This window comes from Ascidiella aspersa, chromosome 3, assembly GCF_963924565.1.
Source record: "Ascidiella aspersa chromosome 3, kaAscAspe10.2, whole genome shotgun sequence".
Lineage (NCBI taxonomy): Eukaryota > Metazoa > Chordata > Ascidiacea > Phlebobranchia > Ascidiidae > Ascidiella > Ascidiella aspersa.
The window spans coordinates 1408209-1480297 of NC_139449.1; the positions used below are offsets into that span (position 1 = coordinate 1408209).

Genomic DNA, 72089 nt, shown 5'->3' on the forward strand with positions numbered 1-72089 from the left:
ATGAGAGGAAATCATCACGTGACTTGATCACAGGTTGAAAAGCATCACGTGACCCAATCGCAGGTTGAGAGGTGCTAGAATTGGGTTTATATAACTCTATTACGACAAATTGACAAAATATTTCAATTTATAAACTTCAAACAAGTAAACGTTTCATTTTTTCCAAATAATTATTGTTGCTTTACTTTCGTTTTTATAAACTATATTTAATTACTAACATATGGCAAATTGACAAAATATTTTAGCTAGTTTCTTATAAACTTCAAACAAGTAAAGGTATGATGTCATGTATTTTATAAGCGATCCAGTTATAGGCAAAGTGTCGTGACGTAAGAGTTTGCAATACTGAAATAGAGAAATATACAATTGTGGGATCCAAATCGAGTTCTGGGTGAATGTCCAAACAAATTACCGTAGGTTTTATTTACAGAAATAAAGATTATTCAAAAAAAAAAAAATTGAAGATCTAATATATCTATGTTTGTATATTTTATTGCGAAACTCAATATTTTGCGCAAAACTAAGGTGACTGATAGGAAATAATTTTTAGTTTCACGATGCATGAAATGTATTTACAAGCTGCCAGCAATTATAAGCAGATCAATCGCATCTCAGTTTCATTGTAGTAGCTTTCAATGGAACATCATAACCCTTCCAATTGTCCCAGATGATGTTCATGGCATATCCGCTCGATGTTCTTGCCCACTCCCCATTCAAGTCCGAGTAGTGGCAATTGTTGAACCACCAAGCTCCGTGGTACTTGCTGGCGCAATTCCAGCCACTAAACAACAGGATGCTATCGTTAAAGCGATTATCCATAAAATTGTAAATTAATATTCAAGAATTAAACAACGTATAAGTGAATACAGAGCATCTTACCATGGTAACTTAAATTTGATCTCTTGTTAAAAGTGACTTCCCCAATGCAAAGTAGCAGCAATAAAAATTTATCAAAATTTGCTAAATAAAAAAACGATAACATTTGGACCTAACTATTTTATGTGTTAATGCGCTTTATAAGGTGGTCGAATGGCAGTAATGCAGTTTGTGTGATTGCAAAAAAATATATCAATTATTTTTTCCTTTTTTATTTTCATAATTTTTAATTCTTCTTGCAAACATAAAACGCAAATATCGACTTACCTTCTGTCGTGGTCTCTGTCTTTGGTTGAAAACTGCTTTCCGTTGTGATAATCCAAACTGTCACCAGCTGTACCACTGTAACCAGCTACCAGCAGTGTGTAGTTGCTAGTCTCGTTCCCAACAGAGAATGAACTGGAAAAAACATCGTTGTAAACCAAAGATAAAGTCCAATGTTGTACATTTCATAATGAATGGGGAAAGCAGTCGAATAATATTTTCGGTACTTGCGCTAAACATACAGTATATTATGTTTTAGATATTTTACTAACTCACCTGTATTCTGCGTATCGGTGGGCATCGTTGAAATCGTACAAATCAATGCGAAGCCGACACTGCTTTCCATATGTTAGCGTGTGGATTCTTTCCAAGCCTGTGCATTATGAAGACTTTTAACATAAGTTGTGTAATCGACAATTGCGTACAGTGCGTATGTGGTTTTACAAGTTCTTTCCTTATATGTGTGTGACGTAGTGTAAGATTCTGGCTACATTTGATTAATGTCGTACTTAAAACTGCTAAATTTGGCAGTTGTACGAAAGTAATTTTAAAACTTTTATTGCACTTAAGCCGCTCACATACCAAGCCAAAATTCGCCGGAAAAGTCTCCAAATCCGTTTTTGTATTCGGTCCAGTTGCGATAGAAATCCACACTCCCGTTAAACCTTCGCTGGAAAACCTGCAAAACAAGAATTGGTAGAAAACTGGTTTGGTGGCAACCTTGCAAGTTTGTGTTGGCGACCAAAAATATAAAATTCAGTGGATTCAATTGTTGGCAGGAGTTAGGGAATCGGCTACGATCCGATATTATCGAACATCCCTAGTTGGTGCGCCCATTTTAGCAAAAAAATCTAAATACCTGAATTTAACCAACAATTATATAAAAGCTTACAAAATGCAATTCAAATCAATGCCCGTTTTTTGCAAATGCATTGTTAATGCGTTGTTGTCCTCTTACCGTCCATTCAAGTGTTGCCCTCCAGTTAAGTGTCGTCGCAATCCTTTCCAACTCTGAAAAGTTTGTTGTTGTTTAAATTTACATTGGTTTGGAAAATAACTTAAACAAACACCGCATTACAAGCCACGTGGCTTCCTACAGCATAAAGCCTAGAGCAGAACCTTCACATCATTAAATTATAAAGATGCAATTAACTCTAGGTTTTATGTTATTTAATCATTGTGTTGCTTTAAACAGCACCCACACATGCGATGTAGAACCAAGTTACCTCTCACTTTCTCCCACATTTCTTGCAAAGCGCCTTCATCACTCTGAGCAACTTCACCCTTTTCACCCTTTAACCCCCTAGATCCGGGTATTCCCCTGGGCCCAAGTTTACCAGCAGGACCTTGGTCGCCTTTGGCTCCACGTGGCGCACCTAGGGTCCCTGGTGATATTGTGACGTCATTGTCACAAACAGGAACTGTGACGTAACTGCATCGGTTTGCGTCACAAATCACAAGGAAGGAGAGACAGATTGAAAAAAACTTAACTAACATTTTGTTTTCCTGGCGAAACAAAACAAATCCTAATCAAACCAAATCAACCCAAAACAATCAAACAAACAAATCTGATCAAAACAAACCATAGCAAACCAACGCAAGCCAAATCAAACCATGGCAGGGCAAGGCAGGGCAGGGCAAGGCATTTTTATTCTAACTTCCGATAACTTACCAAACCATTTTTTTCACCCAAAGACACTTTTTGCACTTCAGGACACTTTTGAACACTTTAATTTTACTTTTGGTCACCGGAAGTCACCTGAGCACACCGGAAATTGGAAGTCAAGGCAGGGTTTGAATAATTAGGAAGCGTTACATTTCCAAGTTTCATGCATCTTGTCTTTTTTTTATAGGCTAATCAAAAATGTCCCCTAAACTTCGTTATTTATATTCGTGTTGTTTTGTTGGGTTGATTGCGAGGGATTATATTAAAATGTTGTCGCAAGAAGAGAAAATAAACGATTGTGCTTTTATATTTAAATTTAGGAGAAGTTGATCCTTAGATGGAAAATGTTAAAATCAGCCAACGCTAACTAGCAACCTAACCCAAATGTTGTGCGTTTATTAATTAATTGTGGTAGGATTCTAGACCAGTGCCCTTGACTTTCTTTCGCACATTTCTAGAAAGCATACCTGTGATGTTATTTAAGCCTTTCCAGCAATGAACGCTATTTCAAGAAAGCTTCCTTTAAAATCACAAGAAGTGTCTGGAAATCTCTTTTTTTCGTCTGGCAAAAAAGTCTGTTACGCTTCACTGATTGCATTGCGACTTTGCATAATGGACTTCACTTGCAAAGCGATTGTTTTTTTATGGTGGGTAGAAAACATCTGAATGAACTGCGAACTATGGGTGGAATTGGGGAATTTATGGGTAGGTTGGGGCCATGGGTGGATCCAAAGGGGGTGGGGGGCAATAGAAATTACATTTCTAGTGAGCCTTGGTCCATTTTTATAAAATACTTTCTCCCCAAAATCCTGTGACACATCGCGAACTTAAAAATAAAAGTTTGGACAACTTTAACGATTTTAAGCCGCTTTTTCGCTTTGTCAATCGATAACATCGTTTTAATGTATATGTCTTCATTAAAGCAATGCACGGTATATACGAGCTCGCAGAATTAACCACCAGGCCTAGTTTTGATTTGCAATTATTCCATTTCCTATTTCGATAACTAGATCTTTTTTAAATTTTCTGCAATTATTTTGCGTTGTATTTCAACTGTAAATAAATTGCGTCTTGTTCTTGTTTGGCATTTTTATAGTTGTTTGTTTTTATTAAATGACAAAAAACATCAAAAAGTATTTTGCATAAACCCGAAAGAGTAACTGATTGTGTTCGACCGGTGGTCAGTAAAACATCAAAAACATGTGGCTGACGACACCAGCACACTAATGCAGTACTTAAAAAAACAATATATTGTTTAAATCAATGTATTCTAATAGGTCAAAATTTTGTCAAAAATACATGTTTTTAGGTCGAAAATTGTTAAAATTTTAAATTTAAGGTAAAAATTTCGCATTTTTAAGTTAACAAAGAATCGCTCTATTTATAACCTAACCAAAATGACAAAACCTTTCAAGAAGTGAACACGAACAGATGAAAATCCAGGCTTTTGTAGAACTGCGCAGAATAAGGAATCAGCACTTTGGACATTTTTTCATATTTCAACTCTTTAGCTCAAGGCAGCTGTTAACATTTTTGCGCAATAAAGAAAAACAGATGTAATTAAAAAAGAAAAACAGATGTAATTAAATTATTTAATTTTTTTCTCAAGTTAGATTAGATTCAGTAAATCTTTAAAAAATTATATAAACTAGAATTTGAACTAGAATTGCATTTCATTATTCACAATCAATTTAGTTTAAATCGTAATTTATTCTCATCAGAATGTAACTGGTGAATTTTTCTGTGCTATTTTTACGTTTGCTCTTTCAGACTGTAAAAATTACATGCAAGTGGTTTCGACCAAAGAGTATTAATTTAAACTAGACAGGGGTGCGGTTGTTGTATATTTTTTCGGAGTGCATATTTTCAGGGCCCAGTGTTTACTTTATTTCAGTACATATTTTTAAAGTGTTAGTGCGTTGTTATAAATAGCTTATTTACCAGGGAAACTTTTAAATATTATTCATTATGTGGCCCGAAAAAAAAAATTTTTTTATGGAAATAAGGAAAAAAAAACATAGTTGGAACATGAAATTTTTTACAACTGTTAAATACGCTCCCAAAGTTGTTTCTAATATAAAAAAAATTGCGTAGGTTTTAAGGGGTGGTTTTTAGGGGGGTAAAACTGTCATTTTTTGTTAATTTTGGTTTTAGGCACTTTTCCGAGATAAAAAAAATGTAAAAAAATCTGAGATAATTATGGATGATGGATAAATGAAATATGCAATGATAAGTAACAAAATTTTAAACCTTACCCCTGAACTGTTTATCCGGGGGGTCAAAATGCAAAACACTTTAGGAAATTTCAATGATATATTTACACTGGAAGGAAATGACATAAAAATCTGAAAATTTCACAAATGTTAGAGAACCATTTAAAGCTGATGTTAAAATAAACATTTTACTTCTTGAAAAAGGGGGAGTATTTTAGGGGGGTAAAATTAAAATTCGGCCGTTTTTGTGTTTGGAGGTATCTTAAAAACTAAAGAAAATATTGTTAAATTGTTTTCAATTATAAAGACAAATTATAGGTTGCTTCACAGCAAAATTTTGACCTTCAACTCAAAATAATTAACCCAGGGTGGAAAAATAATTAACCAAAAATATAGAAATTAAAGTGATTTTTTTATGGAAAAAAATGGCAAACAGAGTGGTGTACACTGCCTGGCAGATTTTTCATTTAAACTTGTGGCGGTAAAATATGTTGTTTTGTAAGAGCAATAAGGTGATTCACTAAGAAAAGCCTCTTTCTAAAAGAAAAGTCGCACGCTCTAAGTTTCACTAAGACGAGACACTTTGCACAATGAATGTTGCACGCGCTGGACAAAGAAAGCACAGCAGGGAGCCAGCCGCTTCGCGGAGAGAATAAGGCAAGCGATATGAACAAAGCATAGGGCAAGCGATATGAACAAATTCTGTATTGAAGGTTTTCTGCCGCTAGATTGGAGTAGATAGCTGTAAAAAACTAATTCGAATACATCACACTATTGACTTTTGTCCCCAATTAGAGGCGTATAGGGGTGCAAGAAAAAATTGTCAAATATTTTTTAATTATAAAGACAAGTTATAGGTTTGCTTCGCAGCCAAATTTATATTAGGACCACTGGCAATCAATCTTGTAAAAGTGCACCATGTCCAACCTATAACACGCAACTTCGGGCCACATTCGCTTTTGCCTGCTAAAGCACCGAAACTGGAAGCACAACATTGGGAGTATATGGACACTGACAAATAAGACCCGTTGAAAGAATATAGAATAACCAAGGTATAGCACCCTGGTAAAGTACAGTGGAACTGCGCTATACCCCCCCTGGTATAATATAGTAGAACCGCGCTATAACCCCCTAGCAAAATATACAAAAACCGCACACCCTGTCTATTTTTTTTTTTTTTTTTTTTCAGTCAATTTTTTATGGCTCACTTTTGGCGAGGAAAAAAACATAGTTGGAACATGAAATTTTTTACAACTGTTAAATACCCTCCCAAAGTTGTTTCTAATATAAAAAAAATTTGCCTAGGTTCTAAGGGGTGGCGTTTAGGGGGGCAAAACTGTCATTTTTTGCTAATTTTGGTTTTAGGCACTTTTCAGAGATAAAAAAAATGTAAAAAAAAAAAATCTGATATATTTATGGATGATGGATACATCACATATGCAATGCTAAGTCAAAAAATTTTAAACCTTGCCCCTGAACTGTTTATCCGGGGGGTCAAATTGCACAACACTTTAGGAAATTTCACTGATATATTTACACTAGAAGGAAATGACATAAAAATCTGAAAATTTCACAAATGTTAGAGAACTATTTAAAGCTGATGTTAAAATAAACATTTTACCTCTTGAAAAAAGGGGAGTATTTCAGGGGGGCAAAATTAAAATTCGGCCGTTTTTGTGTTTAGAGGTGTCTAAAAAACTAAAGAAAACATTGCAAAACAGTTTTCAATTTTAAAGACAAATTATAGGTTGCTTCACAGCAAAATTTTAACCTTCAACTCAAAATAATTAACCCATGGGGGAAAATATTTAACCAAAAATACAGAAATTAAAGTGATTTTTGATGGAAAAAAATTCCACACAAAGTGGTGTACACTGTCGGGCAGATTTTTTACTTAAACTTGTGGCGGTAAAATATGTTGTTTTGTAAGAGCAATAAGTTAATTCACTAAGAGAAGCCACTTTCTAAAAGACAAGTCGCACGCACTTAGTTTCACTAAGACGAGACACTTTGCACAATGGATGTTGCACGCGCTGGACAAAAAAAGCACAGCAGGGAGCCAGCCGCTTCGCGGCCAGAATAAGGCAAGCGATATGAACAAATTCTGTATTGCAGGTTTTCTGCCGCTAGATTAGAGTAGATAGCTGTAATGAACTAAATCGAACACATCACACTATTGATTTTTGTCCCCAATTATAGGCGTATAGGGGTGCGAGAAAAAATTGTCAAATATCTTTCAATTATAAAGACAAGTTATAGGTTTGCTTCGCAGCCAAATTTATATATAGACCACTGGCAATCAATCTTGTAAAAGTGCACCATGTCCAACCTATAACACGCAATTTCGGGCCACATCCGCTTTTGCCTGCTAAAGCACCGAAACTGGAAGCACAACATTGGGAGTATATGGACACTGACAAATAAGACCCGTTGAAAGAATATAGAATAACCAAGGAATAACACCCTGGTAAAGTATAGTGGAACTGCGCTATACCCCCCCTGGTATAATATAGTAGAACCGCGCTATAACCCCCTAGCAAAATATACAAAAACCGCACACCCTGTCTAGTTTTTATGTGGCCCGAAAAAAAAAATTTTTTTTTGGACACATGTTGTTTTTGTCCGAATTATTATTTTTTTTTTTTTTTTTCAGTCAATTTTTTATGGCTCACTTTGGACAAGGAAAAAAACATAGTTGGAAAATGAAATTTTCACAACTGTTAAATACCCTCCCAAAGTTGTTTCTAACATAAAAAAAATTGCCTAGGTTCTAAGGGGTGGTTTTTAGGGGGGTAAAACTATCATTTTTTGGTAATTTTGGTTTTCGGCACTTTTCAGAGATGAAAAAATGTAAAAAAAACGGATATATTTATGGATGATGGATACATAACATATACAATGCTAAGTAACAAAATTTTAAACATTAGCCCTGAACTGTTTATCCGGGGGGTCAAAATGCACAACACTTTAGGAAAGTTCAATGATATATTTACACTAGAAGGAAATGACATAAAAATCTGAAAATTTCCCAAATGTTAGAGAACCATTTAAAGCTGATGTTAAAATAAACATTTTACCTCTTGAAAATAGGGGAGTATTTTAGGGGGGCAAAATTAAAATTCGGCCATTTTTGTGTTTAGAGGTGTCTAAAAAACTAAAGAAAACATTGTTAAATAGTTTTCAATTATAAAGACAAATTATAGGTTGCTTCACAGCAAAATTTTGAACTTCAACTCAAAATAATTAACCCATGGGGGAAAATAATTAACCGAAAATATAGAAATTAAAGTGATTTTTTGATGGAAAAAAATTGCAAACAAAGTGGTGTACACTGCCTGGCAGATTTTTTATTTAAACTTGCGGCGGTAAAATATGTTGTTTTGTAAGAGCAATAATTTAATTACTAAGACGAGACACTTTGCACAATGGATGTTGCACGCGCTGGACAAAAAAAGCACAGCAGGGAGCCAGCCGCTTCGCGGCCAGAATAAGGCAAGCGATATGAACAAATTCTGTATTGAAGGTTTTATGTCGCTAGATTAGAGTAGATAGCTGTAAAGAACTAAATCGAACGCATAACACTATTGATTTTTATCCCCAATTAGAGGCGTATAGGGATGCAAGAAAAATTTGTCAAATATTTTTCAATTATAAAGACAAGTTATAGGTTTGCTTCGCAGCCAAATTTATATTAAGACCACTGACAATCAATCTTGTAAAAGTGCACCATGTCCAACCTATAACACGCAACTTCGGGCCACATCCGCTTTTGCCTGCTAAAGCACCGAAACTGGAAGCACAACATTGGGAGTATATGGACACTGAAAAATAAGACCCGTTGAAAGAATATAGAATAACCAAGGAATAACACCCTGGTAAAGTATAGTGGAACTGCGCTATACCCCCCCTGGTATAATATAGTAGAACCGCGCTATAACCCCTAGCAAAATATACAAAAACCGCACACCCTGTCTAGTTTTTTTTATTTTTTTTTTTCAGTCAATTTTTTATGGCTCACTTTTGACAAGGAAAAAAACATAGCTGGAACATGAAATTTTCACAACTGTTAAATACCCTCCCAAAGTTGTTTCTAATATAAAAAAAAATTGCCTAGGTTCTAAGGGGTGGTTTTTAGGGGGGTAAAACTGTCATTTTTTGTTAATTTTGGTTTTCGGCACTTTTCAGAGATAAAACAATGTAAAAAAAATCTGATGTATTTATGGATGATGGATACATGACATATACAATGCTAAGTAACAAAATTTTAAACATTAGCCCTGAACTGTTTATCCGGGGGGTCAAAATGCACAACACTTTAGGAAATTTCAATGATATATTTACACTAGAAGGAAATGACATAAAAATCTGAAAATTTCACAAATGTTAGAGAACCATTTAAAGCTGATGTTAAAATAAACATTATACCTCTTGAAAATAGGGGAGTATTTTAGGGGGGCAAAATTAAAATTCGGCCATTTTTGTGTTTAGAGGTATCTTAAAAACTAAAGAAAACATTGTTAAATAGTTTTCAATCATAAAGACAAATTATAGGTTGCTTCACAGCAAAATTTTGACCTTCAACTCAAAATAATTAACCCATTGGGGAAAATAATTAACCAAAAATATAGAAATTAAAGTGATTTTTTGATGGAAAAAAAATTGCACACAAAGTGGTTTGCACTGCCTGGCAGATTTTTCATTCAAACTTGTGGCGGTAAAATATGTTGTTTTGTAAGAGCAATAAGTTAATTCACTAAGACGTGACACTTTGCACAATGGATGTTGCACGCGCTGGACAAAAAAAGCACAGCAGGGAGCCAGCCGCTTCGCGACCAGAATAAGGCAAGCGATATGAACAAATTCTGTATTGAAGGTTTTCTGCCGCTAGATTATAGTAGATAGCTGCAAAGAACTAAATCGAACACATCACACTATTGATTTTTGTCCCCAATTAGAGGCGTATAGAGGTGCAAGAAAAAATTGTCAAATATTTTTCAATTATAAAGACAAGTTATAGGTTTGCTTCGCAGCCAAATTTATATTAAGACCACTGGCAATCAATCTTGTAAAAGTGCACCATGTCCAACCTATAACACGCAACTTCAGGCCACATCCGCTTTTGCCTGCTAAAGCACCGAAACTGGAAGCACAACATTGGGAGTATATGGACACTGACAAATAAGACCCGTTGAAAGAATATAGAATAACCAAGGTATAACACCCTGGTAAAGTATAGTGGAACTGCGCTATACCCCCCTGGTATAATATAGTAGAACCGCGCTATAACCCCTTAGCAAAATATAAAACAACCGCACACCCTGTCTAGTTATTATTTTTGTTTTTCCAGTCAATATTTTTGTGGCACACTTTTGGCAAGGAAAAAAACATAGTTGGAACATGAAATTTTCACAACTGTTAAATACCCTCCCAAAGTTGTTTCTAATATAAAAAAATGCCTAGGTTCTAAGGGGTGGTTTTTAGGGGGGCAAAACTGTCATTTTTTGTTAATTTTGGTTTTAGGCACTTTTCAGAGATAAAAAAATGTAAAAAAATCTGATATATTTGTGGATGATGGATACATGACATATACAATGCTAAGTAACAAAATTTTAAACATTAGCCCTGAACTGTTTATCCGGGGGGTCAAAATGCACAACACTTTAGGAAATTTCAAGGATATATTTACACTAGAAGGAAATGACATAAAAATCTGAAAATTTCACAAATGTTAGAGAACCATTTAAAGCTGATGTTAAAATAAACATTTTACGTCTTGATAAAAGGGGAGTATTTTAGGGGGGCAAAATTAAAAATCGGCCGTTTTTGTGTTTAGACGTGTCTAAAAAACTAAAGAAAACGTTGTAAAACAGTTTTTAATTATAAAGACAAATTATAGGTTGCTTCACAGCAAAATTTTGACATTCAACTCAAAATAATTAAACCATGGGGGAAAATATTTAACCAAAAATATAGAAATTAAAGTGATTTTTTGATGGAAAAAAAATTGCAAACAAAGTGGTGTACACTGCCTGGCAGATTTTTTATTTAAACTTGCGGCGGTAAAATATGTTGTTTTGTAAGAGCAATAAGGTAATTCACTAAGACGAGACACTTTGCACAATGGATGTTGCACGCGCTGGACAAAAAAAGCACAGCAGGGAGCCAGCCGCTTCGCCGCACACCCTGTCTAGTTATGTGGCCCGAAAAAAAAAATTTTTTTTTGGACACATGTTGTTTTTATCCGAATTATTTTATTTTTTTTTTTTTCAGTCAATTTTTTATGGCTCACTTTGGACAAGGAAAAAAACATAGTTGGAACTTGAAATTTTCACAACTGTTAAATACCCTCCCAAAGTTGTTTCTAATATAAAAAAAATTGCCTAGGTTCTAATTTTTTTTTTTTTTTTTTTTAGTCAATTTTTTATGGCTCACTTTTGACAAGGAAAAAAACCTAGTTGGAACATGAAATTTTCACAACTGTTAAATACCCTCCCAAAGTTGTTTCTAATATAAAAAAAATTGCCTAGGTTGTAAGGGGTAGTTTTTAGGGGTTAAAACTGTCATTTTTCGTTAATTTTGATTTTCGGCACTTTTCAGAGATGAAAAAATGTAAAAAAAATCTGATATATTTATGGATGATGGATACATGACATATACAATGCTAAGTAACAAAATTTTAAACATTAGCCCTGAACTGTTTATCCGGGGGGTCAAAATGCACAACACTTTAGGAAATTACAATGATATATTTACACTAAAAGGAAATGACATAAAAATCTGAAAATTTCACAAATGTTAGAGAACCATTTAAAGCTGATGTTAAAATAAACATTTTACCTCTTGAAAATAGGGGAGTATTTTAGGGGGGCAAAATTAAAATTCGGCCGTTTTTGTGTTTAGAGGTGTCTAAAAAACTAAAGAAAACATTGTTAAATAGTTTTCAATTATAAAGACAAATTATAGGTTGCTTCACAGCAAAATTTTGACCTTCAACTCAAAATAATTAGCCCATGGGGGAAAATAATTAACCAAAAATATAGGAAATTAAAGTGATTTTTTGATGGAAAAAATTGCAAACAAAGTGGTGTACACTGCCTGGCAGACTTTTCATTTAAACTTGCGGCGGTAAAATATGTTGTTTTGTAAGAGCAATAAGTTAATTTACTAAGAGGAGCCTCTTTCTAAAAGGCAAGTCGCACGCGCTTAGTTTCACTAAGACGAGACACTTTGCACAATGGATGTTGCACGCGCTGGACAAAAAAAGCACAGCAGGGAGCCTGCCGCTTCGCGGCCAGAATAAGGCAAGCGATATGGACAAATTCTGTATTGAAGGTTTTCTGCCGCTAGTTTAGAGTAGATAGCTGTACAAAACTAAATCGAACACATCACACTATTGATTTTTGTCCCAATTAGAGGCGTATAGGTGTGCAAGAAAAAATTGTCAAATATTTTTCAAATATAAAGACAAGTTATAGGTTTGCTTCGCAGCCAAATTTATATTAAGACCACTGGCAATCGATCTTGTAAAAGTGCACCATGTCCAACCTATAACACGCAACTTCGGGCCACATCCGCTTTTGCCTGCTAAAGCACCGAAACTGGAAGCACAACATTGGGAGTATATGGACACTGACAAATAAGACCCGTTGAAAGAATATAGAATAACCAAGGAATAACACCCTGGTAAAGTATAGTGGAACTGCGCTATACCCCCCCCCCCCTCCCCCCCCCTGGTATAATATAGTAGAACCGCGCTATAACCCCCTAGCAAAATATACAAAAACCGCACACCCTGTCTAGTTTTATTTATTTGTTTTTTTTCAGTTAATTTTTTGTGGCTCACTTTTGACAAGGAAAAAAACATAGTTGGAACATGAAATTATCACAACTGTTAAATACCCTCCCAAAGTTGTTTCTAATATAAAAAAAATTTGCCCAGGTTCTAAGGGGTGGTTTTAGGGGGGAAAAACTCTCATTTTTAGTTAATTTTGATTTTAGGCACTTTTCAGAGATAAAAAAAATGTAAAAAAACCTGATATAATTATGGATGATGGATACATGACATATACAATGCTAAGTAACAAAATTTTAAACCTTACATCTGAACTGTTCATCCGGGGGGTCAAAATGCAAAACACTTTAGGAAATTTAAATGATATATTTACACTGGAAGGAAATGACATAAAAATCTGAAAATTTTACAAATGTTAGAGAACCATTTAAAGCTGATGTTAAAATAAACATTTTACCTCTTGAAAAAGGGGGAGTATTTTAGGGGGGTAAAATTAAAATTCGGCCGTTTTTGTGTTTGGAGGTATCTTAAAAACTAAAGAAAACATTGTTAAATAGTTTTCAATTATAAAGACAAATTATAGGTTGCTTCAAAGCAAAATTTTGACCTTCAACTCAAAATAATTAACCCATGGGGGAAAATAATTAACCAAAAATATAGAAATTTAAGTGATTTTTTTATTGAAAAAAAATTGCAAACAGAGTGGTGTACACTGCCTGGCAGATTTTTATTTAAACTTGCGGCGGTAAAATATGTTGTTTTGTAAGAGCAATAAGTTAATTCACTAAGAAAAGCCTCTTTCTAAAAGACAAGTCGCACGCGCTTAGTTTCACTAAGACGAGACACTTTGCACAATGAATGTTCACGCGCTGGACAAAAAAAGCACAGCAGGGAGCCAGCCGCTTCGCATATAAGGCAAGCGATATGAACAAAGAATAAGGCAAGCGATATGAACAAATTCTGTATTGAAGGTTTTCTGCCGCTAGATTGGAGTAGATAGCTGTAAAGCACTAATTCGAATACATCACACTATTGACTTTTGTCCCAATTAGAGGCGTATAGGGGTGCAAGAAAAATTTGTCAAACATTTTTTAATTATAAAGACAAGTTATAGGTTTGCTTCGCAGCAAAATTTATATTAAGACCACTGGCAATCAATCTTGTAAAAGTGCACCATGTCCAACCTATAACACGCAACTTCGGGCCACATCCGCTTTTGCCTGCTAAAGCACCGAAACTGGAAGCACAACATTGGGAGTATATGGACACTGACAAATAAGACCCGTTGAAAGAATATAGAATAACCAAGGAATAACACCCTGGTAAAGTATAGTGGAACTTCGCTATACCCCCCCCTGGTATAATATAGTAGATCTGCGCTATACCCCCCTAGCAAAATATACAAAAACCGCGCACCCTGTCTAGTTTCACATTGGTTTGTGGTTAAGTATATACCTGCATGCTCCATAGGATGTCTTTAACTTGTTTCTGCAAGCAAAAACAGATGAAAAACTTCCCCACTTGTTTTGAATATTTTTAATAGATTTATTTTTTATTTTTTATTTTTCATTTTTTATTTTTATTTTTTTATTTTATTTTCTTTTTTTTATTTCTTTTTTGTCATTTCACTTTTTTATTTTTTACTTTTATTACTTTATTTAACTTCATTTTTTATTATTTACTATTTCACATTATATATTTTATATTTTATTTTTTATTTTCCTTAAAGATATGGGCCGAAAACATCTCCACTTAAATTATTGCTCAGATGCGAAAGGGGTTCAAATATGGCGTAGATTTTGGGGATTGATCGAAACATATATTTGATAAATATAATTTACGCACATAATGCGTACGGACCGACCATGTTAAATTTTGGCCTAACATGTTTTAAAAGCAAATATAATCATTTCCTTAAAATGGTTTAACGCCTATGGTTTGCTATACTTTTGCGATCTTGTAATTTTTAACATTTTTTAAATTTGTTTAGCCATCCCTTAAAAAGAATTTAACTTCAGTATGCGGCCCGCGAAACTTTAGTTTTGCTTGCTGCGCCCTTGAAGAATTTTAAGTTGTGGAAGCCTGGTGTTGATTTGTTTGGATGGAGCAACAATTACAACAGGTGCTAACACAGATGTCTACACTACCTCCAGATTTCGCATTTAACTTCGTGGCGGTAAAATATCTTGTTTTGTAAGATCAGTAAGCTATTTACTAAGAGAAGCCTCTTCCTAAAAGGCAAAGCGCAGGAAAAAAATTCCCGCCTTAATTTATGGCTCAAATGCGAAAGGGACAGTTTGCCAAGAGAATCATTTTCATTTACATAAGTTTGGCAAAGACTATACGCAAATTTCACTTTATCAAAATACTCTCTTTATTTAGAATTTTATTTTCGCCGCCTCAAAATTAAAATCCCGTTCCCACAAACAGTGACAAAAATGCACTTTCCGCCTTAAAACTTTACCTATGTTAAAACTTAAGAGTTTTTGTCTGTATGGTTCAATCTGGCGACACAGTTCACGAACGCCATATAAATGTAGCTTCCCGTAGTGCTTCTCTGCGTTCTACGATGGGTGAAACTTTAGTAAATGGCTTTGTCTCTTCAATATATTACGACAATAAATTCAAATTCGACGAGGTATTTCGGGATATTCCAAAAATATATTTGATAAATAGACTTTTGTAGATAATGCGTACGGCCATACTATTAAATTTTGGACAGCTAACATATTTAAAAAGAATATATAATCACTCTATTAAGATGGTTAACGCTCATGGTATACTATAATTTGCCAATGACTTACTAAGACGAGCCACTGAGCTCAATGAAAGTCGCACCGCGGGACAATAAAGCAGCAGGCGTCTAGTCGCTTTCCGAGCTAAACAAAGCAAGCCACTATAACCGAATTCTGTACTGAGTTTTTATACCGCTAGATAAAAACGATGACGTCAAAATTTTTTTAGGTTTTTTGTCCCCTAATCGAAGGTGCCTAGAAGTAAACTCATAAACCTCTTATGCACACCTACATACCACTGTTATGTCTTGTCTGAAATTTTGAGAATTATACGATGTATACTTTTTCTATAAAGCTTCGGACAAAAATCGGTCTGAAACATTTTCGGGCAAAAACAAGATATGTCCCGAAAATAAATTTTCGGCCCATATAATTCTTTATTTCGACTGAGAGAATAAAAATGTCGTTGGAAGAAGTAACATTTTTGGTAAAATCCGAATTAGATTAGAACAGGGGTCTGCAATCTTTTTCTAGTCGCGGGCCAAAACCAAACTTGAAAAAATCGCGATTTTTTTTGGTATACCGGTATTTCATTTAAATTTTTCGCGAGTTTTTATTACATTGCAGAAAATAGAAAATAAAAATAATGTTATAAAATGTATATCCAATATTTTTTAATACTTTTTCCCATTTTGCGCTACGCACTTGACAGCCTTCCACGGCGCAACGGTAAAGAATCCGCGGGCCGTAGGTTGCCGACCGCTGGATTAGAACTAGAATTAGAGCACACAGTCAATATAAAAGTTGATTTAAATTAGAATTAGCCTCATTTTGCTCTAATTAATTTAATTAGAAACCTGACAATATTAAACCTTTGAAGCTGTCAATTAACTGTTTTTCTGACAGATTTAAAGCCTTGACCTATCTTACAATGCTTACTGGTTTAATTTACCTAAAACAGGTTATGTTTAAATAAAACATACTTTGACTTTCTTTCGCACATTTCTAGAAAGCATACCTCTGATGTGATTTAAGCCTTTCCAGCAATAAACGCTATTTCAAGAAATCTTTTTTCAAAATTACAAGAAGTGTCTGGAAATCTCTTTTTTATCGTCTGGCAAAAAGTCGGTTACGCTTCACTGATTGCATTGCGACTTTGCATAATGGACTTCACTTGCAAAGTGATTGGCTTTTTATGGTGGGTAGAAAACATCGGAAAAAACTGCGAACTATGGGTGGAATTGGGGAATTTATGGGTAGGTTGGGTCATGGGTGGATCCAAAGGGGGTGGGGGGCAATAGGAATTACATTTCTAGTGATCCTTGGTACGTTTTTAAAAAATGCTTCCACCCCAAAATCCTATGACTCATCGCAAACTTAAAAATAAAAAGTTGAACAACTTTATTGATTTTAAGCCGTTTTTCGCTTTGTCAATAGACAAAATATTTTTAATGTATATTTATTATCTGTAATAAAAGTAACCTCACCAACCGAAAAAATAAGCAAACTGTGAGGTGTTCTTCAGGCTACTTTTTATGACGTCCCGGCTACTTTTGTCACGTTATGACGTAACTTTGTGATGTCATCGGTATAAAAATTGTCATGCCCCAAACAAAAACGTTAGACTCCCGTCTGAGCTTGGGGTTCATATAAAATAAATGACGTAATATCACAAACTTATGGTTAAATGACAAAATCTAATTATACATGTACTTATATGTGATTTAACCCAATCAAATTGTACTGATTACAAGTTTTAACCGAGTATTAAGTATATTTTAGTTTTAACGTAACTTATTATAAAGTCAAACCCATTGAAAAGCATTTCGTCCATTTCATCCCGAATTATCGCGATTAAGAACAAATATTCGACGAATGGTTTGTAGTCTAAAACAAGCAAAACTAATTTGACAGCAAACATCCAATAACTGTCGTTTTAACTATTGTACAAAAAACTCTAAACTTTAACTCAACGTAACTTAAAATTGTGCGCATATTGTGTATTTTAAAAGCATTTTTGCGCACATTGTGAAAAAATGCGCACATTTTTAAAGGCAGTTTGAAAAGTGCGCACATATTTGATGGCAGTTTAAAAAGTGCGCAAATATTTTACACATTTTTGCGCACATTGTACAAAACAACGTAACAGTCCCCTGATGTCAATGTGGTTGTTACGAGCAACGCACAAGCGTGGGTAAAACCTGACAGAACTTGCAAGAGTATCTTTAAACCCGCAGTTGATGATTGAAAGTTTGGTTAGCCGCATGTTCGACCGCAATGTGTTTTACATGGGAATGGCAGTCCTGGGCCACGTCAAGTTTTTTTTTTCATGAAATAATTTTTTTTTAATTTTTTTTAATATTTTTTTTTTTTTTTTAATTTTTGTAATATTTTTTATTATTCCTTTTTTTCTTTTTTTTCAATTTCTTTTTTTTCTTTTTGTTATATTTTATTTTATTTTATTTAATGATTTTTTTATTTTTCCATTTTTTTTTCAAATTGAAAAAAACAGGATGGCAGCCATGGGCCACCATACAAGAGTATTATGGTTGCCCATGACTGCCATCCATTTTTTTTTTAATTTAAAATCAAAAAATAATAATGAGAAAACAAATTATTAAATAAAAAAATTAAAAAAAAAAATATTACAAAAATATTACAAAAAAAAATAAATATTAAAAACAATTTAAAAAAATAAGTATTAAATAAAAAAATAAAAAAATTACTTAAATAAATTACTAAATAAAAAAAGGGAGTTGAGCTTTTGATGGAAAAAGTGCTTAAAATCTGCCTCGAGTCACACAGGGCTAGTATAAAAAAGACCTTTGGAACAGATCCGTTCAACCCAGCTACTCAAAATAATTTTTTCCGTTCGCAAGTTGTAGATTCTGCTCGTTCAACATTACGAGTGACGTAAACAACAAAACGTTTCTGGAAGCAAATTCACATTCTAATTTCATTCCCAGCGTGACTTTTTAACACTTTTATCCTCATTTTCGTATAAAGCATCAACTAACCAGAATTAAAAAATTGATGGAAAGTAAGAATATTTAGGCTAGAAGAAATTTTCCAGTAAAGTATTATTGTATTCCTTATTTTTGTTTTTAACTCTTGAACTTGAACTCTGCAGGATTTAAATATAACAAAAATACATATACAACATAATGGTGAAAATAGTGGGCTGTAGCGTTGGAAGTAATATTGCAGTTAAATGCTACATGGGCCTTCATATTCATATCACTGATTCATATCACTAATGAGCATTAAGCATGTCGCTTTTTTATGTCTATTTGGGCCGTTATTTTTAACATTAAACTTATGAACAGATCCGTATATAAGTGTTCCAAAAACATATTTACCTTAACAAATTCTCCAGGAATTGTTTATTTTCTTTCCTTGCGCCGATATTTTAACACGTTTGTAACCGACCAACGAAACGTCACATTTTTCTATTAATCAAAAAGAAATATTTTTTAAAAATTAATCATATTTTGTTTTATACTTTAACACTGCTTTAGGTTAAATTTTGAGCAGCTGCATTCTACTTGGCTATACTCAAACATTTTGCAGCAAATCATTTGACAGCAAACATCCAATAACTGTGGATTTAACTATTGTACAAAAACCTCTTAACTATAACTCAACTTTATTCCAAACTCTGACTCTAACTTAAAAATGTGCGCACATTTTAAGGCATTTTAAAAAAAGTGCGTACATTGTAAAAAAAATGCGCACATTTTTTAAGGCATTTTAAAAAGTGCGCACATTGTAAAAAAAACGCCAAGTGCCCCGCCGCGACTTGTGCACTGGGGCCTGGCGCCTGACCCCTTACAGTTGCCCGGCAGGTTCCAACTGCGTAAGTTCTTGTTGTTGCGAAGGTTTCTGGCCAGATATGCTACCTGTCAAAATCACAACTAAAATACCAATCAAAACTATATTGTTACAACGAATTAAAACGTTATCCATTAGCATTAATAAACGTGTATTTGTTTCAAAGTTACTGTGACAGCCACGGCCTATTGTCGCCACTGTCGGCTCAACACTGCACCAAACACTGCGCCAAAGACTTCTCTAGAGAATGCCGCAAAGCCGCTAAGAAACAACCTGTATATAGCCAATACGTAGGAAGAAAAAGAACACGAAAGTTACGTCATTTTGGCCAATAAGACATTGTCGGAACTTTTTGAACATGGCTAGGCATTATAGCGGCCATTCTGAGGCCAATTTGCAGCGGGAATCAGACGCCAGCAAAACAAGTGGGGGCGTGGGAATACCACCTGCAAAAGGTTGCATGCCAAGTTTGAAACGAGGCGGACTGAAGCAGGAAAACTCGGGAATTTTACACACAACAATACGGAAAACATTAAATCATCAAATATGATATTATGTAACTGAAGAAAATATTTGGCAAACGAAAGCTAAATCTAAAAACCTATTTATCTATTCGTAAAATAAATTAATGAACTCTAAGATTTGGCTTATAGCAATTAATTAATTTAGGTGCTTAATGTGTTAGTGAACACGTAACAGTCCCCTGATGTCAATGTGGACGTTACGAGCAACGCACAAGCGTGGGTAAAACCTGACAGAACTTGCAAGAGTATCTTTAAACCCGCAGTTGATGATTGAAGGTTGGTTAGCCGCATGTTCGACTTTGCTTTGCTTTCATTCAGAAACTTATTTTGTCGAAAGCCATAAAACTGCCAACTAAATATCGGAAACTACTTTTCTAATATTTTATGGCAATGACGTCATTATGGGGAAACGAGTACTCGACGAGTAGCAGCAAAACTTAATCTCCGGTAGTCAGCATTTGTTCTTCAATCTAGTAATTTTGTTGCCTTAAACAGGTTTTCCTTCCAAAAGTATTTTTGAAAGAACTTTTTTAACTGATGGCATTTACTCTAAAGCAGTGGTTCTCAAACTGGGGTGCGCGGTCCTTTAGGGGTCCGCGAGACAATTTTCTGGGACCGCGAAGCACCTAACAAAAAATCAACACGGCGCTCCTAAAGGAGATAATTTTTTGGGCAATAAAATTTTCAGGCAACTTACTTTTCCAAATTGCACGCTTAAGTCAAATTGTCTATTGTGACGTCATAGTTTTGCGTTGTGCTAGTGTAAACCTGGTCAATATATGGCCCGCGGCTTATTTTCGATAAAATACATAGGCTAAGCGGAAACCAGGGCAAGTTGACAGATCTTGTCAAGACCCCGCCAAATTCGATTTTTAGCCTGTTCTAAATGCTAAAACGGAAATTCGTTTCGCGCTTTGGCGTCTCTTATGTCTTTCTCGTGTGTTTCACGCGATTTTTTTACATCTTTACGAAAAAATAGCGTCCTCTGCTCAGTGGCACTCTCTCCAACAAAAGTTTAACAAACTTAGCCTGATATTTAAAATATATATAAATATTAGGCTAAGTTTGTTAAACTTTGTAACACATCGGTAACTTAAAGCTTTGAAAAGGAAGAAAAAACATATAGGTAAGTTGACGTTTCGTGACCTTCTCCGCGACGTTTCGTGACCTTATTTAAATCCGACTTAAATTGCATATTTTCGCACAACTCCAAACGTAATAACACATTGGTTGATTATTTGTTTTACACCGTCAGAGTATGACGTCATATTGTTTGTATTTTAGATCCTATATTTGACCCGGCCCGCTACAATATTTTGGTTTCTCATGCGGCCCGCGGCTAAAAATAATTGCCCAACCCTGTGCTAGTGGGAACTACGTTTTTACAGCTTGCTGCGCTGCCACTGTGGAAAAAAAATTTGCAGCGGGAGTCAGACGCCAGCAAAACAAGTGGCTTGTTTTGCAGAGCGTGAGAACATCGCCCGCAAAAGGTTGCCTGCCAAGTTTGAAACGAGGCGAACTGAAGCAGGAAAACTCGACACTACTTTTCTAATATTTTATGGCAAATAACGTCATTATGCGGAAACCAGTACTTGACGGTAAATAAATCAAGTCTACGTTGTAAAGATTTGATTCCAGGATGTTTAGCAATGAGGATAACAAACTTTAAATCAATAAAACGCACTTGTAATCAGACAAGTTCATCGTTAGAACAAATAGACGCTCAAACAGTTGTTTTGCATGGTAAATAAACCTTAAAAAGAAACACATCAATTATATGCTGAGAACAAAAAGTTAACTCTCACTCGTGTTTCAAACTTGAATATTGACTTACTAACTGCCGCGTTTCGGTTTAAAGCAGGAGTGGGCAGATATTTTTTCATCAATTGCCGCATAAGAAATATAAAATACTGTGGCGGGCCAGGTCAAACATAGACTGAAGTCGATTAGAAAATTTCGCGCAAAATTTGCGACTTTTAGTTTAAAATGCAAACTTTTAATCAAATTTAGATGGGGACGTGACGCATTGAGCACAGATAAAATATGTGTGCATTCTTTGATATGCTGGGAATAATCGGACTCGAATGTAATACCAATACCGACGTTAATCCAACAGCTCAAGGTTAAACTACGTGAAAGTTTGCACACAACAACTTAAGTGCCTTTTTTGTTTTTTTTACGCTTTAACTTGCCGATGCGTTTCTTGCGATAGAATGGAGCAAAGAGGGTATTAATGGTGAGAAACACAAACATTGCATTGATCAAATTAGATTAACAACATGTTAATTGGCATATTTCAGAGGTTGGAAAACGGTTATACTAATGTACGTATTTTGAAGTCGGAATACTTTCGATCGAAGCGCAAAAAATCCATTGCAAACATTAGGCTAAGTTTGACAAATTTTCGTTAGAAAGAGTGTCACAGTGCAGAGGGCGACGTTGGTCTTGACGCTCGACAACACGTGGAACTTACGAGAAAGACAGAAGAGATTCGCGCGAAACGCGAAAACAATTTCCATTTTAGTCTTTAAAACAAGCTTAACTTGAGTTTGGCGGGTAAATAGATCCGTCCCTGGAAAAATGAATATTTATGTTTCACCAAAACATGTAAAAAGTTGCACAAGTTTGTATTTAAAAAAAATGAGCCGCTGGCCGAATAGCAATGCTTAGCGGACCGTATTTTGCCCAGGTCTGCTTTGGAGCGAACTGAAGGTTGTAGTGAGACGTAGAATGAATTCTAAAGCCCATACAGAAGTGTGTAGCATTTTGTGAAGACCAGACAGTAGTAGAAAGCATTTTATGAACATTTTAAATAAATTTTAAGATATCAGCTTAAGATTGTAGTAAGACTTAGGAATATTAAAGCCCATACAGAAGTAGGAAGCATTTTGTGAACGTTTGAATAACTTTTAAAATAATGGCTGGAGGTTGTAGTTAGGCGTAGAATAAATATCAAATCCAATACTGAAGTAGGTTGCATTTTGAAAGTTTCGAATAAATCTTTATTCATTTATAAAATCTGTTATTGAAAAACGTTCAAAATGCTACCAACTACTGTATGGGCACGATTTTCCTACTGCAATATTTATTGTTTTAGCGTGTAACAACGATTAAAAATATCGCTGCAGGTCGCAAATGGATAAGAGCTAAATTGCCGGCAGCGTTGTATGACTTCCTATGACGCTCTACTGTGCTCAGTGAAGCGTGTAGCTGCTACCGGATGCTTGCTTGTTCAACATTGAGAGCTGTTTTGTTTGCTGACTTAAACTGAATTCAGCAGTGGGCTAGATTCTGCTTGCAGTTGCATTCTGTGTTCAGTGTTCTTCACTTTTGCAGCCTTGAATTAGAATTAAAAGTTAAAGCGCAAAACGTAATTTAAAAGTAAATTTGTAAAAGATGTATTCAATAGTTAAAAACAGCAGAATATTCTAGTAAAGCTAGCGATTTTTCCATTTGAATTGAGATATACTGGTGATGCCTTTTCTGACAAAATATAATGTCTTTAAATTTTTTAATAGTGTGCGATCTTAATTACTGGCTAGAGTATTATGTTGTTGAGGGTCGACATTTATCTTGCAAGGGTCAAAGTTGACTTTCATTATCACGTATGCAGTGCAACATAAACAGTTAAGCGGTCTAAAATGCTAATTAGCTAGTTATCGAAAAGAAGTTGAAGCCATTTCACCAGTGGTTCATAAACTTTTTAAGCCTCATGGCAATGCAACATGTTAATACCTTAAATATGAGTCAACTATTGCAGGAGGCCGCAGGAACTTTTTGGTGCGAAGCAAAAATAGTAGTTCCAAAGTCGTGCGACCCAAATGTTTCACGAGTTGCGTTACATTTAAACGTTTTGCTTATGAATGTTAGTTTGCAGCGTTTCTCAAAACTTTGAGTTTTGCCCATAGTGTAAAAACTGAACAGAAATTGCATTTTAAGCATAACTACATTTATCAATGTCAGGTTTAAGTGCTGCGTCCTCATGCCGCTTGGCTACAAAGAAATCGCTAAAAAGACATAGCATATTAGGAAGCAGAATAGGTTCATTGCTAAGTACAAAGTTTGAATTTGGGAGGTTAATATCGGCAACGATCAATTCCTAGGGGTAGAAAACTCCCTTGACCGCCCAAAGTCAGCGCAACATTTTACTAAGCTCAAGTATGTGATGTTAAAATGAACTTTGACACAGATATTGCGAGACAACGGTGGTGCTGAATGTAAAAAAATGCGCAGGGTTAGATTTATTTTGTTTACCAAAATACGACGTTATTCATAAGTTTTAATACTTTCTTGACGCTAAAGTTTGACTTTTATACTGTTATCGTACAATTACTGCTGAAACTGTTCCCCGTTGTTAGCTGACAACAGCAAATTCAAAATAACATGTTAAATAGTGTTGACAACGTCAAATGGACTTATTAATAAATTTAGTATCTTTCCGCGTTAATACAAATTAAAATCAGTTGGTTTACGTACAAGTGCTTCTGTGTTCAGACGCATCTATGTATAGATTCAAAGCGCAACAAAACATTAAACGAGCTAGCGACCCGCTATTTGCGGATCCCTGGTCTGTTGTACAGTGGAGATTCATGTCACGCACGTATGCTTAAGCGACGCAAGCCTGTTTGTGCTTGTAATTGTAGCGTGTTGCCTTATGGTAAAGTGTTAAATATTTCATCCTTGCTGGACCGGTCTGCTTTATTGATTAAATGTGAAAAGAAACCTTACCTTTATAAAATATTTATTTTGCCATTGCGGTTAATTGTAATTTTAGAAAAGTTACTTTGTAAACAAAAAGTGATAGTACTATGTTGTTACGTCGTTCATTTCTCATAAGTTTTAACGGAAGTATTTGGTGTCATTAAACATTTCTTCTTATTTGAACTGCAACGAACGACAACCAGTCAGGCTAACAATGCAGAATTTTGCTCATTGCCGATCCTCGCGTGAAATGCGTTCATGCGCTACGGATGATCTTTCTGTTGGTTTTGGCCGGCCTTTGTTGACTTAGTAGGTAGTTACGTTGTAGCGGTTTGTCGTCTTTTGTGAGGGCCTCTCGTACTGTTAAGGTTTAGCTCTACGCGCCAAACATGGTTTTAAATTGATATGGGTGGTTTTAGCTTGGGTGCACTATAATACACGGGTTTCTAATGTAAATTGATAATGAAATGCAAAGCCAAAAAGGTCGAGTAGATCGACATCATCTTGATAAAGACGTTTCGATACGAGCTTGTATCATCTTCACTTAATGTGCCTGAGAAGTAAGTCAAGCATCACTTATAAAAGGTGGGACGCAATTGTTATCAGGCTGAGTTTCCACAGGCGGAGCGCATTCATTAGCATCATCAGGTGTTGAAGAGTTACGGCTTATGGGTGTTGAGTTAAGTAATTCTCATGACTGCACAAAACGCGTCCTGGAATTTCCTTAAATCAAAAAGCGTAAAAACTAGTAACATACCAGTCTACCAGATGGTTTAATTTAGGAGTGTGGCGGGCATTACTTAGCACATTCAGATGTTGAACAGTTACAGCGGTGTTGATAAGATGTCAACGATCAAGCTACAGTTTAATCTTGTTATAAACGGCTTAATTTGTTTGCAAGTAAACTATACTGTTTTGGAGGTAGAAACATTATTCGGACAATGTACGGAAAATAAGTTATTCTGTTTTTTATTTGTTTACTGACGTTTTGGCTACCTATCCAGGATGCCTTTATCAGGGATTATGGATAATATAATATGCATAAATTTTAAACTGCCACCGTTTGTCAATGCTGACTAATTCTAGTTGATGCCTGGAATTTTATACCGACATAAATGATAAAGATTGAACTAAGTACAGAAGGGATTCTGGAAATCTGTGTTTAGTATATTCTTTTTATATTTGCAAACAGTTAAATACAAACAACCGTCTAAAATTTATCATTTTTTCTTGATATAGAATTAGAGTGCTCACAAAATAAAATGCTTAAGTCGAGCAGCTTTCTTCACTCGTTTCGTCACTTGATGACGTCATCAAGATGTACGTCACTTCCCCAAATGCCGGAATGCGAGTTTTCACCTCCAGGAGAAAGGTAAGTGAGTAACGAGTAGCTTGACTTACCCGGAAATTATATAATATAAAGAGAAACAGTTAAAACCCCGCCTATTTAAAAATGTCCCTTTTAAACACCGATCCTCGTAAATTTGTAGCCCAATATAAGAATACTCTTACATACATAACTAAAAAAGACATACCGGCTTTAGCTATTCATATGCAAGAGATTCATAAACAAGCGTTCAAAACTAATTTTTTTAAGAGGCACACCAATGTAGCACAAATCAGATTCGTTCCTAATATATTCTGGCACCCTTCAGCATTAGGAATGGCACCCGGGTGCCGCGGTTCCCCGGTTTGAAAGCACTTGTCTATCTGTTATGGAAGAACTAAGCCAAAATATGTTTTTTTAAGGTAAAACAGTGGGCGCCGAGTATAAGACGACCTGGTCTTTACTGCGTATTGGTTCGTCGTCGTAATTATTTTATCACGACCGAATATTGGGCCGTATTTTTAATTGCAGTCGTCCTCTTATTAAATCATTGTAAAAGGTTCCTAAATAGAAGGGAAATTAACCGGCATTTCTACAAGAAGGCGTCTTGTAAAGGTTGCTAAAGAGAACAAATAATTACAAGAGGAGCTAGGTGTTATTATTTTGCCTGGAACAACAATTTATGTAATACGTTAACGCTTGCCAACATAATAAAACGTACAATTAGACGAAGTGCGTTTCCCTTTACAGTGACCTTTCGATGGAGAGGATTATGGAGATTCGGAGTAAGCACCTTTCCCCTACCACCAACCCTGCTTACACAGAACCATTGCTACTAACACAGGTAGGAAGGTTTACTAAAAATAAGTTCTTTCGTTATGTATTTGTTTGTCCAACGTTTCTGCTAACTATTTCAGAAAGCCGTAGGAAATGCCACACATGGTCAACAAGACGCAAAGTAAAATGACACGAAAGTAGGAAAGTTCAATAGTAATTAAATTTTAAACCCGTTATTTGCGGTTTTAAATGTTCACGTTTTACAGACCAACAAACTGTTATTTTGCTTCCTTTAGCTGCTTAAAACTTTCATCTGATTTATATTTCTAGTATGTGTTGATTTCAGCGCTAGAATGCCGTGCGTCTCATCGCTCTCTGAAAAGTGATTTTTTGCAACTTTATAGTTATAAAGGCGTTTGTTCGCTTCGCACTGATTGATACATTTTTGTAATATAGCTTTTTATTAAAAGTAACACCTCTGCAACCTAACACGCAAAATAAACGTGTGTTTTGTTCCTTATTAACAACACCACATTAAGATGTAACTTTGTAACGTAGCTTTATGACGTGACTGCTGTGGCTTAACCTCTAAATTTATTTCTGTAACCCCCAAATGATAAATCCTGATTCCGACCTAGTTTCTAGCATTGAAAGTGTCCTGTTCAAACAAAACTTTCACCCTGAATCGGTTTTTCAAACTTTTACTAAAAGATTTTATAAAATGTTGTAACTTATTCATTACAGCAAGCACAGGTTTGTAACCCCTATGAGTTCGCCAAATGTGCGGACATGGAAAGAGTGTAATTGGGTTGCATCACGGCATTCCTCCGCAATGTTTCGCGCCTTGCGCGTGTTTGGTGGGCGTTGTATGGGCGGGGCGGAACATAAGTGCCAGTAGCTTGCGATGATAAAACATCTAACTTGATGGTTGCGAACCTTTTTCACCTGGCGGGCCTTTTTGCTTTCCCTGAACTAAGACATTAACCTATTTTTATGAAAAACATCAACATTTTTTATATAGTGGTACAATAATCAATTTCAGATTCACACCAGCATTTATCCATACACTTACTGCTAAAAAAACATGGAAATATTTTTTTAATAATCATCTTAACGCAACGTAACGCAACGCAACGTAACGCAACGTAACGCAACGTAACCCAACGCAAAGAAACGCAAAGAAACGCAACGTAACGCAACCCAAGTTAATTTAACGTAACACACAGCAACTCGACACATATATTCTAACGTAACATAACGTACCTAAACGTTTCTTCCATTATATCCAGGGAAAAATGCAGTGGGTTTGGGACAACAAGGGTAAACGTTACCTGGATCTTTTCGGAGGAATCGTAACGGTCAGCGTGGGCCACTGCAACCCCAAGGTCAAAGATGCGCTTCAAGGTCAAATGGACAAGCTGTGGCACACGACCCACACTTATCTCACAACTCCGGTGCACGAATACGCAGAGAAACTGGCAGCGCTATTTCCTGGGGACCTGAAGGTTGGTGGTTCGAATCCCGGGTGATACAATGATGATGTTTTTTAATGTTTAATTTCTTTATAAATTTATGTTTTTTGTCATTTGTCTATTAATTGTCGACAAATTTATTTGAAGTAGGAAAATATTCCTCAAGTAAACAAGTTTGTCATTTTTGTCATAATTTTTACCACCTGTTTTTCAACTGATTTTTTGAATACAATACGCTTCAAAGGAATAACAAAATCATCAATTTAAAAACAAATTAATATTTTTCGTATTCTATAGTCTATACCATTTTTGTCAACTAATTTCTGTGAAATGCAATATGCTCCACAATATTGCTCACAAATAAATCAGTTTTGAACAACTTTTAAAAAATATTCTAAACAATTTACAACTTTTCACAAATGTGTTATTTCTAGGTATGTTTCTTCACAAGCAGCGGGTCTGAAGCGAACGACCTCGCTATGGCCTTGGCTCGTCAGTACACCAAGTCGTTCGACCTTATTTCACTTCGCAACTCTTACCACGGAGCTAGTCCCTACACAAACGGACTGACTGCACACGGGACGTGGAAACACGGATACGCTAACGGGTGAGATTGACATGACCTGTAATGGACGGGTGTGTTACTATTAGTTGCTGGGCAAATTTGCTATGTTAGACTTACAATGTTAAATTTAAACTAACGGGTGAGAAGGACATGACCTGGAATGGACTGGTGTGTCATTATTGGTTGATATAAGCGAATATACTATGTTAAATTTAAACTATCGGGTAAATTGGCATGACCTGTAATGGACAGATGTGTCATAACTGTCGGTGTAGGCGAATTTATATTTTTTTACAACAAACGGGGTTGGAGGGACATGACCTGTAATGGGTGGGTGTGTCATTATTTGTTGTAAGGGCGAATTTACTATGTTAGACTTACAATTTTAAATTTAAACTAATGAGTTATTCGGGACGTGACCTTGAAAAAGGAGGTGTGCCATAATTGACTGTAACTGTCGGTGTAGGCGAATTTACTATGTTAGACTTGCTGTTAGATTTAAACGAACGGGTAAGATTGACATGACCTGTAATGGGCGGGTGTGTCATTATTGGTTGTATCATTATTGGTTGATACAAGCGTATTTACTACGTTAGACTTACTGTTAGATTTAAACGAACGGGTTGGAAGGACATGACCTGCAATGGACTGGTGTGTCATTATTGGTTTGAATGCGGTTTTACTACGGTATGTCAGATTTAAAGGAATGATTGAACTGGGACGCGACCTTAAATCTTCGAGTTTAAAATTTCGTACTGTAAAAGTTGTTAATAGTACCATAAATGTTTGGTATAATTGTGCTTAAAGCAATTGAAGTAGAAGTATGGATAACAAACTAAGTACACAACTAAAAAATAGGCCGAAATCATAGAAATTGCGACGCACCTAATTAAAAGAAAAAAATATTTGTACAAAAAATCATAACAATTTGCTGCAGCTTAGTAACAGATATTTATAATGCGCATGTTGTGAACATGTTGTGAGTAGGTCGGGACATAATATTAAACGGAACAAAAGTGTGATGATGATTGATTTTGTATAAAGGAGTTTCTAAACTTTTATAAAGGACTGGAAAATGATCGTATTTTTTAGATAAGTTACACGATTATTATAATGCTATTTACCGATATAATACTATTTTTAGTAAATTAGCCTAAAATGGTGGATATTTGTTTTAAATAAGCTCATAGATAAACAACGGTAATCGTACTTATATGTACACTATACATTATTTTATTATGTAACCAACCAAATATTTGGCGAACAATTAAACCACAGCGAAATAAATAAAATTCAATTTACTTTCGGTTTCTGGGTGAATGTATCGAATTGATAAAAAGCTTGGCAAATAAACAATCTAGCAACCAACTGAATCATCAATATTCTTTAAATGTCAACCCGTGATGCAGCATATTTCTTTACAATAAGAATAACCTGGGTCAATATATACATTGAGTGGAAAAAATTTTAAAGAAAATTCCTAAATAACACACTGCTGACTTGAAATTACAGAACTGCACTCCTAAAATAGCTTATTGAGCGAATTTATTGTAAATATGACTATGACCGAATACAATGGAATGTTACTTTAATATAGGCTATAGCTGTACAAGAAGCCAACGCGTTAACCCTGTCGCTGTAACTTTGACACCACATGCTGGCTGGGTGTAAGGCCTTTCCAAAGCCCCAACAACCTACTGATGCCGCCTTATACTTAAACTACGGTTAATTTCACTTTCATCAGTTAATCGTCCCTACAAATCTTTTTTGATGATATACTATATGCAACAAACTGTAGTGAGCTTTAAAAAGTAATTGTCGTATAATTCAAATTTCAGCACAATTTTTAAAATTGCATCAAAATAGATTTTAACTAGAGTTTATTTTAATTAGGAAATATTCCGCGGGCTGATAAAATTAATCCCTCGCTGGTCCACGTTTATAACATTTAAAACATAAACGTTTAACATTACAACATTTTTTACAACAGTTCGATCAAATATTTTGGTCCTACATATTTGTTTATTGCACCATAATCTTAAAAAAATGTTAGATATTTCAGTAAAATTATTGAAATAGAATAAAATGCTATTCAAACACTGATTTTAAATACTTGTCCCCAGTTTGAGACTCTATAATATATCCTAATCGAAGCGCTATAAGCATTTCTGGTTATATTGCTAACCTTTTGTTTATAAACACACTTTACTGTCTGATTAAACCCACTTTTTGCCCCCAGGTTCGGAATTCACCACGCCATGAACCCCGACCCCTACCTGGGTCCCTGGGGTGGCTCCGGGTGCCGGGACAGCCTGGTGCAGACCGACCGTCAGTGCGCATGCGCACCGGGGGAGTGCCAAGCCTGTGGGAAGTACTTGGGTCAACTTGATGAACTTCTGGACGCTTCGGTGGGCAAAAGGGTGGCTGGTTTCTTTGCTGAACCTATGCAGGGGGTTGGAGGGGTTGTACAGTACCCCAAGGTGGGTGTTGAAATAGGGCCTTCCTTTGCTGTAAAACGCTACTACACTATATGGCATCACATTGTTAAAGTATTTGTCTAAGTCACGGAAACAAGATCAAACCAATAATACAACTGTTTTAAAATTGATATTGCGATCTTATGAAAAAGCTGTTAAATTTCAAGCTTTAGAAACAAACAATGTTTTAAAAGTATGAAATAATTTAAACAAAATACGTTTTTTTCTAGAATTCCAAAAAAGTTTATCACAGGATATATTGTCCATATATAAATATATATGTTTTTTGATTTAATTTAATTTTTTTAGTTTTATTATTTTTTAATGAAGCAAAAACATGAAATCAGAACAGGGATGTACAGTAATCGAAAGTTGGGCGAAAATGTGGTTGTGTTAGGGAATTCTTTAATAGGACCTAGGGACTATTTTAATAAGACCCGAAAAAATTAAGTAAATAATCAAAAATATATCGACTATTTTTAACCTTTTTTATAGTATTTTGTTTAATCAAATTAAATAAATTTAAAAGAAGTTTCACAGTACCCAAAGGTCGGTAAAAATCTAGTTGTTATGGGAATAGGGAATTCCTTTAGAAAACTCAAATAAAAAAAACACAATAGATATGTAATAAATTAATCAAATATATTTATTGTCCATATATAAATATATATATTTATGTATTTTTATGTGGCCCAAAAAAAAATTTTTTTTTGGACACATGTTGTTTTTGTCCGAATTATTATTATTTTTTTTCAGTCAATTGTTTCGTTGTTCACTTTTGACAAGGAAAAAAACATAGTTGGAACATGAAATTTTCACAACTGGTAAATACCCTCCCAAAGTTGTTTCTAATATAAAATTTTTGTGCACAAGATCTAAGGGGAGGTTTTTAGGGGGGCAAAACTGTCATTTTTTGTTAATTTTGGTTTTCGGCACTTTTCAGAGATAAAAAAATGTAAAAAAAATCTGATATATTTATGGATGATGGATACATAACATATACAATGCTAAGTAACAAAATTTTAAACCTTACCCATGAACTTTTCATCCGGGGGGTCAAAATGCACAACACTTTAGGAAATTTTAATGATATATTTACACTAGAAGGAAATGACATAAAAATCTGAAAATTTCACAAATGTTAGAGAACCATTTAAAGCTGATGTTAAAATAAACATTTTACCTTTTAAAAAAAGGGGAGTAATTTAGGGGGGTAAAATTAAAATTCGGCCGTTTTTGTGTTTAGAGGTGTCTAAAAAACTAAAGAAAACATTGTTAAATAGTTTTCAATTATAAAGACAAATTATAGATTGCTCCTCAGGCCAATTTTGAACTTCAATTTAAAATAATTAACCTATGGGGGAAAACAACTAAACAAAAATATAGAAATTAAAGTGATTTCATTCATAGAATAAAAACTGGAAACAGAGTGGTGTACACTGCCTCCACAATTTTTCATTTCAATCTGCGGCGGTAAAATATGTTGTTTTGTAAAAGCAATAAGTTAATTTACTAAGAGAAGCCTCTTTTTAAAAGGCAAGTCGCACGCGCTTAGTTTCACTGAGACAAGCCACTTCGCACAATGAATGTTGCACGCGCTGGACAAAAAAAGCACTGTAGGCAGCCAGACGCTTCGCGGCCAGAATAAAGCAAGCGATATGAACAAATTCTGCATTGAAAGTTTTCTGCCGCTAGGTTTAGCTGTAAAGAACTAAATCGATTACGTCACACTATTGACTTTTGTCCCCAATGAGAGGCATACAGGGGTGCAAGAAAAAATTGTCAAATATTTTTTAATTATGAAGACAAGTTATAGGTTTGCTTCGCAGCCAAATTTATATTAAGACCACTGGCAATCTATCTTGTAAAAGTGCACCATGTCCAACCTATACCACGCAACTTCGGGCCACATCCGCTTTTGCCTGCTAAAGCACCGAAACTGGAAGCACAACATTGGGAGTATATGGACACTGACAAATAAGACCCGTTTAAAGAATATAGAATAACTAAGGAATGACACCCTGGTAAACTATAGTAGAAATGCGCTGTACCCCCCTGGTATAATATAGTAGAACCGCGCTATACCCCCTGGAAAAATATACAAAAACCGCACACCCTGTCTAGTTTTACTTATTTTTTTTTTAATAAAGTAAAAAAATTGAATCAGAACAGCTTCTGTGGAAAAAGGGTGGCTGGGATCAGTGTTTTTTTTAAGGTGTTTTTTTTTTAATTTCTCCAGCGGTTTCCCAAATTTTGGACTTGCAACTTTTTGGTATTTAAATGAAACACTTGCGGTCTCTTAAAACTACTTCGCGGTCACCCAAACCAAACCTTAAAAAAACCCTGACTGGGATTACCTGAAGGGAGCTTTCCAGAAAACATCACAATATTATATACATATAGGAGGTGCTAACTCACCTTTCCAAACGTATTTAAGCTATATAAGCTGAAATACGTTTGGAATGTTAGTATATAATATATACCTTCACATATATTAAAACAACCGGTTTATTCCCCAGGATTACTTGAAGGGAGCTTTCCAGAAGATCCGTGACCGAGGGGGTCTTTGCATCGCTGATGAGGTCCAGACGGGGTTCGGGCGCACCGGGACCCACACCTGGGGCTTTCAGGCCCACGGGGTCACCCCCGACATCGTCACAATGGCCAAGGGGATCGGGAACGGGTTTCCAATGGCGGCCGTGGTCACCACCCACGAAATAGTGCGGGAATTCACCGGGGTTCTTCACCTTAGCACGTACGCGGGGAATCCCCTCGCTTGCACGGTGGGAAGCAAGGTACTGGATGTAATGGAAGAGGGGAATACCCAGAAACTGTGCCTGGACTTGGGGGCGAAGTTTATTCAGGGACTTTCCCGATTCCGCGACGATTTTGACTTTGTGGGTGACGTGAGGGGTAAGGGGCTCATGTTGGGGCTGGAACTTGTGGCCGACAAGACGTCCCGGACCCCCATGGGTATGAGTGACGTCATGAAGGTGTGGAGTGATATGAAGAGCATGGGGCTTTTGGTGGGTCGCGGTGGGTTAAGGTTGAACACCCTCAGGATGACACCGCCTATGTGCATTGGGGAGGGGGATGTGGACTTTGCTCTTAAAGTGATGAGGAAGGCATTTGAGAACTTTAGGGATTCCAAATAATTGGTTAGAGCTTTAAGTGGGATGACGTTGTTGGTTTACTTGTTAAAAGTTATATAACAGTTTTAAATTGAAAAGTTAGCCCAGTGGTCCCCAACCTATATGCCGCGGCACACTTTGGTGTTTTTCCTAATGTTCCTATTTCGAGTATTTGCGAATCTTTAAGAGATAACTCTTTGCCAACAGTTATATTATCAATCAAATCAACTTGGTAGATTTGAGTAAGACTTTTGAGAACTTAAAGGACAATAAGAGTTTAGGGTTTTTAAATAGGATCACGCTTTTGGTTTTAACCGGAAAGTTAATAAGTTGGGACTCGAATTAAGGGTTACAATCACTTGTTCTCAACTATATTTGGACGTGATGACCTAATCTTTTTATTTTAGGCAAAATCTTTCAATTTCCCCTTAATTTTAATCTACTATGCGCGGTTGAATTGTTAAACATAGCCATGTATTTTAAGACCTTAAGAATTAGATGTATACCCTAGGTATTAAAACATCGGAAAACATTTAGTTGGGGACTTGAAAGAAGAGTTTAAAGTTTGTTTTCTGGGTTAGCGCTGTTTATAAGAGTAACAAATCAATGGTTGGCGACCTTTGCTGTCCGTAAGCTTATCCTTTCCTATATCAAGCTAAATCATTAGATTTCTAGACGTTTTAATGTAAATTATGCGGATAAATTGTGCAATATTGTCTTGGTAATGAGGTTATATTTTTAACAATGGTCGTCGATAACTTTAATATGTCAGGCATAAAGCATCATTCCATATCTTAATTTAATACTCGCAGTAAAACCCTTCACATAATTTATGCTGATTTTAGAATATTTTATTAATTAAATTACACTCGTAAAGCAACTCTACTTATTTCTTTTCTCACCCAATTCTGAAAACAATGCTATTTACAGATTTCTTAAAAACATCGCACTCTGTTGTCTCAATCTGTTGAACCTATTCGTAAATTCCGAAACATTTTTTATATTTATTTTCCAATAGCCCAATGTCGATAATTATAGCCCCCCCCCCCCCCCATGGTGTGAATGACACCATTTTTGTCAAATTTAATAAGAATTTTAAAATACCAAAGATGCCTAATAACGATTTCACACCATTGCCAAAAATTAATGTTAGTAAAATTTAAAAGTAACTTTTAAGATACCATTGCATTTTTCGCTGTTGTAAAACATGATAACTGTAGCGGACAGCAAAATAAGGTAAACTAAACCTCACCTTTTTATGCTGATTTTAGAATATTTTATTCAATAATTTACGCTTGTGACGCAACCACACTTATTCTGATTAACGCCAGCAAAATAATGCTTTTAACAATTTTGTTTAAAAAAATCACATTTCTTTAATTGCATTTTCCGCTGTTTTAAAAGATAGCTGTAGCAACTGTAAACTGCTTTAAAACTGCAAACCGTACCTCACCGCACCTAAAATTACAAAATACGTGTTATGACTAGATCCATACTTTATTACTTGGTTCATATAAAACATATTTGTTCTTTATTAGCGCCTGCAAAAAACTAGCGACATTTCTTGTTAAATTTGTTTCGTTACAACATTTTCTTCTTGCTTATTATTGCCATATAATCCATAGATGACGTAGTGTTATGTTTGCAACAAATATTCGTTCAAAATAATACTATTTTAACCCACCATATCTGTTAAACATTGATGTAATTCACGCAATGATTCCTGGAAGTAAAAGTATTTTGTGTCTTTTGCATTTCAAGTGCCCGTGTTTCTTGTTTACTTGCCTCAACACAAACAACCTTTGCTACTTCAACCCGCAACATTTGTTCCTCCTATCTATTCCCCTATTATTTTATTGGCTGCAGCTAGAAAATTGTTTTCTAAATTCGGGCGTTTATTGAGATTCAGCCAACTTTTCATTGTATTTCGGGGGCGTTGATTTCACAAAGGGGTTATTTTATCATTTTATAGGTTTTTATGATGAGTATGAGATGCTATGTGAGCCTATACGTCGAAAAAAAGTACTTTCCCAAGTGTTAACATTTTTAAGTACGTTTGTATGGGAACTATGATGTCATTAATTAATTAAATTAAAGTTTTAAATTTGTAATGTTCTATAAAAGGATAATTACACCCAAATAATTTTGATCAAGTGTTTTAGGTTTTTTGTTTGAATATTTAACGATTAAAGCCAACAACATAATTCTACTGGCACTCTGGCAGCCATCTTGTCGTTCTGTTTGTGTTTGAACATCAGTACGCCAAATACTTTTAAAGATATCGCTTTGTGCATCATCTCACCAATCAATATGTGCAATTATCTTATTGTGACAAAGCTCACTATAATATTTACATTTGTGTGTGCTTACTTATGAATTTCGAACATCAGTTTGGTTGATTCGTTTTCATATTCCATTTATATTTCTGTTGTTTTAAGACCCTTTAAAAAAGCCTAAATTTGTTATAAGTTCCTGCCGCATTATATTTGACTTTTCTATTAAAAAAACCCAACTGAACATATTAGAAGATCCATTTTGTACAATGCGTTTTTAATGTGATCAAAAAACAAAAATACTGCCACGATGTTAAAAATGGATGTGTCCACATTTCTGTTGACAAATATGCCTTCTTGTCATTATATTAACGCCATCCATGTGCCTCATATTATAGTGTAATAATAAATTCCTCATCAAAAGCAATGGATAAGCTGCGATTGTTCTTGATGCTTTGCTGTGTAAAGGGTTGTTTTAGAAAATGTACCTTTGTATTTAGGGGTTAGCAATTAGTTAATATCAACATGATATTATAGGGGAAAATAAAACGTGTTTCAAGGTTTAAAAACCAACATTAAAATCTAGTACTTTATGAAGAATGTTTCAAAATTTATGTGTTAGAAAAAAAATTAAGATAACTAAAAAAACTCCCTTGAAAAGGCAACTTGAATAGGAACTATTTTTGATTAAGCAGTTGGAAATATTAATTATTCCTCCCAGCGAACCTGAATATATTTTGGAGTATGTAAACCCAGATTTTTGTTTTCCTGCACGTAATGGTGCAAAATAACTTTTAGAGTACTGATGTTATTGTAGGTTCGAGAACAGAAAACAAGGTTGTTCTGTTAAATAAGGTTTTTGTGCAGAATGTTTACTTCTCCCTCCCATTCCCGCCATACTTAACGAAATCATCTTATTAATTAGTAAAATTTGCACTAGACCTTGACGCTGGTCCGCGATCACCCACATCCCATTAACCCAGTGGTTTTCAAACTGGGGTCGCGGTCCTTTTTGGGTCCGCGAGAAAATTTTCTGGGACCGCGAAGCAGCATATAAAGGCACCGCTTTGCGCCAATCGATTTTATTTTTGTAATGTAGCATTTGTTTTAAAAAATTAACACCTCTTCAAACAAAAACTTGACTAAATGAACGAACTGTGTAATGTTCTTAGGGTGACTTCTGTGTGACGTCATGTTTATATGTAACTTTGTGATGTCATCTCTAAAACATTATTGTTCCCAAACCACCAATCCTGTATTGGCTTTGTTATGAAGTTGCAATTTCTGATTTTATTTTAAGTTATATTTTTAATTATTTTATTTTTGTTTAGGGAGAAGCAAACTCCACATTTGTGCGATCAAGGATTGTAAGGAGCTTCTTAACTTATACTTTTCGTTTAAGATTAAACTAACTACTGAAGTTCGAATGTCATATCATAAATATATTTCGCTACTAAATGCATCATCAGAATTTCAATTTGAGTGAATCAGTTTTATTGATTTATCATATAACATCAAAACAAACTGATTTTCGGTTTACCAATCTTTATCATTAATATGAAACCATCGTTAAAATGAGCCAGTGATGCCTTAAAAATTGCCTTCCATTCTCCGTTAGCAAAACAAGTGTTGACCTACAGAACTGTAAGCAATTTCACCCGTTACATGTACACATACCCATTGCTTCCGTTGTTCACGATGACGCAACTTTACTCATTGAAGCGTAGAGCTAGCACCGGATGTTTAACGTTGTTACGATAAAGCAGGGGTTCCTAAAGGGTCCATGGACCCTTTGGGGTACGTGAACTAGTTTTAGGGGGTTCAAGAACGTCTATTTGAAATGCTACTGTATTTTGGAAAGTAACCATTTTTTTTAAGAAAAAAGTTTAATTAAATAGAAAATGTTTTGCACTGAATGTATTGAGACTCTATTTCACTTCACAATTTTTGGGCCAAAAACTGGAAATTTCTGAATTCTTTGTATTGTTACGTCAATCAATGACGTCATCTCTAAAAAAATCGGCCTGCCCTAGTCCACGCGAAGCAAGAATTTTTTCGGCGGTAAAAAAAGTTTAGGAGCCCCTGCGATAAAGAGATGTCTATTTACAATTCAGCATTTGCAACAACGACGCATATCTGTTTGTGCTTGTAATTATAGCGTATTCGCCTTATGGTAAAAAAATTTCCTTCCCTGCCCGGTCAGGCAAACCCAGAAGGTATTTAATGCAGCTATTTCCCAAGGCGGTCGCTCTTATAAACTTTGATACGGCTGCTGGAAAAACGAGAACTGGACACAACGATAGGAACGCCATACTTGCGAGACGTGTTTTACTGCGCTGTAAGCTGTTTCATTGAAAGCTGAGTTATGCTGATTTTTTCGAATGTACAATAAATTTATAAGCGACCTGACAATATGCACATTGAAATGCAATGACAGTTTGGTTTAGTTTCGATTTTTTGGAGTTAGTTAGTTAGTACGGTGGCCAATGTCCTCCTGTGGAAATATAGACATTTAAAAGCAAATATGAAAAACCTAATATCAATATTTCCTTAGGGTTTTACTGTGAGGTGCCATCAAGAATAACACAGATAAAATCAAATAAATAAAATTCAATTTACTTTCGGTTTCTGGGTGAATGTATCGGATTCATAAAAAGCTTGGCAAATAAAGAACCTAGCAACCAATAGAATCATCAATATTCTTTAAATGTCAAACCGTGATGCAGCATATTTTTATTACAATAAGAATAACCTCAGTCAATAGATAAAATGAGTGGACAAAATTTTAAAGCAAATAGGTATTTAAAAATACAGAAATCACACGACCATAATAACACTGTTTTTTTCTAGTTATCTTAATAAAAAATATCACATTTTATTAAGTAAAAAAAATACTTTTTAAGCATCTCTATTTATTTTTGGTTCGCACCGTTACATTTATTTATACAATATTTCAGACTAAAGGCAATTCAGCTCTTGAATTGTTTATTAGACAGCCAGATTAGTACTTGTTATTTAAACATTTCAAGGGCTGTGAACCTACTTACATGGCTTATTCTTAAAACTTTTTTTATGCGTAAGTTGGCCTTGTCCTATTTTTTTTTTTTTTTTTTTTGAAATATCTAACCGCATTTAAAGCCGCGTTGCTGAGTCAAGCGTCAGTCACATGTCGTAATAGATTATTTGTAAAATGTCATTCGTTTAAGTTACGTATTTATGTTCATTATATCTAATCTTGCAACTGCTATAAGTTTGGATGTGTCTTAGCATTTGGCACCATTTAAAAACCCTTTTTGGTCTACGGCAATTTGCACCAAGTAGTTAACTGTAATGACACAATACTTTAGATTAAACCAGCACACATAAAAAAACAACCTTTACTTGTGAACTGCAATCCGTACACCAGAAACTCTATTAGGAAGCTCACCAACAGAGCAAAAAAATTGGAATCATTTTTCTTTAAAACGTTCTTCATGTCAATTTTTAAACGTTCTTGAAAGTTCACCAACCTAAAGTGGATTTGTTTATTTTTGTAAAATCAATTGCATCTATTCTTGTAAATTCGTTTTGCTTTACTTATTAATATTCTAATAAAATACCACCCGCGGAAAACACTTTAAAATTAAAGATAGATATTTGATTGACAGGAAGAATTGAATACTTATACGGAAGGGTTGGAATTTGCAAGTATTTCATGACCACATGTCTCGGTGAGTTTACCAGAAAAACAACTAAGAGTTAAATGCAAATCGCCCGTCTAAATCACTGTAACCCATAAAAACAATTGGAATTACTGGCACCCCAGTTCGGCAAACAACCAGCGGTCTGAAATCACGATTCCTGGGCGCAAGAAAACGGCATTAGACCAAATCTAAAGCCAACCAGTTCATAGGAACGCTCGATTTTTCCGATTTTTTTGCCCAAACCTCTTTCGTTTCGCCGAAGGATTTATGGATTTTTCCGAAATTTGACAAAAGAGCTGATATTTGCCCGATGTTGGGTGATTCATGGTGGCATTTGTGCTTGTTTACCTTGTGGACTATTGTGTTGTTATATTCCGCCTACTCAGGTCATTATAGGGCGGAAAACAATTTTATACGATTTGGGAGCAGGAAATCCGGTCAAAATCATAAAAAACATTAAATAATCTTGGTTCTATTTGAATAAGAAACTGTAGATTTCAAACATTAATTTTGCAGTACAACAAAATATATAAGTTTAAACTCTTAGGCTGTAATCTCAAAACAAGGGTTTTAATGCGTTTCTTGCTATTTGGCTTGACTTGAATAAATATTTAAATTTATTTATTTATTTTTTTTTTTAAATATATAATACACTAATTATAAAATAGAACAGCTATAACAATACAATCAATAAATTGGTAAATTCAGTTGACTGGACTAAAATTGGACACAAGACTAAATAAGTAGGAATAAATATAACCTCTGATGCTAAAAGCGATTTCAATCTGCGTATGAAAAAAATTAGTCATCGTTAACGAGTGAAATATTTACCGAACGACAAACAGACCAAGTAAAACCCACGCGTTTCGAATTGAGAATTTCGCCGTATCCGAGCTGGCACCGATACTGGTTCCTGTCCGTAGGATCGGTTTGACATTTAAGCTTTATTTAGTTTCTGGAAATAAATCGATGAAAACGCAACCAAAACAATGACCAAGACTGCCTTCGCCCAGAAACGAAAGTAAACAAGGTTGTATATATAAAAGCAAGCGGAATTCTACCGGTTGGTATTTTTAGGACAGATCCTGAATAGAAAGAAGCAATTTTAAGTGGGTTCTAAATTCAACTGAAAATATTGTTTTTTTGAAAATTAAAGCAGTTTTTTAAAACTAGGATACTGGTAATTGATATTCAGGATTTGTAAGGAATGGAAAATAATAAACTTTTTTTTTATTTTGCTCGTCGAATCTGAGAATTTTGTAGTTTTATTTTTAATTCAAGTTTTTAGTGATCTATGTGAAATATAGAGTCCTAAATTTTATTTTTTTATCAATCTGGAAGCATGTATGGGTTTGGCAATGGCTTATGCTGCACCTGAAAATATTACCGACTATCTGCGCGTTAGTTATCTCGAAAACAAAAAGCGTTTTTAGGATTGATTGTTATATGACGTCACTTTGCGACGTCATTCCCAAAAACATTAAAATTCAAAATTTCTTAGGTCTTCGGTATATGTGCAGTGACGAACGGGTATATATTTGTTGTCAGGAACCTAAAATCGCGTCTTAACACTTTAAGGCCAATCTTGGAAATAAAAGCTAATAGTCGGAAAGGTCTAAAAAGTAATAGAACTTAAACGGCTAGAGCAGGTGCCAACACCTAGATATATGCGGCTCTTACGGTCATGTTGTATTTATGTTTTGTTAAAAATGATTGCCGGTTCAGACTCAGATTGTTTGCCTTAAGGTCATTGTATTTAACACTTCTGAAACAAGTAAACGTTTTGTTGCGCTTAGTGCGATTGCTTTGTTGAGTGAGTATGAATAGAGTTGTAGTTTCGTTCCATGTGGGTAAGGTGTGGCTCTTTGCGGTTAACCAAGTAACAAATGCGGTTCTTGGTAACTGATTGCTTAGTCACCCCTGGGCTAGAATAAAGTCTGAAGGTCGTTTTACCTAATCCCAAGCGCCGCCCCTAACTTCACCACTAACTCTTCCAATAATTTCAAACTAAATTGTACCCCTCCCATAAACCTCCCCAATCCCTAAACAACGGCAAGCATTCCGGTGCCAAAATAGCGGCGCTCAAACGTCCAACACAAAACTCCCAATGCTACAAAGGCGGAATCCACCGCCCAATACCGTCCCCTACTGTTTTAAGTGTTATTTGGACAATTTAGATTTCGACAAATTCATGACTTATTCCCATAGAAATCTTATTCCGAATATTATGTAATATTAGTCGCATTGACCACAGCATACGGCCTAATTATCCGCACACGTTTAAGTTTTCTTTGGACGATATTAGTTCATATTCCGTCGTATTTCTCACTATGTATTTACTTTTATTATGATGTTGGTCTTAATACTATTTAGACAATTCCGCATTTAAGATTATTGTGTTATCTAGTTCATATTGTGTTTCCCCTCAAAAATATGTAATCAAGCAAACCATATGTTCAATCAACTTCGGAGCATAATTGCTGGAGGTTGAACTTATTCATCCGAGTCCATACAGAAGTAGGGAGCATTTTGAACGCTTCAAATGAAAATGACTAAAGATTTATTCGAAACGTTCGAAATACTACCTACTCCTGTATGGGTTTTGACATTCTTATCATATCAATAGTTTATGGATTTAATTTTTTTCCTTAAAAAAAAAAAAAATTAAAAAAAAAAATAAAAAAAAAAAAATGAGCTAAACGTAGTTTTAAGGTGATTGACAGTTTTTCACTAACCGGATTTATTTGCTCCAAAAAAAAACTTAGAATAACTCGCTTCACGTCGGCGTGGATTCCCTCGCGCGTTTATTTGCCATTGTTCTCAATTCGGGAACCTCTGTTGATTTGTGACGTCACAGAAAGAAACTGGCTCGCAGCGATCAATTATTAACCGAGAAGTGGAATTCGGGACTCACTGGTAACGTTTTAGTCAATTGACGCCTGGAAAACTAGACAGAAATAAAAGTGTAACAATAAGTGTCTCTGGAAAATGTTACAGCCAGGAGCCAATTTTGTAGTTTTTTTCTAAGAGGTTTTCAGCGCATTGTAATCTAATTTGTGAATGGGTTGCGTGTTATGGTTTTAATCTGATTCTTGGAAATTAATGTAGAATTAAAATGCGTGTCTCTGTAAAAAAATTTAAAGAGTTAGGGATCCAGAAGTCTTGGACAAATTGATACTGTACTTTTTTCTAATAAAAAGAATTAGAGCAAATTCAGCTAACTGTAATCTAATTTGTGAATCGCTCATTTGCTATAATTGTAGTTCTAATCTAATTCTCGCAGTTAAGATAGCGCTAAAATAGGTGTCTCTGTAATGTTAGACAGCTAGTCTTGTATAAATTGATAATTCTAGTTTTCTAATTTAGAAAATTAGAGCCAAATTCGGCTAATTCCAATTTAATTTGTAAATGGCTAGTGTGCTTTAATAGTTCTTAACTAATTCTACGTTAAGATAGCTTTAAACTAGGTGTTTTGATCCAATCGTAGTTCTAATAAAATTCGGATTTTACCAAAAAATGCTGCTTTTTCCAGCGCTTTTTGATCGAAATGACTTGTTGGTCGTTTTACAGTACAAAAAGCATAGGCAATGCTAAAACGTATAAAATTTAGCATGGGAATATTTACTATTCTCTTATGTGGATAAATTGCTATTTTTTCCAAATTGTTTGTGATTTAATTTATTGTAATTTGCCAGGGGATAGAAGTTGTTGCAATATGTGAGTTTAATCAGCTTTAAGTGGAAGAAAGTAGATCCAACATCACTCGATGAACAACTTACATCTGGTAGCTGCATTTTTCCTGGTGTTTATCAGTGATTTAAGCCCATGTTGTGCTGATCAAGCCACCTCCCTGCGGAAAAGTAAGTTTTCCTTGTTTGAATCATATATTTGTGGCGAATATTAGGTCTGTAATAATGTTAATGGCCGAAATTAGATGCTCTTGATGTGTGCGAATTAATGGAAGCAGAATAATTACTCATTGCGCATTTTTTTAATGATCACGTTTAAGTTAGTTACAAATAAAATAGATAACATAATAGAATCCTATATTTAAAGGGCGCTGGTCTAGAATCCTATTATAGTAACAAACTAGTCGCCAAAATTAAAATTGCAATATGGAAGGCTAAATATAACAAAACTTGACCCAACGGAATCCAAACGTTAACCCGCACCTTAACCAAAACAATCTAGCGTTAAAGGAGTGTTGCTACGGGTAGGTGAGGGGCTGAATCTTAAGACGAAGGCCGACGGCTGCCTTATAAGTGTCTTACACGTCCTTGTATCGGACTCCAAAGGAGCAGGCCTCTAAAATACCTGTCCTTAACTTCTTAAACTCCATACAGAGTGTCAACATTATTTGGGGTGTATCTTTATAGAATCCAAAACCATCGGCGGCAGGTTTTAGCCAGTCGATCACTGCTCCGCTGACGCGTATATTAACAAGTAAAACTCATAGTTAAAAACATGAGTAAAAACAGGATCAGACGTTTTGTTTAAAAGGCAAAATATATTTCGCCAAGTGACATCATCAGTTCCTTAATTCGAACGAGTTTACTCATTTTATTTTACTTGTTATTTGGGTTTTAGTGGGTCGAGTTTTATAATTATATTTATTCTCCCGCATTCAATTTTGAAAACTGGTTTCGTTACTTTAAAAAAATTGGTAGGATTCTAGACCTGGGCCTATGTGGCGATAGCGTCTATTAGTGATTTAGAGTTGGCCTTAGCAAGCAAAACCGCTTGTTACAATAAATGGGAGCTTTAAAAGACATGTGTGTAGGAATGTTCTATTCTTGGTATTTAGTAACGATATATCGATGCGCGATATTTCGGGCACAAAGTATCGTTCGATCCGATACCTATGACGTCATTAATATTTCTACAAAATCAAACTGTAAAAAGTTTGTAAAAATGTGCAATACTAATGATTTATGAGGTTGTTAGTTGATACTTTACGCTTTTTCTTCAATATTTTTTACCCCAAATGGAGTCACTGATGTGAGAAGAGTTAGTTTTGTAAACAAGTCATTTTGAAATGACTCCAGTCCCAGTCAAGTCATTTGTGTCATAACTTCAGTCCAAGTCAAGTAGTAAAATGGTAAATAAAACACCTAATTCAAACCCCGATGACTCAAGTCAAGTCAAGTCATTTGAAAACAGTTACTTATAGGTGGCCATAAGTTAAGTCAATAACTTAAAACTCATTACAACAGTGAAGGAGTTATTCCTCAACACTTGGTTTGTTTAGTTTGGTGGTTGTAAGTGGGTATGGCGCCTAATTCATCAATTAAACAAATATTTGTCGAGCCAACGGATGAAATGTAACAGATTACCATGCAATAGTTCCTAACTATTTTGATATTATAGTTGTGAAATTTGTTTTGAAGGTCAGTCTTAAAAACACTGAATAAGTATATAAGTCTTATTTTCTTTATTCAGGCAATGTTGTATGAATCCCAATGGTTGTCATACTTCAACTAGCAGTAAGCCAATTCTGTTTTTTTTATGATTTTGTTGAATACATTTATCAAATTTCATATTTAAATGAGGAAAATGATGTGCCTTGTTTTAAGGAATATTTTATCAGAAATTGGTTTTTCATATAACCCTGAAACATGGCTGTAATGCACACATAAATCGGGTATCGAATCGGCACCGATAATACCCTTGTATCGGACAAGTGATGATACTACCACTTGGTATCAAACATCGTCTTAGGTGCGGTTTTATCGCACATCCCTAGAAGCTATAATAACCTAGGTTACCATACCACACTATGTTTTCCTATTTAAAAAAGAAATAAATAGCTATAATACACAGATAAATTTGGTATCGAATCGGCACCGATAAAACCCGAGTATCGGACCAGTGCCGATATTACCACTTGTCATCAATGCGATATTAAAGCCCTATAGCTAGGGTTGGCATTCCGTGCTTATTTATAAGATTGGTCTGAGCAGATGGTAACCCTGCATATTGCCTATAATAACCTAGGTAACCCCACAATCCATTATTTACCAATCCAGGAAGCGGTCCCAAGCTGTCGGTGAACTGGACCGGAACTGAGTTGATTGCCTCGTGGAAGCCACACAAGCGATGGAAGGAACTTAACGTTACTTATCACCTTCAGTCTTGGTAAGATCCATATGCTAAGCCGCATGTCAAAATTATTTTACAATTAAATTAATACCTTTTGGTTTAGCTTTAATTGACTCTCCATCTTAATTGAAGAAAATATATTAAAAAGCAACAAAGTTTGTGTTTTTTTTTTAAATGATCAGTAGTGCAATTATTTAACTTCACCTCACTTACCAGCTTCAGCCTTGGTAAGATTCATAAAATTATGCTTTAGCTAGTTTATTAGAACATGTTAAAAGGCGTTCAAAGTGAATAGAGTTATTCGAAACGTTCAAAATGTTATCTACTTCTGTATGGGCTTTGGTATTCTCACTACGTCTAACTACAACCTCCAGCCATTATCTTAAGTTTTATTCGAAACGTTCAAAACGATGCATATACTTCTGTAGTTAGTTTGTAAACTTGTTTATAACTTTAGACCCTTCGTACTAGATATAATAACTCCATAGTATGGCAGTCGGCAGCTCTTTTGTAGGGTAGAAATGCCTAAATGTCTTAAAAAAGTAATAAACTGGTCGTTTCACTTCAATCGTGTAAAACCAGTTTCCGTTTTATTCCTGCAGTGTTGTAATGTCTTTTGTCACTTGTGCGAAGAATTAAAATCTGTAAAACACCACAACTAATGCGTGTTTTGGAGCATAATGATTGTAGTTAGACGTAGAATATCAAAGCCCAAACGTTTTTGAATATTCCTTTATTCATTTCCAACATCTTCATACAATTGATTGTGGTGAACACGGTTCACGAACTCAAACGTTGAAAATGCGTCTTTTTTTATTTACATAATTCAATATTTTCGTATTAATCTCAATTTAAAACCAGCAACATTATTATTGATCCGGTATGAATAATTTAGATTTACCGTATTTATGTAAAACATAATTTGTTAAGTTACCGCGCGTGTTAAACGTAATTGAGCCAGGAAAAATCACAATTTACCTGTAGCCTCTGTACATAGCTAGCACGCGCCTCACAAAATATTCGCCTGTTCAAATATTTGCCTTGACTGATTCGTTGGAGGGGAGCCATTAAGCTGGGTTTATGTAAACTTACGCAACAAATGGAAAGATGTAGTGTTTCAACCTTGTGCTGTAATCCAGGACTATTCTGACAAAGGGCGCTGAACATTAATCTATTAATAATGCGTATGATTTTTCAATTGATTGAAAACATTCGTAACATGTGTGGTATTGTTAACCGATGATGATGCAAACACTAACTATAATGATGGTACAACTGCACATTGAAACGTTTTTATCAAGTTGGATATTATTTTACAATGTTGTGTTAAATAGAGCAACAGCAAAATTGATATACTGTCTTTATATCATTAGGATGTTTTCTGCACTGTTTAGTTTATTCTTATACTTTCAAATGTATTTAAATTGGTATGTTTTAATATTTGAAGAAAACAATACGCATTGAAAATTTCCCATTTTTTTTTAATTTCACCAAAGCAAAACTTCTGATAATTAAGCAATGGAAATTTTTGCTTTCGAAAGTTTATAATGTTTTCCACATATTTTTACCCAAATAACAAGGGGTGGGTCCAGGATTTTTGTTTTGGGGACATGAAACTTTTCAAGGAATGACTTCACAAAATTGCGTCATAAGGTTACGTCATGAAACAACTAATCTGAAAAACAACTGCTTTTCCTCGTGCGAACTCTGGCACAAATATTCAGCTAAAATGCACTCTAAAAAAATATGCGTATATTTCAATTAAATAAGCATCATGGCTTGGTACCCCTGCATCGGCCCTTACTCACAACTTCTACTTTTTTGCAGTTCGAAAGGTTGCAAAGACGTGGATTCCTCAAACTGGGAAAACGTGGTTTGCAAATTCTTGCCATCATCAAATGAAAAACATGAATGTGAGCTGCAGTTGCCAAAACACTTCTGTGGTAAGTTGGTAAACTCGTTACTTTTCCTAAATTCAATAAACTCGTATTTGGTAGCTGTTAAAAACGATTCTATTTAACAAAGTTATATTTTAATACGTATCTACAAACGATTGCCTTTAATGAGAGCGAACATCATCAATTAGTGATCGCAACTAGAACACAGATACTCACAGTTGTTAATGGTTTAATTGTTTGAAAGTTTCGTAAAAGATTGGAAACAAAGTTATTTTGATATAAGTTATGTGACTACGTCCCAGTCAAAATATTAGTGAAATGACTTAAGTCCAAGTCAAGCTTTCACAAAATAATAAGCCAATACCCAGTCAAGTAACATCACTGATATGAAATAAAACGATAAACTATTAAAATTGTTAAACTTGTCCAAAATTAGCAATAATTTTTAAATTTTACGTTACAGGCCACATCCGCTTAAGAGCTGTTAAAGGGGGAAACCTCACCAATGTTGATTGTGACTGCTCCACCTGCCAATGCACAAACTACTCTACGACGCGGAGGAGATGCTCAAGTAAGTGTTGTGCAAGGGAACGTGTACTTGTTAGTCTTGTAATCTAGGCTTGTAGCAACCTAGAATCGCCTAATATTTGACTTGGTTCCCGATGATGAAAATACCTCGCCTTGCGAGTTCTGGAATCACCTGCACAGTTTGTTCAACAGTATTGACATGACAAACAATGTTCTATTACTAATAAAGTAACGTTTTAGGCTATAGTATACAGTGTTTTCAACAAGTTATTTTAAAATGACTAAAGTCCCAGTCAAGTCATTTGTAAAACAAGTTAAGTCCACGCCAAGTCCCATTCAAATCTTTATTAGAGCAGGTCATGTCCCAAAAACAATTTTTAGCAAATTGACATTAGGGAAAATTACATTTTGCCTGACTTAAAGTGGTTAACAGAGGAATATATCCGCTACTTAAATTTTTTATATGCTTTAACTATTTTGGAAATTAAACACATTAAGCAACTTTTGGGAGTGCTCTTTAACTTGTACGGCATAGGTTTTTTAGCAAAATATTGTTAAATGGACGAAATATATGTGCTGAATAGTTTATAAATATATATATACTATTTTTTTTATGGTACAGCTAAACGTGATTCCGCTTTTCCTGAAGACACATTATGTCTGCTAATATATCGAGATCATTACCTACCACAAAATATAGATTCGGCAACTGTCAATCGTGCAGAAAAGCGGTAATATTGAATCATCTAAAAATTCGCTATTTACTGTCTTATCGCTTTTTATTTGAACGTTGTTTCGCGCATTTTATCTCTTTTGTTTCTTTTGTTGTGTCTGCGTTTTGTTGGCCATGTGTGTCATTCCCTGATGAAGGCTTTCTGAATAGTAAGCCAAAATATTGGTTTAACAAATATATACCAAAAAAACTTATTTTTAGTATAAGGACTCATCACCGTTTTTTTTTGCCTGACTTTGCAGATAAGTTGCTGAAACCGCGTTTGAACGCAACAGAAGGAATGTCGCATAACGTGACCCTTGACCTTCGCTTGCCAGAAGGTTCCAGTGTTTTGTGTGAACATGAAAAGTTGACTTACTCCATTGCTGTACGACCGATCAGGGGTAAGTTAAATATATCTACGTTTTACAAAAGGGCGTATATTTATGAAATCTAGGTTGCTTAGTGCGCGCGGTGCTGCTTTGCATTAGATCATCTTTCAGAAAGTCACAGTTTTCTTCTGACAGGCTGATGTTTTGTATTTAAACTTTTTACTTAATCTGTAATGCTTTCATATGTTTATATTTTTGACTTTTTTAATAACTTTATTACCTTGCTATGTATATGTATTTTAGTTTACTTATAAGAACTCACTATGCATGTATAGACAAAATATACATTTCTTTCCTGGTTTCACTCGGTCTTTTTCAACTTCAAGTTCTATCGTTTACGCTTATCTTACCTACGAACAACAAAACATGTGCTGATTTAATCGTAATTTATTGATCATTAAATTTTTGTTTTGTAGAAGTGCTTTTCTTTATAAGCATTTGTACTTTTTTACAAGTGTTAAAGGTATATTATTAATTAACCTGGTTTCAAACAAAAAACAACTAACTTTTTGTATATAGAACAAGAAAAGGTAAGATTTTTTCTTATTTTTACCCCAATGTTGCAAGTACAGCAGGTTTTTATCGTATCCAGGAAACATTCAAATGTGTATTTTTAGGAAAGCGCATGAAGTGCAACAAGAAAACAATGAAAAACAAAAGAAAGAAGAGAAGAAATGTGCAAAATATTCAAAAAGTTGTTAGAAAAAGCAAGGTAAAGTTCAAAAAATGAAACTTTTTACAAAATATTACTGAAATTTTTGTCATTTTAAAATATGTTTATAAACTATAAAAATAATGTTCATCGTAAAATAATGTTAGGAATTTTCGCAGAAAATAGCCTTAAAGATTCTTCTAAAAACGTAAAGTGTTTGCATAAAATATATAAAGATTTCAATATCACAAATGCGCGGTAAGCAATAATAAAATAAAGGCATTTTTCGATATATTACACTTTAGTATAAAATCGTAGTGTTAACTACAAACAACAAAATGTGAAAATTTTAAGTTAATAAATTTCAATTTATTGACGTCACAATGACGCCAGATGACATCATAATACGCTTCGCGATTTTTCAGTCGAACTGCACTTCTGACGAGGGAAAGGTCACAATCGCTTTCGGTAGAAGTTCATTCACCAAGAGGAAATACTGCATCGCGGTTTCCTATGTTGTTGATGGGGCGAGTAAACCGAAAGAAAGCAAGGTCAAATATTTCACCTTCAGAAGAAACGGTGAGTTGTACGTAGTAACACAAAATGTCAGAGGGTCATGCGAAAGGGCGTTTTGTCAAAATATAACTTTTTTTTTGTTTTCCACAATTATTCTTTTGTTAAATCTTCCTAAAGACATTTTTAAATCCTGTGTTCGGTTTTCAAAAACATAATTGTTGAATCCTAACGAGTCAAATGAAGGAACTAGAAGTCTAATATATGAGAAATTAACCACTGCACTCACTATTTTCATTATGGTAAAAGAATGCAAATCGAAAGTAAAATAGCTGGTATTTTTTTACTAATTGTTGAAGCTCTAAACGACCTCAGTTAAACCAATCTCTGCCAACTGAGCTACACAGGCTCACAGGGGAGCGAGTCGAGAAACAACCATACGACAATGCCTGCTGCAACAACTTCATATAATGAAAGAATGCTTTTTTGTGTGTTTTTACAGTCGATCATCCCTTGGGTTTCACTTGGACAGCGCGAGACTTCAACTCCAAGATTTTGTGGAGACCGAGGACTTCTTGGGGTTCCAGTAATGTCTCCTACTTATTGGAATCATGGTAAATGTTAATCTGTATTTTTCCACTTTACGAAAACGAATTTTCACGATGAGCTCAGTAGAAATTAAAAACAGAGGTTTATATTTGTATTATGCACAAATCGAATTAAAGAGCCCCAGGGGTTAATTGTTCTACCTTACCGCACTTCCTCACTGTAAGTTGTGTTTAGAGGCAATTTACATTTTTTACAGCGTGGTTGATTGTGATGAGAGGAATAATGATAAATGGGTTCCAAGGCAATGCCATATCCAGGGAACTGAGGACAACAAGCACTGCTGGACTAACCTACCTGGCAACTTTCGGGGTAAGTTGACACCAGATAACGTTTTTTTATTTAACAAGAATCACATAAATCAGTTTCGAAACTTTTTTAAATTGAAAAAATCAAATCGAAATTTATTTAAATTTTGAATTCCGGTCATGCCCTCCATATGGTTTGCCAACTTTTACTCTGTAATTGCAATTTTTTTGATGTTATTTGTGCTTCCAGGCTGAGTTTCTAACTTACCTGGAAACTTTCGCGCTAATTTGACACCATGGGGATGTACTAAATATCGGGCCACAGCCGATACCAAGTGGTAGTATCGGGCTTGTCCGATACTATGGAGGAATCGTTTTTAAACGGAAAGACATATTTTGGCATGGATTACGATCCAACGCAACGATTTCTAACTTGAAATGTAAACTTTAAATGCCGTTTTGACTAAGATCTTTTTCTTTTTAATTTTTAATCTTTTTATTTTACATTATTATATACTTTTTTTCTGTTCTTCGCGCGTTTAACCTGGATTTTAGCAACATATTTGCGCAGTAGTTCGGTTAAAAACAACATTTGAACGATTAATTGTTTTGTGAAATAAATTTAAGTAGTCATGTCTGAAAATTTTGTAGTACACCCAATCAAAATCTTGAATTATTCCCTCTTTGTAATCCAGTGTTTCTCATCCTTTTTTTGGCTTGCGGCAACCTACAGAAATTATCAATCCTTGCTCGTATTTTTTCTGGGTGGTTTACTGCCACGTTACAATAAACGAGAATAAAACAGCACGTTAACTGTACAACAAGGTTGAAAAAAATATAATTTTTCACACTTTTATCGTACACAAAAAAATTTTTATCAAGAAGCTTTCCAATAAAGCAAAAATTGGAATCCTAGAATTTTAAATATCTATCGGCACCATTGAGCGTAAAACACAGGACCCTAGAGTGTCGCGGCACCCCGGTTGAGAACTACTGGTGCTAACCTCTGTCTTAACCGTTCCAGGCAAAGTTCGGCTCCGTGCCATGGTTCGTATGGAAGGCTCACCTCCACTGGAAGAATGCGATTGCTCGAGTTGTCATTGTTCTGATTACGCATCCTCTTCCAAAGATGTGCAGGAAATAAGTAAGCACAAGTAGCTTTGATATTGATTTGCTGTCTTTTTTTATATTATTTATGCAAACAACTTCATATTTTCTTTCGTTATTATTTCTAATATTTTGCCTCGATCTTTGTTGAAAAACTTTGTTTTTTCCTAATATTTTCAACGTTGGTTTTTTATTGATTGTTCTTGTCTTACCTTTACATTGTTTTAATGTAAAAATTAAAAAAAAAATATTCTTTTGAAAACCGCTTTGCAATATTTTAATTTTTTACTTCTTTATTTTGCTGCAATAATTTTTTTATTATAAATAGTAATTTTTAGGTTTATTTCTTGTGTTGTCCTAAACATCAAATTCTGATTCCAACTAACAGTTTATTAAACATTTTAATCCCCATTGCCTTTCCTTTTTGAAATAAAATTCGGAATCCTTAACTTCTAAAAATATCCAAAAATTGACTGTTGTTTTGTCGCTATGCCTGTAACCAACACAAAACAGACTGTATGTAAATGATGTACGATCAATCGTTAGCAATGGCAAACAATCACAGTATTTGCAAATCCTAATCGGTAAACGTCATTTTAAACGTTTTTACGACTTATCTGTGCTTTAATTTTTTTACGACTAACCACAAAATCAGTTGTATTTGGCGCACGCAAAAACGTGCAATTGTTTGGTTTTGTTTTTTCTTGTAAGCGACAGAATCAATGTTTAATTGGTTATTAGATGATATCTTGATAGTCGTAATATCTGCTTTTTGTTTAATACTATTAAATAAGTTCAAAATTGCATTTTTACGTCCCAACAAAAACCTATTGAAAACTAAACCTCTGTTCATATACTTTTGTAACAATGCCATCCGAAGTACATAGATTTTTAAACTTGATTTTCTGTACATTTTTTACGCTTTAATACCTGCTTTTTACTTTTATCAAAGAAAATATCTGCAAAATTGCTTGCAAGTTTTGCATATCAATAAAAAACGGTGAAACAGTTAAAAATCTGCGTTTAACGAGACTTTTTTCATAAATTTCCATGTATTAGCTTCGTATTTTGCATATATTGGTTTTTCGATAAACACGCCAACTTACACTACATAGAGTTTTGCATACACAACATTCTTAAGTATAACGTAATAAGAATTTCAAAACCTATACACGTTTCGCAAAACGTTCAAAATGGACCTTGATATCCTTACTACGTCTAACTACAACCTCCAGCCATTATCTTAAGATTTATACAAAACGTTCACGAAATAATTCCTACTTCTGTATAAGCTTTGTTATTCTTATATTCAAGTATGTTAAACACGATATTTGTCTTAGGTACGTTCAGCAAGCCAGATATGTCCAAGGCAGCTTCGCAAGCTTTCTCACTCAATGCTCGCACTTTGCTTCCATTTAACTCAACCTTCATGTGTCGCTTCGATCGGAAAGTCAAGTATAACATCTTCATCGCAGAAATGGACGGTGAGTGTTCATTTAATTTAACATAACACAAAATAACATGTTTTAATAAAGGTATTGTTATTTTACAACAACAGAATTTCCAAAAATAAATGGCTTATTGTAGCTACACTACACCGACCCAGATTTATCGAAGCGTTATATTTGCCTTTTTCCTATTTTTCTCGTCCCTTTTTGTTCTAGTGTGATCTTTTGATTCGGCGCACCTGAAATAAAGACTTGCCATCGCCTTAATATCACTATTACATATTAAAGTTCATTTTATAGGATTTTTTTTTACATTTGTAAGAAATTATTTTAAGTAAACATCGCCTGTCCAATCTTAAACTTAATATAAAAGAATTATTTAAAAGCAGTGCTTTTAATTTAATTTTTTTTACTTTTACGCTCCTTGTAAAACATGTTACAATGTCAAAAATTTTGCGTAAAAACTCGCCTTTACTAAATATCTTTGTGCATAAAAAGTTGCATATTGTATTAAAATGTAACTTCATGAAACGGATAAACTAAAATTTAAACTGCACTTTCTTCAAATTAATTTTAATTTTCCAGAGTTCTCGAAAGATAAGGGCACCTGTATAACAAAACCTCCAACAGTGAATGACGAGGAAAAAGCTTTTCAAAGCAAAGATGAAGAAATTGGACTCACCAGGGTAAGAAATGGTGGATGCCATCTATCTATGAACTGTTCTTACATAATGTTAATAGATTGTCCTACGACGCATATTTGTTTCAAATTAGTGAATAATTAAAATTGTAAAACTCTACACTGGTTTCATTGAAAGTTAGAGAAAATTAGCTTATGTTTTTATGTATTAGCCTATTTTGCAATTATTGCATTACAACGAAATCGAGATTCTCACCACACCATCGAAAATGAAAGTTTTGACCCCTTAAACAATACAAAGGTTTAATGTAGCTTTTGTATTGAATGTAACACCTCTTCAACCTAAATGTTTTACAAAAAGTACGAACCGTTTGGTGTTTAAAGTTACTTCTTCATGACGTCACGTTTAGACCTAACTTTGTGACGTAATGTGGTGCTTTAACGTAACTTGAAAAGCTTGCCGCGAACTTATTTTGACTTTCTTTGTGAACCACTAACTAAAAAAGTTTAAGAAACACTGTTCTGCGGAGCTTAGTGAGTTTATTCACAGTTTAACTTCTCATTTATACTACAACTGTCCCTCCGATTTATTTGAGTTTACAAACGTTATGAGGTTTATCCGAGGCGCGATTATTGCTAGTTGAAAATTATACCAAATACCCCGCCCTGCTAACGTTAACAAACATCTGTTGTGACATTTTATTCAGGATTCTAGGGAATTATATATTTATTTAATTTGTTTGCGCTAACTGTAACAGTACAATAAGGTGTGGTAAACACAAAAATACACAGTGTAGAAAGAAATACAGTATAGTTAAGGCAAAACTATATAAATCATTTTCATAATGCATTGATAGTGGCAAATTTTTATAATCTTTACAAAACAAATTAGAAAAAAAAGTCTTGACTTTTTGTTTAATCGAATCATTACAAATTACAAGTATTTGTTTTGCAGGAAAATTGTGAAAACGACCGCGGATCAAAAGTTTTCGAGTTTAACAATCTCAAGGCTGACACACAGTACTGCGTGTTCGGCTATTACAGCACCACCGAAACCATAATCAATAGCGATCGCAGCGATGTGGGATTCGTCAGTATTCGAACCGAGACAGGTGATGAAACAAAATTTCTCAAGCTATTTTGACACATTTATGTAAAACTTGAAGTTTATGGGATGTTCAAGTGATTGTTTTTGGATTTTATAAAACTATGAGCGAAAGGTTTGTCGCTTTTTAACCCCCCAATACTTTTATTCAAATTTCCCTACAGACTCGATTCTTAGTATTAAACTGTTCAATATGAATAGTTTTGGGGCTTTAAGTTATTATTAGAAATTAGATTGATTTTTTTCTCAAATTTTTGATTATAATGGTTTTTAGTTACACGTAGTAAAACTATCAAAGTCTATTCCTATACGGGGTTTGGTATTTTTACTGCTCACACCTAAATATGGCTTCTTAAACTAATACAGTAAATAAATCTTTGACTAAATAGTTGTTAATTAATTTGTAATTGTTCTCAGATAACGTGAAGACGGTTGTTGCTGTTGCTGTGGTGGTTGCCATAATAATAATCCTCCTCATCTTAGGAATCGTGATCCTTCTCACCAAAATCTGGAAATTCGTCAAGAAACTCGTCTACGTTCCCATGCCAACCTACCTGGTGAGTGCGTTGCTATGCCAACCTTCCTGTCAAGTGCGTTGCTATGCCAACCTACCTGGTGAGTGCGTTGCTATGCCAACCTACCTGCCGAGTGCGTTGCTATGCCAACCTACCTGCCGAGTGCGTTGCTATGCCAACCTACCTGGTGAGTGCGTTGCTATGCCAACCTACCTGCCGAGTGCGTTGCTATGCCAACCTACCTGCCGAGTGCGTTGCTATGTCAACCTACCTGCCGAGTGCGTGGCTATGCCAACCTACCTGCCAAGTGCGTTGCCATGCCAAGCTACCTGTTGAGTTTTTTCCTAACGAGTTAACCGAGCTTAACTTGAGTCTGCGCACACCCAACAGGATTATTTCGGGATTCGATTAATATTGTTATTCTCAGTAACAAATGTTGCAAGTTAAATGAAAAAAACATTGTTTTATTTCTTTATTTAGACCGACTTGCTCGAAGATATTGAGAGGCACCTAAGCAACGCCAACACCGCTCAGACACCAAAGTAAGTTTAGGGAAGTGCAAGTTAGGACTCCCGTGAATATTTTAGGCCATAATGCTTTATAAATAAATATATATAATGTATTTATTCATCTAAAGATTTTTAATTTATATTTCCTCCCCTCTACAGTCTAACAACGCCGTTTTGGAACTCACAAGAAAACTCGGATGAAATTCCTGAAAAAAGAGGTTGGTTAAAAATCTTCTGTAAAATGTTCTGTTAGTAAAGGTTGCACGAATTAGAACAATTATTTTTAATTTAATTACAAAACTTAAATTTCTTGACTCACATCTACGTATGAGTTCACACAATGAGAAAAAATAGCAAAGAAGTTACTTTGATGTTACGTTGTCCGTTGTAGAAACAATTCTTTTTTTTTTTTTTTCAGAAGAGATTCTTGATGACGTGTTAACGCATGACGTCACAATGACCACCGCTCGAGTTACGACGGATGAGAGCGGAAGCGAGAAATCGTTTGGCGGGTAAGTTTGTGACGTCATAATGGTTTCGCGTGTCAGCCATTTTGACGATGTGGTTTGACTAACGTCTAAGGGACAATAATAACAAAATCAAAGAAAGTTGTAAAATCTCTCAATACACAAAACACGTTCATTTCCAACGTTTGACACCTAACTTATAACTTTAAAGTTTGACACCTAACTTATAACTTTCAAAACGTCAAATGTGAACATTTGACACCTAACTTAACACTTTTAAACAATAAATTTTAACGGATGACACCTAACTTATAACTTTTAAAACGCCAATTTCTAACGTATGACACCTAACTTATAACTTTTAAATGTTAATTTTTAACGGATGACACCTAACTTATAACTTTTAAACGCTAATATAAAACGTATGACACCTAACTTAACACTTTTAAACAATAAATTTTAACGGATGACACCTAACTTATAACTTTTAAAACGCCAATTTCTAACGTATGACACCTAACTTATAACTTTTAAATGTTAATTTTTAACGGATGACACCTAACTTATAACTTTTAAACGCTAATATAAAACGTATGACACCTTACTTATATATTTTAAAACGCCAATTTCTAACGTATGACACCTAACTTAAAACTTTTAAACGTTAAATTTTAACGTTTGACACCTAACTTATAACTTTTAAATCGCCAATTTCTAAAGTATGTCACCAAACTTATAACTTTTAAACGTGAAATTTTAACGTTTGACACCTAACTTAACTTTTAAAACGCCAATTTCTAAAGTATGACACCTAACTTTTAACTTTTAAACGTTAATTTCTAACGTTTAACCTTAAACTAAATTTCTTGAACCTAATAGCTTTTAAAACGTGTTAAACCTATATAATCCTAAATGTGTAAACACTGTCCCTAACCGATTTTTTAAAAACAACATAAATATTTTGGTCGAATTTAAATCGATTGTGCCCCTATAGTTGCATTTAAATAAAGTTGCTTTAATGTTTTGCCAGCTGTTTAGCGCGAAGCCATGCAACCTTTTTACAGACGGAATGCTGATCGGTTGGTTTGGCTGCATTTGCTCTAGTGATCAAAATTAGCTATATGGTTAAAATATTGACATTACCAAGTGCTGTTGTTTACTTGAGACAATTGAAAAGTACATGCTTTTTAATGGTGCCTTTTGTTTTCAGATACGTGAGGAAGCATGTTGGAAGGGATTCCACAGGTAAGAAGATGCATATATTTGATCGGTTTGTGACGGATGTAATACCTAAAATTATGAGTTGTTCGGTGCACTTTAAACTAAGAGGTGCGCAATCCAGTGCTGCTAAATATACGTATCAAAATTAGATCGGTGGTCGAACACATCTTTTACCTTTTCAAAATGAATCGCTGTTGCAATTTTTTGGAGTACCAACACTGCCACTTGGCACCAGGTGTCGGTTCTGATACGGTATTAACGGACATCTCTACTTCCGGTGTGCCGGCGACCCATAACCAGTTTTTTTTTAAGGTTTGGTTTGGGTGACCGCTAAGTAGTTTTAAGAGACCGCAAGTGTTTCATTTAAATACCAAAAAATAGCCATATTAGTTGCAAGTCCAAAATTTGGAAAACCGCTGGAGAAATTTAGTGGACCGTTTCGGTCCCCCAAAACACCTTAAAAAAACACTGCCCATAACTGAGGGTTGTTAGATTAAGTTATATTTATTAAAACTTGCCAAAAATAGGTGGTGAGGTCTAGTTTAATCAAAACAACAATGTCAATTGACTGACTTACTTAGACTACACAATGCAGTTGTTTGCTAGCTACATAATCAACTACGCCCTGCCAAGTAATTTACTTAACTTTTGAACAAATCAATGTCCACTATAACATGTAACTAAAAACGTTAAGAAACATAATAACAGTGTTGTACTGACTTAAGTCATTGACTTCGACTTAAGTGCATTTAAGTCACGGTTTTCAAATGACTTGACTTGGACTTAAGTTATTTTTGTAATGACTTGACTAGGACTTATGTCATTTCAAAATGAATTGCTTAGAACACTGCATAATGAAGTGTTCGCAAAGCAATCAACACCTTTAAACTAATGCTGTTGTACTTTCCCAAGACAAACCCTAAATAAAAGCTTTACAAAACCACGCCCACTTGAAAAATAGGTGATTTCAACAGCTGATTTAAAAAATGTAAGGTTAGGTTCAGGTTCAAACTCGTGTAGCTCAGTAAGTCGAGAATCGACCATACGACAAATGCAGCAAATTCCCATTGAACGGGATCTACACTCAGTACCATATCATTTAATGAATGATACACATTACACAAATATGTGCTGAGTAACAACTTTGATCCAGCCCTTCTGTAGCAAACTGTCTTTAACCAACGATTACGGCTTACGTATGAATAGTAAAGCGCAAACTCGCCGAATTTGTCGACCAGTGATGCAAGCAGGGCAGGCTATAAAAACACCTAGCCTGCAGTGAGGTTCGAACTCACGACCTCCGGTCAAACCTGGATTTGTTTGTTTATGACGTCATTTCATGAGAAAACAGATGGAGAAACGACCATAGTACAGTTGCCTGCTGCATTTTGTTGATAAAACTTAACTGTGGGCAGCTCGACTCGATGACCGAAAGGTCCTTTCGCTGTCCTTGTGTTATTCTCATGTTATTTTGTTTTTCGATGTTTGCAAAGATGCACAAAAATAAATTGAATCTGAATGTGTGGTGAGGTTCGAACTCAGGAATTCGGTCATACCGGGACCGTCGCTCTGCCAACTGAGCTACACGGGTTTAGAGGAGCAAGTCGAGAAAAAGGGAACTGACTTGTTATAAGTATGACTTGACTGGTTGGCTTGTGATTTATTCAAAAATATTTTACTTGGATTTAGGTTATTCTACAATTGACCTGACTGGGACTTAGACAGCATGGTTGGAAATGAGTTGTTTTCACATATTCTCTCACCAATTTACACAAATGCCCATAAATAGCTACTACATAATTTCGAGCCCTGCTTTTTTAATCTCAAATCTTCCAGGCACTCCAAGATCTCTCAGTGACGACGAACCTGATCCACTGGAAGGTGAATACAACGACAAGTTCAACCTCGGAGTTCAAAGCAGCAGGGATTGGTCACTGCTCCTACAGCAGAAACAAGCGTTAGCTTCAAGCGGTTCGTGGGATGAAAACCAGAAGAAATATAGGATGGCTTCAAGCGGTGCTTCAGTAGAAGGCCGACTGAAACAGAAGATAGCATTAATCGAGTCGCAGGAAGAAATCAGGCAGAAACAGAGCAAGCCTTTAAGCGGTTTGGAAGAAATCCAGCGGGAGCAAAAGATAGCTTTGCGCAAATCTTGGAAAGGAGATCAGCAGAAACAGGATTCAGCTTCGAACGGTTTTTCAGAAGCCCAGAAGAAACAAAAGACGGCTTCAAGCGGTTCTTTGGTTGAAATTCAGCAGAAACAGAGACCTGCTTTCAGCGGTTTTTGGGCCGAAGTTAGCCAGCAGAAGCAGGATACGGCTTCAAGCTGTTCTTCCTCGGACCATTCGCCAGTTCTTTACACCAAAGTGCTTTCATTTGACGTTCCGCAAAAGCAACCGCCAAAATTGTCACCGGATATTTGCGAAAACGCCGGGTGTGACGTGTACAGTACTCAGGGGTGCGTGAAGGACGGTCGTTTGGCTTTGGAGCTTAAAACCTTTGATCTTTGTGGAACTGAGGCTTGTGTTAATAACAACAATAACGAGGTTATTACAAACCCTCAATATTGGATGAAATAAGTTTCTAAGGCAGTACAAGCCAAGTTTTCACCAAAAACAATTGATTTATTTTTGTTTGTATTTGTTTTGTTTTTTGTTTATATGTGCACCCGACGCCACATGTTCCACACACAGATTGGCACTTTTGCTGTTTTATGCTGTTTTTTCGGAATAATACTAAAAAACTTCATTAAGGAATTTTATTAGACAGTTTAAAAATCTAGGATAATTAAACCAGCAGTATAATGCATACACACAATCAAAAATCATATAATGGTAATGGAAAATGGATAGAAATATGAATGCCACTTTCATGCCAATATTCACTGGAAACAATAACGGCAAGTTCACTTTAAAATCGTGAACTAAAACTTTCGCATTTTGTAGCGGTAAAATTTTGTGCTATATCAATTAAGCAACTTGCCGTCTGCCATTTTTTGTCTAAATGACATTTATGGAAACAATAAATAAATATGTGACGTCTACTTGGACCAAATAAAAATACTACGTATGTTGGAACTTTTGTACGTACTCGACTTTTCAAACTTCAATCTATACTCGTTTACTAAGCTTATTCAATTAATCTTTCATTTTTCTTTTTGATATACCACCACTTAAACACCTCGACATCTGTTTGTGTTTTTCTAAAAAGAAAAACAGACTTTTAGTTGAATTTATTTTTTAGGCACTCGTTTCAGTTTCAAAATACAAGATAGATTTGTTTATTAGTATTTTGCATTTATTTGAATATTTTTTTTCATATACCAATACATAAACCACACGGTATAAGTTCACATTTATACAAAAAAATACCTAAAGGGGCCTTTTTGCATTTAACTCATAAATCCTCGTTTCAGCTTTAAAATGCATAAATCATGTTGTTCTAATTTACGCGACCATTTTTTTCTTTATTTCATGTTGTGTGTTCTTTTATTCTTCATAGTTTCCATCAAGTTTTTTGTGACGCCAGTACTGAATATTGTACAGCTTTTGTATGTTTTCTTTTCGGTGGGTAACTTTTTCCAACACAATTAAAACTACACAAGCCAAGATTCTCATTCAAGATTTAAAAATGGACGTATCTTGGATATAGACTTACCCAAAATGCACGAATTGTGGAGCTTTGCATACAAATCTTTAAATGAACAATAGTACACCGAAAGCTATTGCAGACTCTTCAACGAATCTGTCGATCAATAATGCAAGCAGGGCTGAACAAAGTTTAAATAAACAAAGTAGAATTTCAAATTAATAGTAGACATGTTTTTGCATGCTACCATAACATTTAAGCAATAAGACCGAAATAAGAACAATATCAACATTGTCATTTCGGCATAAGACCAAATTAAGACTAATGCGTAATAGTTGAAATAACGTTTAAATCGGAATAAGTCGTAAACTCGACTGAATAAGACCTAAATGGTCAGAATCAGGCCTAAATAATAATAATACTCAAGTCCCAGTCAAGTCATTGTAAGAACAAGTCAATTTCAAGTAAAATCAGAGAAGCGTGATCCATCAGGTCAAAGTAAAAAGTCGCACGGTGATGTGAAATCCAATACAACTTGTCTTTATATAGCGCCATCCGATTACCCATTTAGAATTACAAAAAATGCGGCCCTTTACAAAGATTCGTTTACTTGTCATAAACTTAAGTCATTATAACACTCCGAACCGCCCATACTCTTTGCAACAGAAGTCATTTGTTTTGCCTGTGACGACCCATGGTTTGGATCACGTTAAGCAGGCTTAATCCACTTCTTCTGTCTTTAGGCCGACCAGACGATATTATTGTCCGTAACGTGCCCAACTAGTACATAATTTGTAAAGAATAAAATGCCCGAATTTTGTTTCACAAACCGGTACACATTTAGTTTCAGAGATCTTTCTTTAAGCATTTGCGTATAACGCACACGTAGAATTGTGTGACGACTTGTCCTGTCAAGCTTGAAGCACTAAAATGTATCTGAATATAATCTAGCGAAGCACACGAAGTGATTAAGTTCCAAAATCCAGATCCACTAGGGCCAGGGTTTCTTAAATTTGGTTATATTTACCCCTTGCGGATGCGTGGACTACCGTCAGGGAATCCATGGCGGTCTAATAGAAATCTTAGTCTATTATTAAAATGGAATGTTAATGGTGAAAATAACGGCCCAAATAGACTTGATATCACTGATTATGGCATGAGAATTTGCCGAAACGTTCGAAAATAAAGCATGTCGCTTTTAACGTCTATTTGGGCCGTTATTTTCACCATTAAACTTTTGAACAGATCCGTATATAGTGTTCCAAAATGGAATGTATTTTTCGAAAGAAAATGATTTACTTTAAATAAATGCTTTGAGCGGCCTTTTTCCTAATTGCAATTAATCGCTATGTAGGTTTCACATTAGTTGGAGCGCAAACAGCTGATATTGTGGAAGACGACAAAATACTCGCGGTTTCTGGTCGACTTTTAAACATCAGGAAGTTTTGATGGAAAACTTTGAAGTGGTCTTAAAAATACAGTTTTAATCGCCATATTTTAAGTGATTCACTGCCAGCCAGCGGTGGGGATTGGATTAAAGTGCCGAGCACTATTGACCAGTGTTCTAAAGAAGTAATTTTCAAAATAAATGAGCTCGCTGTCAAGTCATTCTTAAAATACCTTAAGTCTAAGTCAAGTCCCAATCCAATTTATTAGTGACGCAAGTAAATTTAAAGTTAAGGCATTGCTACAAAAATTATATTAAGCTTGTAAAAGTGGTTAAACCGTTTCATTCTGATCAACAGCGATTTACGAGAATTTAATGTGCTGCCTTATCTTATCAAAAACCAAATAACAAGTGGGAGTGGCTTAACAGCACTTAAGTCAGGTCATTGACTTAAGCCTTTATGCTTTCCGTCAATTGATATATACGACATTGTGCTTCCTTGGTATCCGAAACCCATCAAACTTTCCTGAATTGCTTTTAATTTGGGTTTTGCAAAAAAAAAATATTGAGAAAATTAACTCGGTATTAAAATACAACGTTTTGTCGTAAAAGAGAAAAACTATCTTTTACCTGTTAGTATTTAATGTTTATGTTACTTGCTTTCTATCGATCCTGCTAGAAGTCTACTTCTTTCCCTTTAAACTGGACATTTTAACTAAATAAGGTTATTTTTGTTTTGGTATTGCTTAAATTAATAGCTTACTCCCTTACTAACTACATTATTCTACCCACAAGCCTTCATTCAACTTTGGGGTCAAAGTAATACCGAAAAAAATATTTAATTTCAGTTTAACCACATGTAAACAAATAATACATTTGACAAAAACATTTAAATCAATTGCACATTTTATAATGATCAATAGTTTTTTTATTGATTTAACGACCTTCAGATGGCAGTCTCACGACTGAAAAAAAAACTTTTTATGTCTTCTGTCGCGACACCAATTACAACAAGCAACAAACAGTTTTAAGGAACAACACGTAGTGACTCAATATTGGACACTAGAAGGAATTTCCATCAAAATCTACAAGAAGCTAACAAAAAGTCAAGTACAGCGTTAAATAAAATGAGAGATTCAGAGCAAATTAAATCAGGATGTCCGAACAGAATGTAATTCAACAAAGTAGCATGAGACAAGGAATACAACGCAGTCGGTGACATTACAGAATTATCGACAAACAGAGAACAAATTGCGCTCATTAAAACGGACCTTTCGGCGGTTAATAGTGGACACTCAAAAAACAAATGTATTGGAGTTTCAGAAGCCTGGCAAATACAAGTACGAAATGTATATGTTATTATTCAGTGGACTGTGGCCTAATCTCAACATACAAAGAACAGCAGTAATTTGTGATCAATTGTATATTATAGGGTTCGTAAACTCAAATGTTGAGCTAGTAAATGATCAACACACTGGCGTGATTGGAGTCAGTAAACACAAAATCAATTTACACAAAGTAACCTCAGACGGTTTGCCTCATATGCGAGAAAATGATTTGAAAGGAAGTCAAGCAAATATAATTATATACAAAGCAGGGGTGGAAATAAAATAATTTTTCTTACACTGCTGTTTTCGAACTCTGTATTGCTTTGTCATGCAGCTTCATCTGCAAATAACATTCACCGATTCCCTTGTGGCATTCTGCAGTACACATTGCTAATTTTTTATCGGAGTCTAACGTTGAATGAAGTTCGATTTCTTGTTCAAAGTATTTCACTGCATTTTCAAACTTGCCGAGTTGTTGGTACGCAAAACCGACAAAATAAAGCAAAGCATTATGTTCTTCCGGTGGAACCCTTTCTATGTATACCTGCCGTTTTTCAAAGCAAGTAATAGCCTGATCGTATTTTTTTATTTGAACGCTTGAATGAATAAGCCCCACGATACATAGTCCAATGCGACAATCTCTATCTTCAGTTTTGTACAATCTAAACCACTTTCCCAGCAACGTTTGGAATTGGTTATAAGCTTCTTCGTATCGTTCGAGTCTATTGAGACTAAATCCAACGTATAACGCTGCGTCTGCAACCAGCCATTTTATATGGTAATCGTTATTTTCACCACAATGGGAGATTGCCTTTTCGAACAGCTCTAATGCTAAATTGTAATTGTTGGTGTCATGAAAATGATGTAATCCTTTATTGCAATACATCCCAGCCATGGCAAGTTCTTTTTGTTTCCGAAAACTTTCACTTGAGGGTAATAGATCATGGAATTTCTTGTACAACTCACTCGCCCGTTGGTAGTTTTGCTTCATAACTGCAATGTCAGCCCGGAGCCGTTTACAATCGGCCGGGAGGTTAGTGGAGCCAGTTTGAACATAATATTTTCTTTTTGAAATACATTCAATCGCTTCAATTGCCTTTTCAGCTTCTTTGTAGTTTTCCATTGCGATGTAAGTTTGAGCAAGATTTTGCAACGCAACTGCTGTGTAGTGATCTGAAGTTTCATCGAAGGCCTTTTCACGACATTGAAGTAGATATTTCTCGCCGTATTCAACGCTTTCTTTGTAGCAGCGAATACAAAAGTAATATTGAGCGACATATTTTGGTGCGTCGTCCGAGATATTGTAATTTTGAACAACGTTGACTAGTTTACCAGCCTCCTTAAACATACCCTCCTCTACATAACATCTGAGCATCTGACATTGAACAAATATTTTATCGCGATTCGTGCTGCTGCCTAAATGCAAAACTTTTTCAAAGTAAGTAACCGCTTTTAAGTTCTCTCTAAGACGACCGTAACAAGACGCCATCAAAATGTACGTCATAGCTTGAAAAGGATCATCGTATTCCATAACATCCAACGCGCGCTGCGAACACTCCAAAGCGGTTTTATGCTGATTAAGTTTGTAATGGCACACGCCTTGAAAAAAGTAACTAGTTTCGTTCAACTGAGATTGACTTTTGCTTCTACCACTTTTCATAAAACCAATAGCTTTGTTATATAAGCGTAAAGCCATAAGTAAAGTTACAACACAAATCAAAGTTGATTTTTGTGCTTCAATTTGTTCACTGGTAGAGACAAGACACTTTATAACACTTCCCCGATTAGACAGCTTTTCTTCAGATATCTTGTTGGTAAGCATTTGCAAGTTGGATGCGAACAAAACAAAGGGAAATATTCGTGATATTCCAAAATATTCGAGCAACAAATCATGAAAAGGTTCGAATCTTGCGTCAAGATAATCTCACTGGCCGGAGTATTTGAAGTAAACCCGCAACCTAACTTCACAGGAAAAAGCAAGTGCGAACATAAAATCATCCGATTGTTGCTGTGATATTTGGCTTGGAGTCAATTCCCGCAGAATATCAAAAGAAGACGACGATTTGCATTTATATTGTCTACCAAGTGCTGCTATAAACAAAGTGACGCTTCGAAATACGACGCTTTTGATGTTTACTGACTTATCAGAAAGCATTAAGTTCAGGCATTTATGAATGTCAAATTTATCAGTATCCTCCTTAAGTTGGTTTACTAGATTCTCATCAAAACGAGGTTGTTGTAAGATGTCAATGGTTTTCATCTTCATTTCATTACAAATTGCATCATCGCCACAAACAAAGCATATTTTAGTTAAAATATCGCCCAAGTGGTAACCGTTTTTAAGGTCAATATCCCGTCCAAGATATTCAAGCATTTCAGAAACAGGTTTAATAAGCTCAGTACCCCAGGGTTTGTTCGGTGTAGCTGGCCTACCAAGTGGGAACTTGCTAGCATGTGGCATCATTCCATCAAACGAAATGCCACGAGGTGTGTGCGCATCAAATAACCAATCTTGGTCGTTTTCCTTATCATTAATGAAGGGCAAAGCTACACTTGGTATTATGGTTTCACCAAAGTTTGCAACCACAACTTGAAACATTACAGACACAAAACGGAAATATTTAAGTATTTCTTCATAATCTGAACGTTTTTGAACACCTTCTTCCAACAAATAGATGTGCTCGAAATCTGAATAAGGAGTGATTTCATTTCTAGCAAGTGATCCCATTCCAACCAAAGCATATTTACAAGGAGCTGGACCTGTAGCTTCCACACAAAACTTCATAATATCTGCCATGAGCCACTTGTATTTTTCTGTGATGATTTTTTGCAAACACTCTATCAGACTATCTCTACGTTGATCGGTTTCTGCAAGTGAAATTACTTTTAACGCAATATCCTTTATCCAACACCGAAAGTCTTTCACTTTAGTGACAGATACTTCAACCAGTTGCTTCAAACTGTCCACACTGGTGTCATGGCTGCCAGCAAGTTGAAGAACACGCGAACAAAGCTCATCGAGATCTTTCTCAACCTCAGCAACGCTGTCAGGTTTCCTCACAACAGCTGCATTTAACAACACGGCGCTGCGAATGAGAGATATTTTCTGGTCTCTACCCTCGGGTAATTCATCAGCTATTTCGTGATATGCCCGGCCGAGTTGATGGATAACTTTGGCGGATTGTTTTACATCACGTTCCTTTCCGTTTGCGTAACATAAGGATTTCAATTCCTTCGCTAGGTCAAAAGTTTTAACTTTGTAAAAATTAGATTTATCATCTGCTTGCATATTTTGCAGATTTGCAGACAATAAGTAAATACTCTTTATGCTTAGTTTATCCAGTTCAATTTAAAAATATTTTAGTAAAACCTGAATTAGGAACGAGCATTTATGTTGTTTAGAATCACAGAGACTACCAACAATCAAAGTTAATATCTCCTGTAGTCAACTACAGGCCTATTCACATATCACCAAAAAAGCTAATTATTACCTGATAGCAATCAGTGGTGGCGTTTTAAGTTTGTGAATACAAAGGTTAATATTTGAGAACCCTTGCACAAATTCACACTATAAATATATTCCAATAACTTATTGTAAATCTTCCAATAAGGGCTGCATTTTTCGTTAACTCTCAATTAACAAAATACCTAATTAACGCCTGGTAACTCTAGGCTGGAATGTTATAGCGCTGTAAGTACGAGTTGTATCATGTAAGTAACATTGCATCACGCGACCCTTTTTGATAATTACTCTTACAAAATCAACTTCTGCAAGTTGTGAAACGCCGATTACTGCCAACCCTGTGAAACACAATGGTTAGAGGTTGCACTTAGGCGTGGTAAGAATATCAAAGCTCATATAGAAGTGTAGGTGGCATTTTGAAGATTTTGATTGCTCTTTAGACAATGTTTAAAATAGAAAAAAGAAATAAGGCACTTCTATATGAGTTTTTATATTCTTACAACTACTAACCTGTTATTCCCCAGTTACTATGTCCCTATTATGTTATAATCTTAAACAAGGCTGAACTGCAATCATCTAAGTACTGCTAACTGTTACTCAGCCTACATTGCAACTACAAGACAACATTAGACTGCAAAGCGATACAACAATGCTGGTTGTGACGTGGAACACCTGATTGTGACGCTACAATAAATATGGTTCGACCTATTGTTTGTCGAACGCAAACACAGGAACGTTGTTTTAATGTTTCAGCGGCAAAGCAACAAATTTAATTAAGTTAAAAATGTTAAATTACAGCGAAATCCAAACAAATGTGGATGGCATTAAATCGCTTTTGTGTTAAGCAAGTTACAATGGGCTTTTATGACGTCACATTAATTGGATTGTTGTAATATGGATCCATAAAAAAATGAGCCAAGTTATCAAAATTTTTCCTTAAAGCGCATTAGCAAAGTACGGTTGCTTATGTTTTAGTCGCCCGTAAGTCAGCTCATCATACAACAGATTGTAAATTTCACTTAGGCCTAAATCTGGAAAATAATTTGGTTTCATCGAGTTCAATAAAATATATATTTTAGTATCCGTGCTAAAAATTCCATTTCCATGCAAAAAAACAGTTTTCTTGCAAGTTGCTGGAGGCATTATTTAAAATTTGTTTTACCCAGTATAAACTTCAAATTTTGAACTTCTGTCAAAGTTTCCGTAAAATTGCTATACGATTTATTACTGAAGTTGTAGTCCGTAATGCAAAACTTTAAGTGAAACTTCTACTTTAAATATAACCCGCAACAACATATATATTCCAAATTAACTTTAAAAAGCCTTAGAATCATCAGAACAAAGAAGATTTTCAAGAACCTTATCAGCAGTTTTTTACTATTGGTTTACCATAAGTGTAATGTCAACTTATAAACTGATTAAATAAGGCAGGGTCAACTTTTAATTTCTAAACCAGGGATACCCCATGTGCGGAATCCGGCCCGATAATGTAAATTATCCGACCCGCCACCTCTTTGTAAAACTAGTCACAATGCAATGTCCCATATAATAACATAGTTTTGCCAAATTACCAAAATATTTTTTTCCTTTTCGTGGTAATCCTATTTACCTTCTAGTTGGTTAGGGCAAATTTCCTCATCCCTAAAGCACCCCACAGACCATGAAACTCTAAGTATAGAATTTTCTCCAAAGTTTTCTATACAAGTGTAATACTTTTCGGGGAAAAAAAACTTTGACATAAAAATTGATTAATTGTTTTTCTGTTGGTCGAAAGTTCTGCAATGTCCCTGTCTGAGTTGTTTCCTTTGTTTTATGCTACTTTCTTAAATACTCTTTTGTTCACACAACCCCATTTAATTTTATCACTTTATTACACGCTGTTCATCATGTTTTTTTAGCTTCTCATAGGTTTTGATGCAAATTCTTCCCAGTGTCCGGTATTGGGTTTTATAACTTTCATATATTACGTGTTGTTCCTGTCAACCGTTTTCTATCTTGTTTTAATTAGTGACACGTCAAAAGGTTTTCTTGATTCGTAAGACTGCCACCTGATTGTCGTTAAATCAATATTAATATATATATATCATAAGATCGACAACTCAAGAATGAAAAAAGTCAATTTAACTTTATTGAATGCGACGTAAAACTTACCCACATTTTGTCAGTTCAAGTTTGTTGTCCACAAAGCGCATGTCCCAACATGTCTTTTTTCGTCTCGTATTGTTAAAACGTTTGCTTTAAACAACGAATGTTGTTTTTTCGAGCGATCTTTTGTCATGAGAGTGTGGTTCAATGAACAGTGGGCAAAATAATAATGAGTTATTGCTTTAAAAATAATATTTTCGCCATTAGTCCAAACATTGCACATTCATCGTACAAAAAACTAAGAATAGATAATATAACTTAGAGTAAAATACATAAAAAATGTAAACAACATAACTGAAATGCACAACATTATATTTTTAGCCAGGAAAGAGCAATTCCTGGAGAATTTTCGTGAAATTTAGAAAATCGGTTATTTTATTGTCGCTTTTATATTTGTACTTAAACATTTATACACAAGTATATACAACTGCGATCTGTCCCTTAAGAAGTCCGACAGACCAACGTTATGTTATGACGCAATTTTGTGACGTCTTTTCTAAAAAAATTAGAAAAATCTTGAATCCACGCCTGCCCTCAAACTGAAAAACATGTGAAATTTTTCAAAAATCTTTCAACCAGCTATTACTGTAAAAGGCAAGTGCTCAAAAAATAAAAAAAATAAAAAAACAATTGGGTTAGAACCATAATAAGCATCACTGGTATTGCGATGAACAACAAAATTATTTTAAAGAGATTGGAGCAAAATTATTCACAAACATCGCTCGTCGTGGTAATTTTAAAGAAAAACATATTCTGCTAAATAGCAGGCAGGGGTTGTTCGTTTGTTATTTGGTTTCTAATACTGAGGAAATGCTAGTTTACGGCCGAAAATGGTCGTAGCTAGTACAGCAGAATTTGAAATGTTGGAGTTCCAGCACAAATGACGATCACGGTGACATAAAATGGCGATCGATCTCACAACTCGTGCCGAACAACGCGTGAGTAAATCTTGTATTCGTGTTCACCGCAGTGCTGATATAACTAGTCGTTTGGATGGCAGCAGCGTACCTCGCGCTTACCGAAGTTGTTACAATGTGCAGTGAGTTCTGTCAGCAATCTGTAACTATAAGGTCGCATAAGAAACATAAAATAAATGTTTCGGAAGGCAGGCTCAAAAAGGGGATCTAAAGTACACATAATATAAAGTGTTAGTCTTTACAACTGCTGGTTAAAAACAAAGATTCAAAAAATATATAAAAAAAATGCTTTAA

The 72089-nt window shown here is 35.0% G+C and overlaps 2 protein-coding genes and 1 pseudogene across 2 annotated transcripts; 2 read left to right on the forward strand and 1 right to left on the reverse strand.

Annotated features, from left to right (window-relative positions):
* Positions 1 to 271: 271 nt before the first annotated feature.
* LOC146158018 (microfibril-associated glycoprotein 4-like) lies at positions 272 to 18977 on the reverse strand. Its single transcript, XM_083385835.1, has 7 exons — positions 18906 to 18977; positions 2367 to 2646; positions 2099 to 2151; positions 1723 to 1819; positions 1417 to 1513; positions 1144 to 1275; positions 272 to 781 (listed from the first exon to the last, which is right to left on the reverse strand). The coding sequence occupies exons 2-7, from the start codon at positions 2635 to 2637 to the stop codon at positions 601 to 603; spliced, it is 831 nt and encodes a 276-aa protein (XP_083241961.1). The 5' UTR covers positions 2638 to 2646; positions 18906 to 18977; the 3' UTR covers positions 272 to 600.
* Positions 18978 to 25846: 6869 nt separating this feature from the next.
* On the forward strand, positions 25847 to 37005 carry LOC146158019 (alanine--glyoxylate aminotransferase 2, mitochondrial-like). Its single transcript, XM_083385832.1, has 6 exons — positions 25847 to 25974; positions 26680 to 26773; positions 27996 to 28211; positions 28613 to 28785; positions 30983 to 31223; positions 33740 to 37005. Exons 1-6 carry the CDS (start codon positions 25865 to 25867, stop codon positions 34373 to 34375), a joined length of 1470 nt encoding a protein of 489 aa, XP_083241958.1. The 5' UTR covers positions 25847 to 25864; the 3' UTR covers positions 34376 to 37005.
* An 18732-nt stretch (positions 37006 to 55737) lies between these two features.
* LOC146158020 (U4 spliceosomal RNA) lies at positions 55738 to 55870 on the forward strand (annotated as a pseudogene).
* Positions 55871 to 72089: the final 16219 nt, after the last annotated feature.

What these genes read in the sequence shown, in the direction of transcription:
- LOC146158018 (XM_083385835.1), bottom strand. Translation starts at nt 2,637, where the DNA reads ATGTTAGTTAAGTTTTTTTCAATCTGTCTCTCCTTCCTTGTGATTTGT. An exon ending in GGGCAACACTTGAATGGACG is followed by an intron (nt 1,820 to 2,098) that starts GTAAGAGGACAA and finishes CTTGTTTTGCAG; the next exon opens with GTTTTCCAGCGAAGGTTTAA. An exon ending in TTCCGGCGAATTTTGGCTTG is followed by an intron (nt 1,514 to 1,722) that starts GTATGTGAGCGG and finishes CATAATGCACAG; the next exon opens with GCTTGGAAAGAATCCACACG.
- LOC146158019 (XM_083385832.1), top strand. Translation starts at nt 25,865, where the DNA reads ATGCTTAAGTCGAGCAGCTTTCTTCACTCGTTTCGTCACTTGATGACG. An exon ending in AACCATTGCTACTAACACAG is followed by an intron (nt 26,774 to 27,995) that starts GTAGGAAGGTTT and finishes CATTATATCCAG; the next exon opens with GGAAAAATGCAGTGGGTTTG. An exon ending in GGGTTGTACAGTACCCCAAG is followed by an intron (nt 31,224 to 33,739) that starts GTGGGTGTTGAA and finishes TTTATTCCCCAG; the next exon opens with GATTACTTGAAGGGAGCTTT.